Source organism: Myxocyprinus asiaticus, chromosome 5, assembly GCF_019703515.2.
Source record: "Myxocyprinus asiaticus isolate MX2 ecotype Aquarium Trade chromosome 5, UBuf_Myxa_2, whole genome shotgun sequence".
Taxonomy (NCBI): Eukaryota; Metazoa; Chordata; class Actinopteri; order Cypriniformes; family Catostomidae; genus Myxocyprinus; species Myxocyprinus asiaticus.
Genome location: NC_059348.1, coordinates 15189645 through 15261733, shown reverse-complemented (window position 1 = coordinate 15261733; position 72089 = coordinate 15189645). Strand labels below are relative to the sequence as shown.

General features: G+C 38.3%; 4 protein-coding genes across 6 annotated transcripts in view; 1 reads left to right on the top strand and 3 right to left on the bottom strand.

The window, feature by feature from the left end:
* The window catches only part of LOC127441653 (uncharacterized), a 6464-nt gene extending 463 nt beyond the window's left edge, over nt 1–6001 (bottom strand). The window contains exons 1-6 of the mRNA XM_051699282.1: nt 4475–6001; nt 4022–4198; nt 3807–3925; nt 3577–3736; nt 3374–3489; nt 1–3296 (exon numbers count right to left, since the gene is read on the bottom strand). The exon at nt 1–3296 is cut by the window's left edge and continues 463 nt beyond it. Coding sequence (XP_051555242.1) covers nt 1245–3296; nt 3374–3489; nt 3577–3736; nt 3807–3925; nt 4022–4198; nt 4475–4970 — 3120 coding nt within the window. The 5' untranslated portion in view covers nt 4971–6001 and the 3' untranslated portion in view covers nt 1–1244. The remainder of the gene's footprint in view (nt 3297–3373; nt 3490–3576; nt 3737–3806; nt 3926–4021; nt 4199–4474) is intronic.
* Nucleotides 6002–6116: 115 nt separating this feature from the next.
* Nucleotides 6117–11870, bottom strand: LOC127441663 (profilin-2-like). 2 transcript variants are annotated; one of them, XM_051699304.1, is made up of 3 exons: nt 11538–11865; nt 10349–10541; nt 6117–8118 (listed from the first exon to the last, which is right to left on the bottom strand). In XM_051699304.1, exons 1-3 carry the CDS (start codon nt 11664–11666, stop codon nt 8021–8023), a joined length of 420 nt encoding a protein of 139 aa, XP_051555264.1. In that variant the 5' UTR covers nt 11667–11865; the 3' UTR covers nt 6117–8020. The 2 variants fall into 2 exon arrangements, with proteins under 2 accessions (XP_051555264.1, XP_051555266.1); XM_051699306.1 differs by lacking the exon at nt 6117–8118 and adding an exon at nt 8132–8441 and having other exon boundaries at nt 11538–11870.
* Nucleotides 11871–21093: 9223 nt separating this feature from the next.
* Nucleotides 21094–52901, top strand: LOC127441654 (TSC22 domain family protein 2-like). 2 transcript variants are annotated; one of them, XM_051699283.1, is made up of 4 exons: nt 21094–23164; nt 42100–42174; nt 51321–51372; nt 51768–52901. In XM_051699283.1, the coding sequence occupies exons 1-4, from the start codon at nt 21603–21605 to the stop codon at nt 52086–52088; spliced, it is 2010 nt and encodes a 669-aa protein (XP_051555243.1). In that variant the 5' UTR covers nt 21094–21602; the 3' UTR covers nt 52089–52901. The 2 variants fall into 2 exon arrangements, with proteins under 2 accessions (XP_051555243.1, XP_051555244.1); XM_051699284.1 differs by lacking the exon at nt 42100–42174.
* Nucleotides 52902–54458: 1557 nt separating this feature from the next.
* Nucleotides 54459–66878, bottom strand: LOC127441661 (UAP56-interacting factor-like). The gene is made up of 9 exons (XM_051699302.1): nt 66685–66878; nt 66157–66288; nt 64974–65191; nt 64699–64835; nt 63506–63578; nt 62238–62293; nt 62040–62114; nt 59298–59427; nt 54459–55643 (listed from the first exon to the last, which is right to left on the bottom strand). Exons 1-9 carry the CDS (start codon nt 66755–66757, stop codon nt 55542–55544), a joined length of 996 nt encoding a protein of 331 aa, XP_051555262.1. The 5' UTR covers nt 66758–66878; the 3' UTR covers nt 54459–55541.
* Nucleotides 66879–72089: the final 5211 nt, after the last annotated feature.

The following is a 72089-nucleotide window of genomic DNA, read 5'->3' as shown; positions in this document are numbered from 1 at the left end:
ATCAGGCAGTATGCTTTTTTTAGGACAGGCAGGACAGTTTTCAAAGCATGGTCAATGACACCATTTGTAAAGTATTAAGAGTTTTATTTCTCTTGACAAATGAAATCAATGCAAACGCCCTAAATCAAAGTTTGGAGATTTAGTTTAAGCTCTATTTTTTAATCTCACATAGTCGAAGTTCAAAAGCACTAGCCCAACTAAATTCCAATGGAACACCCACTTTATTTACACAATCACACTGACTTTTGGCAATTACCTATAACTGTTCATTTGGATTTGCTAGCAAAATTACAATGGGAAAGTGATAAACATCAGGCAATCAAAAAAAGGGTGGAGAAAATACATAAGAAATAAAGTAAATATCATGTCTAGTGTTCTTATAATGTCTAATAATGTAACATTATACAGTCAACATGTCCGTTTCTTGTGCCAATCTACCTGGTGAAGAATTCTGATCTGGTCGTAATCTGTAACCAGCAAGTACTCAACTAAAGTTCTCACTAACCACTTAACTGTACATTGTAGAAATTAAAATATCCCAGAGTCACCATTTTGGGATTAAAGGAAAAATGCTTCGAGGCGCTTTAAATATATTCAAATTCCTTGAGAACACAATAGGATATTTTAGGCTCCTTTAAAAGGGGCTTAGATGTTCTCCAGATGGTTCCACCAGTGTGGTATGACAAATTCCAAATGGTGCAACTTTGAAAACATTAATAAGCTGAATATTGTGTGTGTAATTGTCACATATGAAGGTGCTTTAACAAAGTGGATGTGTAAAAGCAAAACCAAAACTGACCACCAGGCTGAAGAAGCACTGTAGGGTAGGACTGAGACACTATTAAACAAAACATATTACAATACAATCAACAGAATGTGGGGGATGACAAATTCAAATATTTGGACAAGCTGGACATAAATGCACGCAAAGAGAAACCAAAAAATATAAAAGATGCAAGCCAGGCCAATTGGCCTAAACAATGAGGACTCAAGTCAACAAATTAACAGGCATTTGTTAAAGAAAAGTCTGTAAAGATGTTCTCCACATATATACTTTTATTATAGGTTAGTGTTATTTCTGTCTTTTCACATGTCTTGGGCTAAACTGGAGGGGACCCCTCTAATAACCTTAAAAGAAAACAATCAGCAGTGATTATTCAGTGCCATTTTTAATTATTTTTTGTTTCACAAAGGGAAATAGTCCATTTACCAGCAGGGTAATAGTCGGAAAACAATGTTGCTTTCTAGTTTGACTGAACGGCATGGACCCAGTATGTATCAAATGATTCTGGGCCTCTGGGCATTGGGGAATGAACATTCAGCGGCTCTGAAGGGTTCACGTCATGAGTTTGCTTGGGTTGAGAGGACATGGTTGACTGCTTAAGTGGATTATGGTCATAATCTGAAGGCTGAGGAGTGGTAACGCGATGCATTGATTCTTCGTGAGAGATTTTTCCAGGATCATCAGACATGGGGGGCCTTGCATTTGAATGAGCAGCTTGATACCAGTAATTTGTCAAATGTTTGGCATGAGCTGGGGGTATTGAAGAAAGTAGATGTTCCATCTGTTGAGAAAGTGGTCCAACGTTGTTTCGAGCATCCCACTGGGGAACATACTGTTGCATCTCAGGCTGGTAAACTGCAGGTTCAGCAATTGGTGCATTTTGGGAGGACGTAGAATGCAGCTTGGATGGCCCCCAAGAGTGTATAACAGGAGCTGTATCTGCAGGTTTCATTGCAGACCGTGGAGAGACAGTAGCTGATGCCAGTGTTCTAAAAATGTGAGGACACATTGTAGGTCTTGTCAAAACTTTTGAAGTATCAGGGGCATGAGTAGGCTTGAGAGGACCTTCAGTGGGTTCTAAATATTGCATTGCTGCATGATTAGGTGGTGGAGCAGCACCATTTGAAGAATGCGAGGGGGAATATGGGCCATAATTATAACCCATGCCCTGAATAAGAGGAAATGGGGCATAGGATGAACTGGCGTATGTAAAAGGAGATGGCATTTGGGCTGTAATTTCGGTCAGACTTGAAGTGCCAAAAAAAGATGCAGGAAAAGGATGACCAAAATGGTGATGGTTGTGGTGGTGGTAGGATATTGAAGGGCAGCAAGTAGGACAGTGAAAAGAATGTGCATGAGGGAAATTAACTGCAGTGTGGGGAGTTTTCTTTGGGGCAGAATAAGAGTGTGGGATAAAGTGTATCTTCATAGGAGGACCCTTAATAACTGAATGATAGGGGTGTTTGGAAGGGTGTGGCTTTGCTGCTTCTTCAGAAATTTCTGAATACGTTATTGGATTAGAAAGAGTAGTTTCAGGGGTGGAGACCGTTGTAACCTCTGGGGATTTTGTAGGAACAGATGGCATTTCTGAACGATTTGGTGGGATGGGTTTGTACCATGGACAGTTGAAGAGCTGAGGTGGTTCTACCATGTTTGTAGTGGCAAGTATAGGTGGTACAGACTCCCATTTAGGCATGTCCTGTGGTTCAGTGGGTTTCAATCTAGGGGGAACATCAGGCCTTGGTTGGGTTTGGGAGGGATGAGGCCAGTGAGGGACATGAGCAAAGACTTCTGAGGAGGGAGCAAAAGATCCAGGTTTTCCTGGATATAAAGGATACACCAAATTGCTTGGAGGAAACTTAGGTGCCCATTGCACAGGATGGGTCATGGGTGTAGTAGAAATCACCTTATCTTGAGGAGGAATACTTGTAGGTTTGAATTGGAAAATCAGGGGACTGAGAAGGGTTTTAAGAGCAGTGGTAGTGGGCAACAAAGGATTGCTTGGATACTGCGGTACAGCTGAACTTTGAGTGGGGTCAGGGTTGAGAACCAAGTTGGGCTTAGGGTACCAAGGGTACCAAGTTTGAGGAGGTTTGGGGTAAACAGGTGCATGTGGTCTCTGGGTAATAGCAGATGGGGGATCTTGAGGAACAACGGTTGGTGGCACATTTGGATGAAAAAGTACAAAAGGGAAATTAGGAGGAACAGGACCAAAATATGACTGGCCAGGAATGCGATAAGGGTGGGGAGTAGGCAACTTCTGCATGGTTGAACTCATGGATGTTTTCAGAGATGTTTGTGTAGTAGTAGGAGTCTGTAATGGCTGAGTGGTTGCAACAGTAGTACTGGTGGTGGGAGAGAGAGTCGATGAGACTGGAACAGCTACAGGAGAACTAGATGCATCATTTTTAGATGCAAGATCAGACAAATTATTAGGAAGTCTAAGTGACAACGCTGGGCAGGACAGATTAAACTTGTTCTCTGTTGCCAAAATGAGGGTAAACATCCCATCCTGTGACAAAAGTCAAAAGATTAGTTCACACAAAGAGTATTCGTTTTTTTTTTTTTTCAGCGGAACATTTAGCTTACCTTTGCCTCGGTGCATGGCATAAATGGGGCATGGATGACCATACCTTCTGGATGTGACACCAGACTGTATCCACATTTAGCTGATGCTTTAAGTAAAGGTTGCCATTCATTCATAACTGAAAAGTTTGTGCAAAATTTCTACATTCAGTTATGGCCTGTGACATTGGAATAATTTTATTTGAATGACTATTGTTATGTGTTACCTTTGATCTTCAGGTTCTCAGTGACTCCTCTTTGTAACTTCACAGTCATGCCATTAGTGTAGCAGGAGGCAGTTGGATTGCTTTGTGCCAAGGTTGGTGAGGAACAAGACATCTTAACAGGCAATCCCCACCAAAGTAACGGAAGAACAAAAGTGTCTCTCTAAAAATAGAAAGGATGTCAGAAAGAATAATACACAGCATGTTCTATTCAAACTAATATAAATGCACACCTCTTGTGATACATAACATCCATGATTTGGTATAATGAAAATCAAGTCCCTCCACGTTCTCATTAATGAATGACCACATTCTGAGGGTAACTGGGACAATGGAAGAGGTGGGATGCCTCCTATAAAGGGATAACAAAAGACCACAAAAAAAAGTAATTGGGACAAACAATAAACAGTTTGAGGCCTGATATCTTTACATCAAGGGAGAAATTAACCTCTGTCAATTAGAACGTTGGACCCAAAGGCAGCCTCTCTACCATGAACGGTCAGTTTCATCAAATCTCCAACACAATCCACCTTAGGTTTCATTCCAAGTAGCCTTTCTACTGCTGGAGTATACATGGCATTCTGGCCATATACCTGCCCCCAAAGAGGTTGCAGCTTTATCCAGCCTTTGTCAGAAGATAAAGTCAATAAGAAATTCACAGTTAACTGCATGATGTCCAAAACAATGATTTGACTTAAAGAGCTATGCATCACAAACAGGAATGTGCTACCTAATTAAAAGGTCAACATTGAAGACTAAACTTCACTTCAACTTTCAATAAGGACTAAACTTTCAGTCATGGACCAATAGCAAGAGGTTTGCATCTCACTAATCTAATCTGTAATTGTTTCATTAATTAAATAAACATTAGTACAAAATCATCATGGGGCAAAATTGTTACCTGCATCATCTGGCTGATATGAGCTCTCGTCGATGTTGAGTTGAATCAGAGAACTGAGGTCAGAAGAAGGGCTGTCGCCATCACCACTTTCAATTCGAGTTCGGTCTTGCGAAATGAGAAGGCGTCCAATTTGTGCTCCAGATTTAAAATGTTCACCCTCTCGCGCAAATGACTCCCTTCCTCGTGCATTCTTGTTAAAAGACCCGACTGAATTTAAACTTTTCTCCCTTTCAAATACCACAAAACTACAAACGTCAATACAGCTAAGCCAAATAAAAAGAAAACACGTCAGGGTTTGTTTCTCTTTAAACGCCATTGGACTAGACGCTTTTGCCCACACCGCTGTAGTGTGAAACAAAAATCCGGCTTCTCTAGCGAGCATGAACAATAAAGTTCTTGTGTTTACAATTAGTGCACGACGGCTCGCAAATCGGAGACACCTGTTAAGGAGTCTAGATAGAAAAATGGAGGCAAATGCATGGATACTAAAGCACATAGTTCAACCCTGAAAATACCAGGGACCTTGATCAAATCTTGAAAGAAATACGAATTTCTGTAGTAAATATATATTTTTTGCACTAAAATATTTCATCGTATTTGTCGAAAATAACTTTTTAGTACCTCTATAAAACGATTAGTAAAATGTATTTTACAGTAGGCCTAAACACGAATTTATTTCGACTAGTTCCCCCTTTTCTTTAAATAAAGCAAAAATCGAGGTTACAGTCAGGCACTTACAATGGAAGTGAATGTATAATTTTTTGGAGGTTTTAAAGGCAGAAATGTGAAGCTTATAATTTTATAAAAGTACTTACATTAATTCTTATGTGAAAACTTGTGTATTATTTGAGCTGTAAAGATGTCATTAAAATTGACATTTTCACAGACATTTTAGGGTTTGTTTACATTACATCGTCATGGCAACAAAGTTGTAAAATTGGCTATAACTTTACACAGAAAAGGTTAGTAATAGTAAGTGATCTTATTACACTAAAATCATGTTTACACACATATTGTTTATGTTTTGTGGCTAAACTTTTGAAACAGTGAGTATTTTAATGTTTACAGATTGGCCCCCATTCACTTCCGTTATAAGTGCCTCACTGGAACCCAGATTTTTGCTTTTTTTGAAGGAGGGACCAGTTGAAATAAATATTTGTGGTAAGCAATATAATGCCACAGATGCTGTCGATTGAGCTTAACTTGTATTGAACCCAGAATATTCCTTTAAAGCATCAATTGCACTTCTGTAATTTTTTGCTTATTTTGTCATTTTAGTTTTTTAGATTGTTTACATCGTCGAGCTGTTCTAGGTGGCATCTGTGCCAAATTATGTTCAGTGGCTCAGTATATTTCAACTCTTCTCGTATTATAAACTCAAGAAATTGTAACTGCAATACAATTTCAGTAGACTCAAAAGACAATGGAGGTTACGCTTGCATGCAATTATAGCGACCTCTTCTGGTCTTAAAGTGCTATGCGAGAAAAGATGATGTTCATATCAACAAGGAGGATTCAGATGCAGAAACCAGTGCAAAACATTCATGTCCTGTACCTACCATCTTCAAACTAATCATGTTAGCTGACTTTATCTACAGATTGATACAAAGATGCTTGTAGACAAACGAGTGAACAAATTCAGTTTTCTGGTTGGAATAGGTTTATTTGATCTGTCTGTAAACAAGGTGGTTAAAATCATGGCATTTGTCCCCCCCCATTCAAATCGAGTTGAAAGTCAGCTGGTTAGATGCAAAAAAGGAGAGAATTGGACAAATTTTGTTTATGCTTTTCTTTAATCTGTACATTTTCCACAAGCCCGGGAGTTTGAATTTATGCCAAATATCCCAAAGGTGCCATTGAAGAAGTGACTCCCCGCAAGGCAGCAGTTAAAATCCATCTCACATTAGCAACATATCAGATCTACATTATGGCACAGGATACACAGCTTTATTTTTTAAGTTTCCACAATACAGTTGACTTTGAATAGTGGTCTTTTTAATCTAATACCAACATATCCCAGAAAAGTTAGTGTACACGGTTTACTTCAGTATTTTTATTTTGTCTATTTAATGAGTCATTTGTACCGTGCTAAGACAGTTTGATACATCGCAATTAAGTAGTTTACAACGCAATGACCTCCAAATGGTTTCACTCTTGAAAATAACAGATTAAAAGTGATTTGAAGAATTTCAAGGTGACTGATATTAACAACAAGACTGCCATTTCATCTATTCAAGACATTCATTAGAGAAATTCTCAGGTAGCTGTAGTTGTGAATTTTTATTTCAAACTGTTAAGCAATTAATAGTGTTTAATAGTAATGAACTTGGTGTCACATTGTGTATTTGAAGTGTTGAAAATTTAGTGTTATAAAGTCGGCAACAGATGAAGCTAGCAGTCATCCTTCACAACAATAGTTTGGAGCAATTCCGTTAATCCCTTCGGATGCAACAAAACATTGGTCCTATTGGAGAAACCAAAGTGAAATGGACAAAACCAGAGGGTTACGCTGGGATGGCAGCACTTTTTTTCTTAATAAAAATAAAAGGACAAACAAAAAAAGAAATTACAGGAGCTGGCAAACAACAATTATAAGTGCCTGAGCTATTGTAGTGATGGAATGTCCATAAAGAGTCCGGGATGCAAAGGCTCTTGGGGAACAACTTAACCCAAACCCTTGTAAATGCTGATCTGCCACCACACTCAAAATATTCCAACATTAGATCAATGACATACAAGACCACATTCAAATACAACAGCAAAAGCATTTGATATAAGGTAGTCAAACTAAAGGTAGCTGGGGCAAGGGTGGTGCAGTTCACGAGGGCTGGGGCCGAGATGGCTACTAACTCAATTTAGAATCAAACCGAGAGCAAAAAAATGTCAACAAACAAAATGTGTAAAGTGAATGGTTAACTTCAGATGTCATTCTCAAAGCTGAGACCAGGTGGTGTAGTTAATTACTGGAAAGCAATAATATTGACCTAAAAGATATGCATGCACTTTTTCCATCCTGGACATGCTGTATACAAGGAAGACCATGAGAGCTCAGCAAGGGCTCAAACCACTTGAGAGGCATCCATCTATCTTTAGCTGGTTCATTAGCAGTGCCTAAGGAAAAAAATTGGACAATGTAGTGATTCTTCATTTAGTGACGAATTTATACAAATTCGGGGTCGTCCAATTTTTCTTTTTAAATTCTTCATTTTAGGTTTATGCTATGTACAGTAGTGTTTTTTCGATGGAACCTTTATAAAAACAAACATGCTGGATTTACTGTGGCACAATAAAGATGTCATTACTTGGAAAATAAATGAACACGGAGCGTTAAACAAAAAAGGTTCATATAAAAAAATAAAAATAAAAAAAATGGACAGACAGATTTGGAGAGAGACAACAATGCATCTACTAACGGTTTCTGGTAGTGCTGTCAAGTTGACAAGGGGGGTAAGGTAAGGATGAGGATGGGGGCATGGGTGGGTGGGCGGTTGTTTGGTGCGGTGTATTAAAGTGAGCTGCTGGGTGGATGGATGGGAAGGGGCTGCTTTAGTATCCAACTTTCCTCAGGTACTCAGCCATGCCAAATGCTTTCTTGTTGAGCGATCCTCCATGGGTACCTTCCTTTCCCATGACTAAAACCAATACTGGAGTACATAAGGAAAGAAAAAAAGATGAAAAAAATGAACAAAACTGAAAAGAAAAAGTCTTTTCCCCCCGATGACACGGGGACATTATAGGATATTATCACCATTCTTCCCTTGATTGCTATTAAATTTTTTCAAGACATTAACTGCTTGAAGGAGAAAGCTTAACAGCAAACTTCTTTCTTCTTTCTGTCCCTCAAGTGAAACTAAACAAGCTTAATTACATTAGAACCCTGAATCCCTCAAGTATTTTGCCATTGAGTATGCCTTCTTATTCAATCCGCCTCCGTGGACCCCTTCTTTGCCCATTACAAGAACCAAGACTGAAAGAGAAGAAAAGGGGAAAGTTGAGAAGTGCAGTGGTTAGGAAAAAGGGGAACAATCATGAGACAGAGAAAGAGAAATACAATTGCAATCAGAAGTGTTCGCATGCACATGCCTGTCACCATTAAAAGCAACCAAGTAGAGGAAAGTGATTCAGAGTATTTGACGAGGAAGCATGAAGCTCACTGCTTGAGCTGTGTAGCGACATATTTTAGTGTACAGGAAAGAGGAAATAGGAAGGGAATTTGAAGAGGCCACATTCCAAAGCACCTTCAACCCCACACCACCTCCCCACACAGCCTTACCAGAATGCCTCTGAGACAAGCACATTTTACTTAAAATAAATGTATTTCATGATTTTATAGGCCATTTAATGGTTACAAGCCAACTTTGGTTACAGCTAAATAAATATTCAACAGATCTTTCAACTTACCAGGAACTGTTTACAGTAAACAAACTTTACAGTTGGGATGTAACAACTAATCAGTGTCAAATTGACTCAGCTTGCACATAATGGTTTATCTGACATTCTCTACACCAGAGATAATAGGGTGTGGTGGGGTGTTTATTGCATAACCCAATTATTGATAGCTCAGTCCCATATTAAACAGTGATAAGGTGAAGGGAAAAATACAGTTTTGCACATGGTTTAAGAACACGGTTAGATCCAGAGAAGCTCATACATGCACAGAGCTGAAATCCAGCTCTTGGGTGATCTTTCAGAAAAGGAAGGGTGGGAGACAGAACTATACCTTTTATATCTCTTTATCCTTATATTCAGAAAGAGGACCACAAAGGCAGACTGTATGAGTGGGCACATCTTAGCATACTAGGTCATTTATTTATTTATTTATTTAATTGGGGGTTATAACACTTGATAACATGAAACATTTCAGAAATTTAAGGAATGGAAAAACTATTATGCCCTACTGTTTTTTCCTGTGCAAGCAATAAAAGAATCTAAGGTACATTTCCCAGGCTTGCATTGCGATCTTTACTAATAATCTTTTGTTGTGCAGGCACACAAACTTAAAAGGAACGGGTCACCCAAAAATTTAAATATTTACTCAATTGCTTTCAATAATTTACTCACCCTTCCATGCCATTCCGGACGTGTCTGACTTTCTTTTGTAGGATATATAGATTTTTAGAAGAATATCTCAGCTCTGATGGTCCATACAATGCAAGTGAATGGTGACCAGGATTTAAAAGATCAAAAAAGCACATAAAGGCAGCATAAAATTAACCCATACAACTCCAGTGGTTAAATCCATATCTTCTGAAACAATCCATTGGGGTTTGGTTGAGAAATAGACCAAAATATACCTCCTTTTTCACTATAAATCTTGACATCAGCAGTTTCCTTGGGGATCATAACACTTCCAAGTGCGATTTAGCGTTACATGCGTCAATCACTAGGAAATGTAATCGAACTTGAAATCATGATTGTGTCTAGAAATGTAATGGCAAGATGTACAGTGAAAAAGGAGCTTCATTTTGGTCTGTTAACCCTCACCTATCATATCGCTTCTTAAGACTGAATTAACCACTGGAGTCGTAGAAGTTACTTTTATGCTGCCTGTATGAGCTTTTTGGAGCTTCAAAGTTTTGGTCACTATTCAATGCAAGTGCATGGACCTACAGAGCTGAGATATTCTTCTAAACATCGGTTTCTGCGCAGAAGGGTGGGATCTCTCTTGAGGGTGAGTAAATTAGTGATTTTTTTTCTCTCTTTCATTTTTAGGTGAACTACTCCTTTAATAAAACAGCAATAATCAATAACAAAAGTGCTTGTCTGGGGCGAACATTATATATGTTTGCAGGCTAAAGTACACATTGCTATTGGAAATTTGACCGCTTATACGGGTTTTGACTGTAGTTATTGGCAAACAGACATGTGGTTTACCTTTGCCAGCTCTGCCTATGGAAACATTGTACGTTGGCTCTCCATTATGACTCTTTGTCCTGATGTCCATTGTCCAGTCCCCTTCCACCTGAAGGCTGTCTCTGATCACGGAGCACTTCTTTTTCCCTAGAGTCAGCCCACTGGTGAAGAAGCCCTCTCGGTCTTTGCCAACAATCACGTCGATTTCATCAGGCTGAAAAATTGAGTATGAAAGGCAGGGACATTTAAAATCATTAAAAGCTGCTCTTAACTCAAATACTTTCTAGGAAGCACACTCTCTCTATGATCTAGCACAAGAATAACTCTGATCCATTCTTGCACTGTATTATTCTAAATACAGTTTAAGCTGATCCACTGGATTTGACATTTGCAATGGTAACATTGTAGTTTAGACTCAAAACAGTCCAATAACTCTTACAGGGAGAAGAGGGAGTATTCACAGGCGATAGGACGCCATCTTTGTGTTCCTGTAGGGAAAAAACTGTGTGAACTTCCTCCTCTCGTGGCCTAAGACTGCCAACAGCTTATCTCAAGACTGATCAGAACGAGTCCGATCTCTGGACGAATCCCTGACATGCAATTATACTAGACGATCTGTGCACGTTAAGACCGTGTATACGTTATAAAAAGGCAATGCACGATTAATATACGAATCGCTAATGCTGAATATTGCAAAAGGAAATGTGTGATTTAATCAGACCTAGATCTGTGAACTTATGCCAATGATATCTTCCAATATCGATAGTAAACGTGTTGATTAGGTTCGGCTGTAAAGAGGTTTTACTTTAACCAGGCGGTTTAGATAGGAATACTGTGGTGCATTGTGATAATGAGTAATGCAGTACAGAGGCCGTGGCCACAGCCCTGTGCTTTCATCTGGGCCTCAATGCCATTCAGCAGAAACACTTCAATTCAGTTTGGTTTTTAGTAATAAAATAAGGTGCACTTGTATTTCTGCTGATATATGCGACAACTATAACCCGTTTAACGATACTGTACGCGTTCACCGTGAAGTAAAATGTTTAGCTCGCGCTAACGCACGAGACCGGCTCCCCGTGCACGCGTGCTGAACCCGACTACCTTGCTAACCGCCGAATCGGTACGCTCGCGTGAAAACACAATCACACCCCACATTAAATCTAAATGGAGTGTTAACGACATAACTGGTGCTAATCTAGCGAAATCTTACCGTTATACCGCTAAAAGTACCACCCTCTGACGATGCCCAAACGTATTTGGCGTCCGTGTAGCCAACAATGGCGGAATCCTGGCAGCTGCCATCGGCCATCAGGTTATCCACGTAGCTTTGCCAAGACATTTTTCTGTGATTTGTAAGGATATATAGGACGCACTAGACCCACAGGAGTGGATTGAACGCTACGAGTGCTGAAGGCGTGGCGAGTGTTGTGCGGATGGAGGGTTTTGGCGTCTCCTGTGCTGTCCGGTTCGTGGGCTTGTGAAAGCTCAGCTCGGGCAGGAAAGAAAGCCGACGAACTGAGACAGCGCCTGGGTGTAGTCCCGTGCTATATCACTCCGCGCAGGCGACTCACCACCGCCACTGCACTTTATGTGTTATCATGCGGCGGTGGAAGAAAATAGACCCCATTCGATGTGATGCCATTCGCTCAATCTGATGACGTAACTGATGTTTATCGAGATGAAATCGCAGAACTGTTTATTTATTTATTTATTTTTTATTTATTTATTTTTTACATGAAATTTATGGAGTTGTGTGTTTTTTGTTTTTTTTAAGCTCGTATAAATGTATTTCTTGGTAGTACCTTGAAATATGAATATGTGTTGGTAGATGACATTTATTCGAAAACTAATCAGAATCAGAATCAGCTTTATTGCCAAGTATGCTTACACATACAAGGAATTAGTATTGGTGACAGGAGCTTCCAATGTACAACAATACAAAAACAATACAAAAACAGCAGCAACACATAGATAATAATAATTATAATAAAAAAAGAAGTTATACACATACGTACGTACGTACATACACACACAGACACACACATACATACATACACACATACGTAGTGCAATCTAATACAAATCTGTTATCTGTTATGTACAGTGCAAATGTTTTTCGTTTTTTTCAGAGGAATGAAATGGCAGAAGAGGTTGGATGTGTTGGATAAATATAAAAAAAGACTAAACTGTGTATTGCACATAGTTATTGCTCAGTGGGGCAATTTATCTGTTCATGAGATGGATAGCCTGAGAGAAAAACCTGTGCCTGATGGTTCTGGTGCTCAGAGCTCTGAAGCGTCGGCCAGAAGGCAACAGTTCAAAAAGGTAATGGGCAGGGTGAGTGGGATCCAGAGTGATTTTTCCAGCCTTTTTCCTCACTCTGGAAGTGTATAGTTCTTGAAGGGGGGGCAGGGGGCAACCAATAATCCTCTCAGCAGTCCGAATTGACCTTTGTAGTCTTCTGATGTCTGATTTCATAGCTGAATCAAACCAGACAGTTATTGAAGTGCAGAGAAGAGACTCAATGACTGCTGAGTAAAACTGTATCAGCAGCACCTGTGGCAGGTTGAATTTCCTCAGCTGGTGAAGGAAGTACAACCTCTGCTCGGCCTTTTTCACAATGGAGTCAATGTGGGACTCCCACTTCAGGTCCTGTGAGATGGTAGTGCCCAGGAACCTGAATGACTCCACTGCTGCCACAGTGCTGTTTAGAATGGTGAGGGGGGTCAGTGTTGGGGTGTTCCTCCTAAAGTCCACAATCATTTCCACCTTTTTGAGCGTGTTCAGCTCAAGGTTGTTTTGACTGCACCAGACAGCCAGCTGTTTAACCTCCCTTCTGTATGCAGACTCATCGTCATCTCGGATGAGGCCGATTACAGTTGTGTCATCTGCAAACTTCAGGAGCTTGACAGAGGGGTCCTTGGCGATGCAGTCATTGGTGTAGAGGGAGAAGAGTATTGGGGAGAGCACACATCCCTGGGGGGCACCAGTGCTGATTGTACAGGTGCTGGAAGTGAGTTTCCCCTGTCTCACAAGCTGCTGCCTGTCTGTCAGAAAGCTGGTAATCCACTGACAGATAGACATGGGAACAGAGAGTTGGTGTAATTTATTCTGGAGTACAGCTGGGATGAAGGTGTTGAAAGCCGAACTGAAGTCCACAAAAAGTATCCTTGCATATGACCCTGGTCTGTCCAGATGTTGCAGGATACGATGCAATCCCATGTTGACTGCATCCTCCGCAGACCTGTTTGCTTGATAAACAAATTGAAGGGGATCAAGAAAGGGTCCAGTGATGTTCTTCAGGTGGGTCAACACCAGTCTCTCATATGATTTCATGAACACAGACGTTAGGGCGACATGTCTGTAGTCATTAAGTCCTGTGATTTTTGGGGGTTTTTTTGGGACAGGAATAATGATTGAGTGTTTGAAGCAGCATGGGACTTCACACTGCTCCAGTGATCTGTTGAAGATCTGTGTGAAGATGGGGGCCAGCTGGTTAGCACAGGATCGAAGGCACGCTGGTGAGACGCCATCTGGGCCTGGAGCTTTCCTCATCTTTTGTTTCCGAAAGACGCGGCTCACGTCATCTTCACAGATCTTAAGTGCAGGTTGAGTAGCAGGAGGGGGGAGGAGGGGGGTTGCAGGAGGTGTTGGTGTTTGTGTGAAGTGAAGGTCAGAGTGGGTGTGGGGTGTGAGATTGGGCCTTTCAAATCTGCAGTAGAACACATTCAGGTCGTCAGCCAGTTGTTGGTCCACCACAGGGTTGGGGGCAGGAGTCCTGTAATTTGTGAGTTATTTCATGCCACTCCACACTGATGCAGGGTCGTTAGCTGAAAACTTGTTTTTCAGCTTCTCAGAGTATCTTCTTTTAGCCACTCTGATTCCCTTATTCAGTGTGTTCCTGGCCTGATTGTACAAGACTTTATCCCCACACCTGTAAGCATCCTCTTTGGCCTGACGAAGCTGCCTGAGTTCTGCTGTAAACCATGATTTGTCGTTGTTGAACTTTAAATAAGTCCTAGCAGGAATGCACATATCCTCACAGAAACTGATATATGATGTAACAGTATCTGTGAGCTCGTCCAGGTCTGTGGCTTCAGCCTCAAAAACACTTCAATCCATGCAATCAAAGCAGGCTTGTAGTTCCCGTTCTGCTACATTGGTCAGAGAGTCCCAAAGCTGCTCTAGGCACAGAGCGATATGCATCCTTTAATGTTGTGTAGCAATGATCCAGTATGCTCCTATCTCTGGTGGGGCATGTAATGTGCTGTTTGTATTTGGGCAGTTCACGTGTGAGATTTGCTTTGTTAAAATCCCCAAGAATAATAATAACTGAGTCCGGGTATTGTTGTTCTGTGTCAGTGATCTGATCAGCCAGCTGTTGCAGCGCTGTGTTCACACACGCGTTTGGTGCGTTATACACACTCACCAGAATAAACGAGGAAAACTCCTGCGGCGAGTAGAAAGGCTTACAGTTAAGGAGCGCTTCCAAATTAGGACAGCACATCCTCTTTAACGTTGTTACATCTGTACACCAACTTTCATTGATGTAAAAGCTTGTTCCACCGCCTCTCGTTTTCCCTGTTAACTCCACGATGCGATCCGCTCTGAACAGCTGAAAGCCCGGCAGATGTAACGCGCTGTCCGGAATGGCTTCACTCAGCCAGGTTTCTGTGAAGCACAAGGCAGCAGAGGTTGAAAAGTCTTTGTTTGTGCAGGTGAGGAGATGTAGTTCATCTGGTTTGTTAGGAAGAGAGCGGAGATTCGCAAGATGAATGCTCGGCAGCATTGTTCGAAAGCCCCGCTGACGGAGTTTGACCAGCGCACCGGCTCGTCTCCCTCGCCTGCGTCTCCTGAACAACAAAGACGCGCCTCCAACTAAAATGTCTAGCAAAATGTCTCAATATTCAAAAACTGGGAAAAGACTGTCTGGTATAAGCTGTCGAATGTTCAGCAGTTCATCTCTGGTAAAACTGACTGGAAAAAGATGACTAAACACAGGACAAACAAACAAAAACAACAAAACAATAGGAGCGCTCCACACTGAGGCTGCCATCCGCGGCGCAATCATGATGTCAAATATCATGTATTGTTTATATAGAAGTAAAGTTAAAAGAATATTCCGGGTTCAATACAAGTTAAGCTCAATCGACAGCATTTGTTGAATAATGTTGATTACCACAAAAAAACATTTATTTCGACTCATCCCTCCTTTTCTTTAAAAATAAATAAATAAATAAGCAAAAATCTGGGTTACATTGAGGCACTTACAATGGAAGTGAATGGGTGCCAGTCCGTAAATGTTAAAATACTCACTGTTCCAAAAGTATAGCCACGAGATATACGTTTTAACATGGTTTAAGTGCGATAAAATTGCTTACTAACCTTTTTTGTGTACAGTTATATCAAATTTGGCAACTTCTTGGCCATGACGACGTAACGTCGTCGGTGACAAGTAACGAACAGTAGTCTACTGCAAAAACAATGATTTAGACAACTTTACAGCTCAAATAATACATGAGTTTAAGTGATTTATACAATTATAAGCTTCACATTTTTTACTTTAAACCCTCCAAAAATTGGCCCCATTGTCTTCCATTGCAAGTGCCACACTGTAACCTCGATTGTTTTTTTTTTAAAGAAAATGAGGGATGAGTTGATTTTACTTTTATATAAGAGTCATGTTATAGCCCAAGTGATGGATATGAATGTGTAGGTACAGAACATTTATATAAAAATGAAAATATTATGTGTATATAGAAGTAAAATTAAGATATTGATTGTACTTTCATTAATGAGTCAAGTCCCAGTGATGGAGCTGACCTTCTACAAGACTGTGCACCACCACAAGTTTGGACACACTTAATAGAATTGATGTTTTTCATGACCTTAAAAACCTTTTGATCTAAAGGCTTGTGTTTAATTCTTGAAAGTAGTTTTGTGGGCAAATAAAAATTGTTCTTTCATATGAATTTCTTTACAAAACTAAGATTTGTAGTATTATAATTAGTAATACTACTACCACTAATAATTATTATTATTTATAGCCAGTATTATTATTTGTGAGTCAACAGCAGAATAAAGTCCCAAAAGTTGTCCCAAATGCGTGTTCATGAACATTTTGGAAGCTGAGTATAAAAGAAAATCTCAAAACCAAACTTTACCACACTGTGCAATCGGTACGGTATTAATGTGTAGATTAAAGCTCCATATTCAGTTTAATAAGGGCTGGTGTCTAGTATCAGGTCTTGATGTGCAATTCTACCCTCAACCCCTACATACCCCTCCATTTTAATTTTTTTTAAGACTTTCTGAACATATATCAGATCAGATTTTCTCCCCACTTTGGAATGCCCAATTCCCACTACTCATGCTACTCTCCGTGATCCACACACAACTTACCACGCACCCAACTGAGAGCAAGAACCATTAATCGCGAACAGGAGGAGGTTACCCCATGTGACTCTACCCTCCTTAGCAACTGGGCCAATTTAGTTGCTTAGGAGACCTGGCTAGAGTCACTCAGCACACCCTGGTTTCGAACTCGCGACTCCAGGGGAGGTAGTCGGTGTCAATACTCAATGAGATACCCAGGCCCAAGAATGACATTTTGTAAATATTTAAAGACAAGAAGAATTAGAGGGATCAATAAATTATGAACAGTTTACTGCCTTTGCCTGATTAATATGTAATCATGTTATAAAAACTGTAATCTGACTGTAATCTGATTATGAGTATATTAAAGTAATTTGATCCAATTACAAGTACTTTTGATTACATATTCAGATTACATGTAATCAGTTACTAACCAGCACTGTTTACTGCCAAATATTTGCCAGCATACAGCTCCTTCAATACAGTTTATAAAGTATCCCAGGTTGCATCTCATGGTGTTGGTTGAGAGAATGCCCAGTGTGTGCAGAGCTGTAATCTAGTTTAAAGAATGTAATACAGTAAAATATTTTATTTCTTCATTTAGTAGCCTAATGTCCATTGATCCATTCGTATACAGTATATGTTCACTATTATCCTAAAATGTGGAAAATAGCAATAATAAAGAATACAGAGCGTGTCCAGACTTTTGACTAGTTTTGGCAATCCTTTCCCAAGCTTAGAACATGAGCTCTTATGGGTTACTTTGGTTATTCAAAGCAACCTTCCTGCACTGTAACTGCTACCCCAATGATTCACCACTGACTTCATTGTGTCTTTCACCGATGTCATGACTGATCATGTGGCAAATGATGATGACACATCTGAACCATGACATATTTATATTTACAGACTAGTCACTGGGGAGGCACACCCATAGCCTAAGGTTTTGTTATCTCAGCTCCTATTTAACAAAGCGAAGGATCTTTATTCTAATCACCTGGCTGTGTCACTTCTCTAAATCCAACACACAATTTAAGATAAAGAACAATTACTCTTAAACTGGTTGCACTATTTGGATCTAAGCATTACAGTAAAACTGGTAGAAGAGGATAAAAAATATAAAACAAAACGACCAAATTAATGTAATTATGCTCACAGTGAAACACCCATCGTTTTTTTGAAAATTTAATTTAAGCTTAAAAAGCTGAATGTGCAATAAATCTTTCAAGAATCCACAAGAGGGTGGCTCCACACTGTTGAATTAATGCACTTCCTGCTTTTCTTCAAAGTGGGATAATAGTAGTTCATTTACTCTCTCGTGTTTCTGTATAGTGCTCGACATGTAGAAATGTAATGATAATATATCTGGATGCTTTAAACCTAACAGAAAGACCGGATTAACACGGTCAATGGAGGATTCTAGAATGTTCAAGCGATTAATGAAATCAGTCAGTGAAGTGTCGGTGTGTCCAGAATGCAATTGCTCCCTCTACTGGTCACAGTTTCTGCGCCGTGCCAATCTATAATACAAATCTACATTTGTGTAAGATAACCAGTGTTGGGTAAATTACTCTAAAAAAGTAATTAATTACTAACTACCAATTACATATTCTACAGTGTAATTAATTACAAATTACTTTCTAAAACACCAGTCAACCTCGACCAGATTAAAAATACAAGGATAGAAATTAAATTGTTCTTTCAATTCTTTCAAATAAATGATATAAAATCAAATAAATTATTCATGAACTGGCCAAAGAATTTAAGGGGGCAGCGTTAAATTAGAAAACATATATTTTAACATTAGATATTAAAATTCGATTTTAAATTCACTGTTGTTTTATATAGAATTGTTCTATAATCTATACAGTATTTAACACAATTACATCAGAAGTAACTGTAATTAAATTACTGAAAAATTAAGAGTAAACCCTTACATTACGTTTTCAATGAAAATGAATTTGATTACAGTAATTAATTACTTAGCATTACACCCAACACTGAAGATAAGGTATAGTGGAAGTAGTATTTAAATTAATATAAAGAAGGATATATGTGTTTCAAGAACAACTGAGTCAGAGCTGATCTTAGTAGGCTATAATAATAATAATAAAAAAATCTGAGTCAGGTCCAATTTCGCAAATGCTTGTTTTCTCTGGTTTTATATGTCGGTCTCAGAACAATGTCCTAAACTGAAGAATTAAAAATTCCAAACAAAAACACCAAAAACATATTATTTTTGTAATATAGTGTGAACACAATAAAAACACACCACACAATAAAACTCTTTTTTTTATTTTTTTAAAGATGTACGCATTTCATTTCAACAAAATTCCATCAAATTACATTGAATAATCTTTCACAAAATAAAAATGTAAAACCCTAAATATTTTAAGATTTATTAATTCAATTTTGTTAAAAATTACATAATTCAATTTGATGGGATTTTTGTTATGAAATTGGAATGTGTAAATCTGAGAAATAGGCTAAAATATATAGGCTATATTTTTTGAGTGAATGGTATTATGAAGTTACATTATGAAGTTAGGTTTTAACCATTTTGTGAACGTTTTTGTGCTTCGTAATTCTTTCCTGTTTAAATTTGGCTGAAAAGCCATTAATAGCCTATATTAGGAAGGTTATTATGGCATAACTTGCATTACAGGTAGCCTGCCTATAACGGAAGGTTTTCCATTATAACAACTTACTCAAAATAGGTCAACGTGTTAAATTAACTGTATCTGTAAAAACGTTCAATTGTTGTTGTTGTTGTTGTTGTTGTTGTTTTTGTGTGTGTGTGTGTGTGTGTGTGTGCAAGACTTTAAAGGGATAGTTCACTTAAAAATAATTTACTCTCATCATTTACTCACCCTCATGATATCCCAGATGTGTTTGACTTTCTTTCTTCTGCAGAACACAAATAAAGATTTTTAGAAGAATATTTCAGCTCTGTAGGTTCATACAATGCAAGTGAATGGTGACCAAAACTGTGAAGCTCCAAAAAGCACATTAAGGCAGCATTAAAGTAATACATTCGTCTTCAGTGGTTAAATCCATGTCTTCTGAAGTGATATGATAAGTGTGGGTGAGAAACAGATCAATATTTAAGTCCTTTTTTTTACTATAAATCTCCACTTTCAAACAGCCCTCTAAGCACTCTCTTCTCTCCTAAGAGTTCGTCTTCTTTTGTTTTTACATCACATTCTTCATGCATATCGCCACCTACTGGTCGTGGAGGAGAATTTATAGTAAAAAAAGGCTTAAATATTGATCTGTTTCTCAACCACACCTATCATATCGCTTCTGAACACATAGATTTAACCACTGGATGGATTACTTTAATGCTGCCTTTATGTCATTTTGGAGCTTCAAAGTGACCACCACTCACTTGCATTAAATTAAATATTCTTCTAAAAATCTTAATTTGTGTTCTGCAAAAGAATTTATTTTATATATATATATATATATATATATATTTTTTTTTTTATTATTTATTTATTTTTTATTATTAAACTTTTACCCATGATTGCAAAGCCCCGTTTTCAGCAGTCATTGCTCCATTCGACTAAGAAGAATATGCTGTGTCACCTAATCCTTAAGAAATTATTCAAATGCACAATACAGTCTTTTTCCAGTTGCTGTATTGAACACACTTGCATTTCATACAAGTTACTTTACACTTGCAAGTCAAATTTTGGTTTTAAAAATGGTCAAAAAGAAAATAAAAAATATATTTTCCTGAAATTCATCAGTCAGTTATTATTATTATTATCTGAGCAATGATGGTACTACAGTTTTGAAAGAAGAAACAAACTGGATATAAGCAGGAAAGATAAAAGTGGACTCGCCCATGTTGCACAACAAGAGGATGCCTCACAGGTGCACTGCTGCAAATACAAAGAATATTTGAAGACTACAGCGTTTATTTAAATAGAAATAGACATTTGTAACATTATAAATGTCCTTGCTGTAATTCTTGACCAATTGAATGCATCCTTGGTGAACAGAAGCTTCAGTTTCTTTCAAAAACAAATATGTATTGTACGTGTCTATACAGAAATTGACTTGGAATTTGATTTAAAAAAAAAAAAAAAAAAAAAGACAACTAGCCCCGGTCTCCCCTAAATGGCAAATGTCACTTTTTTTTTTTTTTTTTTTTACAGAGCTAAACGTTGTTTTACGCAGAGATTGTAAACCCTAATCAGCTTAGAACTTCAAAACAAAAAACAGCTTTGCGTTTTTATATGGGGATTTTGAAAATGAAACGGCGCGAGAAATCTGTAAATCAAATTACGCTGCTGCACTAGTTTGTACGTAGCAGCTTGTATTCACGATCCTTTTTACGCGCCATGCCTGTTGCGCTCGTTTCCCAGCATGCAGCGCGAATTTATATAGCCATCTTGTCGGGAGGTGAAATTTTTAGGTTTTCTGTTTCCGAAGTCTCTCAGTCAGTTAGCCGTAAACTTTAATTCCTAGCCGTTTTCCGTAACCGTTTTCGTACAGTACACGCGACGTGTTAATCGCTGAGTGCGGTGACATCAGAGGCAGCGTGCGAAAGCGCGTGTACAGGATGCGTTTGATACTTATTTGTAGGTAGAGAAGTGAGAGGCAGCGGGGATCTACGCCAGCGGCCTGACACACACCGCACAGCTTGTTTCTGCCCGGACCGAGCTCTGTTTACCAGCACACGAGGAGGAGGAATTCATAGTCGACGCGTTGTCTTGTGTGGGCGGCTCGCGGGGGCTGTGTTTGTCCGCCGTTGAAGCGTCGAAAATGCAACAGGACAGAAGAGGAAGACGGATGACGCACAATCATCGCGCAAAACTGTGAAATTGGGTAAGAAATTTGTGAAGTTCACCGCGTCTTCGAGGAGCCTCGGGCATCTTAAAGACTTTTAAGCATGTCTAAGATGCCGGCGAAGAAGAAGAGTTGCTTTCAGATCACGAGTGTGACTCAGGCTCAAGTCGCGGCCAACAGCGCGACCGACGACACCGAGAGCCTGGACGACCCGGATGAGTCCCGGACAGAGGACGTGTCCTCCGAGATATTTGACGTGTCCAGGACCGACTGTGAGCCCGAGGTGTGTGACAGAAGCTCCTCCGAGGAGACCTTGAATAATGTAAGTGAATCGGAGGGGCAGTTGCCCGCTGTCGCTCCCCTGAACGGGGGTTTTGGGCCGCGCAACGCGCTCTCCGTGGGTCACCAGAGCGCAGGCAACGTTCAGGCCTCTGGCGCACAACAGGCTGGCACAATGGCCACGTCTCAAGTCACAAATTCATCAAGTGCGACTACTATAGCCAGTTGCAGTTCACGCTTCAGGGTCATTAAGCTTGACCATGGCTCCGGAGAGCCCTTTAGGAGGGGGAGGTGGACCTGTACCGAGTATTATGAGAAGGATCAAGAAGGCTCTGCGATGACCAGGACCGTGGATGGTATAAGGCATACGAATATGACGGAGCCCGGAGCGGATAGGGACAGTGGGCTCGGGACCACTGTTGGCTCCCTAACGGCACAGGTGGGCGTATCTGGCCAGGGGCCCGACACAAGTCATGACTCTTCTTTCACTGGCCCACTGCATACTCTTGAGCAGCCACACAGCTTCAGCATGGCCCCACAGCAGGTTGCATCAGGATCTGGGCCCCCAGACTCCTTTAGTAATAAGCCAGTGCCTGTGTCAGTTCAACAGCAGGTGTCGGGTAGCTCTCACACAACTGTCCCTCCGCCTGGCCATGATGGAGTACATCAGGGCGCTCACATTCACAAATCTCCCAGCATGCCTCCTCCAGTACAGCCAATGCTGTATCAAACCCAACCTGTTACGCATCATCTGCAATCCCAAGCTGCGCTGACTGACTATGGTCAACAGCACATGCCGATAACGGTCACCCAGACCCACCCAGGGGCCAGCCTGTCCGTTGTACACGGCATCAATCAGGGGTCATCGCCCGTTCCGACCCAAGCCTCCGGAGGAGTGCTGGTTCAGGGTGTCGAAATGTCTGGCATCCCTGAAGGTGTTCCACTAGGCAGCCAGCTGCTGTCACCGGTCCCAAGCTTGGTGCAGCATCCCGGCGTGGGGCTCTTGAGCAACGTCACCCCCTTGGCGCCAGGGACCTCCATTCTGCAACAGCCAGTGGCACAGTACCAGGTCTCAGGAGCATTGCATGGTTTGTCTGCAGCACCACAAAGCACCCAGAACATGCCCTCAGTGTCGATTGCAATCGGCAGTGTGCCAGCCTCAAGTGTGCCCATTCCTGGAGGGGCAACGATACCCAACCTTAATACCTCTGCACACAGTCAGGCAGATGAGAGCCGGAGGATGTCTGATGCTGCTTCTGCACTGATTCCTGCTGTTCACAATAAAGACATGGTGAAGCCCTTAATCTCAGAAGGCCTGCAGTTGCCCAACCCGGCTGTAAGCAGTCTTTTCGGAATATCCATTCCCATTGATGGGGAGGATGACAGGTGAGGTGCCATTGATGTAATGAAGGGAGATTTGACTGCCTGATTTCTTTTGTACTCATGCAGGGTTCCCACCGTCATGGAAAACATGGAAGTATCAGGGAATTTTGAAATCATGATTTCCATGCCTGGATAAGTTGTGGAAATTTCTGTAGTGAATATATTTATTTTCTCTAGATATTGACTGACTATTGCTATAGATATATTCACTATGAATGTTGTTTTCTATATGTTCTTAAGTATTTAAGCTAGAAATGATGAAACATCCTTATCCACTAATCATGGACCACTGGAAAAGTGCTGGCAAAGTCAACTACATTGACCAAAAGCTGTTGGAACCCTGCTCTTTTTTTTTTTTTTTTTTTGTCTTGGTTTCTTTAGTTCTTTTTCTTCTTGCACGGTGGTGGATAGTGGTAGTGGATGCCATTCATCAAAAATGTTTCAGTGGAAAAAGTGTTACGACATACAAGTGATAGCATAGAAATGGTTTCAAATGCTATAGCCTAATACATTTGTCTTGGCTTAGTGGTCATTTACTCTCTTTTATTGACAGCGTTTATGGCATAATGTTGATTAACACAAAAAATAGCTTTTTTTTTTTATAAAAAAAGAGAGCAGAAATTGCAGTTACAGTAAGAGGATTACAGTGGAAGTCAATGGAGTCAGTTCATAATTGTTCAAATACCCACTGTTTCAAAAGTATAGCCTCAAGACATAAACAGTATATGTGTTAATGTCATTTTAGTTTGATGAATCAGGGATTTACCAGCTTTACAGCATTTTTACCTGATTACAGGCTTTACCAATGTTACATGACATTGACATGACATGTCATGACAACGAAGTTGCAAGATTGGATGTAACTTTACACAGATAAGGTTATTATGTAGGTTTTTATCACACTAAAATCATGTTAACACGTATAATGTTTACGTCATGTGGCTATACTTTTGAAACGGTGTGTATTTTAATGTTTTTGAACTGGCCCCATTCACTTCCATTGTAAGTACCCCACAGTAACTGCAATTTGTACTTTTAAATAACAGAGGGACGAGTCGAAATGTTTGCAATAAGTTTTGCAACAATCAGCATTATGCCACAAATGCTGTCAATTGAGCTTCACTTGTATTGAAGCTGGAGCAATCCCTTAATGTTCATGACAAATCTCCGCTATGCATGCTGTGGGTGTTCTTTATTAAACAGTGAATGTGACGTGTGTTTGGTTGTTCTCATTAGGGTCGAAAAGAATTCCTCTGCTAATATGTGTTGTGATACCATTGTCAAGTTGTTTACATTTTCCCAATTATTACTTTACTTGTTTCAGGAATGGTTACTTAGGGTTTCATTAAGATGTGATGTTAAAGAAGTCAATAATTTTGTTAATTTAATTATTGACTTAAGTGCAGTCTCTTTGTTGTTTGTTTACTGATGCTTTAAAAAGATATTGAAAATTTGTACCAGTTCGCCAATCTGTCAGAATCATATTTTCTTATCAGCATATTGTTTTCTCTTGTTTCCGGTTGTTTCATGACAGCAACTATAAAACGTTTTCTCAATTGAAAAGCGACAGTGCGTATCTGGTGACAGTTTCAGTTTAGAAGTGTTGCTGCATGGCTTCCTCTTAGATGCTCGACTTTCAGTTCCAGGGTTGCAAGTTGTGCATGATCTTTCAACTGGTTGGCATACTTGAGAGGAAATGGTGAACTGTCAAGTGCTTCAAATGACTCTGTAACTACCGTGCACCATGAGCTCCTCAGAAGTATAGACTGAGCAGGCAAGGGCTGAATCTCACCTCTTACGTGCTGTACACTCGCTCAGTCCGGGGTAAAGACGCTTGTCACTAACTGGTGTCACCTTTTGCAGCTGATATGGACGGGGGAGTCTATGATAGCAGAGGCCTATCGCATAGTCCACAGTAGGCCTTCCCTTATGTTTTACTTCTAAAGATAAGGTTGCTTCACTACATGGATGAAAACATTTTTTTTGTCATCCAATTTTTCTTTACTGCTCTTTGAAAAGTCAGAGACAGGCGTCACTCCTCCCGATTATGACCCTAAAAGCATTGTTTGCACATTATGTACACAAGCATTCATGGTCATTTGACAGGCACTTGTTCAGATAAAGTGTTGAGTGATTTCCACTAGACAGCATTCCTCTTCAGTAACTACTGGAATAATTTATGGGCCTGCAGATGTCATGCATCTTCCTTTGTTCCTCACAAGTTCCAGGAAAGTATCCGAAAAATGTTCACCTAGCAACCGCTGGTTACGCTTACATTTATTTTGTTGTTCAGTGCAGTTTGGTTTAAATGATTTATGTCATGCTTTACCATAGTACTGTAGTTATTGCACTTTAGTGTGTTAAGCCTTAAGCTCAATTTAAGCCAGCATTTGTGGCATAATGTTTATTACCACAAAAAAATATTTGTGTCCTCGTTTATTAAAAAAAGCATTTACAGTGAGGCACTTACAATGGAAGTGAACGGGGCCAGTTCATAAACTGTAAGATTCACATTATTTCTAAACTAGTTACTGTGATAAAATCATGTATCTTAACCTATCTGCGTAACGTTGTATCCAGGGTATGAAATTAAATTGTTTGCCCTCCAGCCACAGTGGCGTGTGAATGCTCAATTTTACCAGCTACTTTGATTTTTCATATGTATATACTAGGGATGTCCCGATACCAGTTTTTCTCTTCTGATTCCGATATCTCAAAATCTCAGTATCGGCCATTACCGATCAGGATTCGATAACAGTGTTGTTCTTTTGCATAATCAGTTTAGAATATCTTTACCTCATTGTGTGAAACTAATTGGGAGTACTCTTTAATATGTAAAGAAACACAATCCTCTAACTCAGGGGTCGGCAACCTATGGCACGGGTGCCAGCATTGGCACGCGGAGGGGTAATCACTAGCATGCCAGCAACAGCGAGAGAAGAGCAGACTGTTTTATTTATATAAATGCCACACCTGCATTCCAATCTACATCTTGATCTAATCCCTCATGATCATGCAGTGTGTTTTCATGAGCTGAATGGGAGGCTAAACAAAAAGTTAAAATGTGACGATGTGTTCTATTTGCTTTCAGAACAACACGTGATGTAATAAGGAAAACACCACTATTAATCCTTGAGATTTAACCATGGTCACACTCAAAATTATATTAAAAGATTAAAAGAAAAAACATAAACCCACATGGTGGGGTGCAAAAATCTTTTCAAGTCTATTCAAGATATAAATGAAACCTGGAAATAAAGTTTTAGGATTTTACTGGAGCGATTCACCGAAAAGGGCTAAATAGTTGATCGGCCTGTAATGCGCGAATGGCTTGCACGCGCAGTGTGAGTCTCGTCACACTAATAGTGTTTAATCTCCCATTCAGCTGATGAATGAGGAAGGATTACATCAAGATGTAGATTGGAATTGCGGTGCGAAAATATCCTGCTCCTCTCTCTCTGTTGCGTGCTAGTGATAACATGATTACAATGACATAATATAAGAAATATTTAAGATTCCACACAATTTCAGTGATCAGTAATCAAATAAGCAAATTTGTGACATTAGCTGTGTTAACTCATTTTGTGCCAAAGGACAGGTTTTATTTCATTAAAGCACTTTCACATGATGCTCTGTGAAAATTCACATGCATGATTTTTCACATGCAGGTTTTGCAAAACAAATTTCAGTAACAGTAATTCCAGTACAAGTCATCAGTAGAAAAGAAGCCAGTTTTCTTTGCAAACATTTTTCAACTTGTATCTGGACTTTAAATGATTCTGATCTCTCTTTTGTTGAATTTAGTTCAGTCCATTTTTAATTCACACAGTTATTTTTTTGGATCCAATTCAACTTAAATATTGTTAGAATTTGTAAACAAATAATAGTGATAATAATATAAATATATATATATATTATATAATTTTTAAATACAACAGTACTATATTTCAGTCGTGCACCTTTACCTTTAAAACCCTCATGCTTTTATTTTGATGATCCTAACACTCCAGGACGTCCTGTATGTGTCTGTATGTGGGCTACTTCACAGTTGTTTAATTCACTTATTCAAATTTTAGTCAAATGTTCCTCCAGTGCCATTCTAAATGCATATTATAAAGGTGTCTTTACACAGCAGAGTTAGGCGTGCTCTGACCCACTTCAGCTGCTAGAATCAAAGGCAGATCTGAGGCTGCTTAAATTGTGTAAATGAAATGCAGCATCAGAGCAGCCTTAAACTTTGTTGTTATGATAGAGCATGTATTTAATAATTTAGTTTTATATTTGAAAGAATAACTTTATATATTCAGTCGTTTCATGTTTGTTTTCATAATTTTGTTTATTTATGCAGTTGTTAAATGCATTCAAATGCAGTCTGTGTAAAAGCATTCATGCTTGCTCTGAGCAGCATTAAACTGTCTGTGTAAATGCATCTAAATGCTACTTTAGATGCAGCTTCTGTGCCACCTTTGCAGTGTACATCTTTTTTTATTTTTTTATTTCTCCCCTTTTCTCCCCAATTTGGAATGCCCAATTCCCAGTGCGCTCTAAGTCCTCGTGGTGGCGTAGTGCCTCAGAAGTTGCCTCCGTGTCTAAGACTATCAATCCACGCATCTTATCATGTGGCTTGTTGAGCGCATTACCGCAGAGAAGTAGCGCGTGTGGAGGCTTCACGCTATTCTCCGCGGCATCCACGCACAACTCACCATGCGCCCCACCGAGAATGAGAACCACATTATAGTGACCACGAGGAGGTTAACCCAATGTGACTCTACCCTCCGTAGCAACCGGGCCAATTTGGTTGCTTAGGAGACCTGGCTGGAGTCATTCAGCACACCCTGGATCCGAACTCGTGACTCCAGGGGTGGTAGTCAGCGTCAATACTCGCAGAGCTACCCAGGCCCCCTGCAGTGTACATCTACATCTGATATGTTGTTTGTGTGTATCGCTAACATAAAAATAGCCACGAACTCTGAGGGCTGAAAATAGCCGCGACCGCCTTACTAGGCTGAGCGTCTTATGTATGTGTGTCAACAGAGCATACTTTTATGATGTTTTTATAGTTCTTTTATGACAGTTTTGCAGCTTGACAGTAACGAACATGACTAACACAAAGTACCGGATTTGGATTGAGCTCGTTGGACCGATACCCGATCCATCTAAAAATGTCAGTATCGGAGCTGATTCCCATCCAGGTATCGGATCAGTGTATCCCTATTACATACTGTATGTATATACACTCACTGAGAACTTTATTAAATCTACCTGTACACCTACTTATTCATGCGATTATCTAATCAGCCAATCGTGTAGTGTGATAAAATCATGCAGATATGGGTCAGGAGCTTCAATTAATGTTCACATCAACCATCAGAATGGGGGAAAAATGTGATTATTGGTGCCAGATGGGCTGGTTTGAGTATTTCTGTAACTGCTGATCTTCTGGGATTTTCACACACAACAGTCTCTAGAGCTTACTCTGAATGGTGCCAAAAACAAAAAACATCCAGTGAGCAGCAATTCTGCGGACGGAAACGCCTTGTTGATGAGAGAGGTCAACAGAGAATGGCCAGATTGGTTCGAGCTGACAGAAAGGCTATGGTAACTCAGATATCCCCTCTGTACAATTGTAGTGAGCAGAATAACATCTCAGAATGTACAACATGTTGAACTTTGACGCGGATGGGCTACAACAGCAGAAGACCTTGTCGGGCACTTTATTAGGACCATAGTGTTCAGAATAAAGTGCTCGGTGAGTGTATACATATAATTTTAACTAGTTGTCGACCGATATATTACCAAGGCCGATAATTAAAGTCAGAATATCAGCCAATTTATTGGCCTCGGCAATATATCGGTTGACAGTTAAAATAAATGTTATACATTTTTCTGTTTGGACGATTTTTTTTTTCTTGAGGGAGCTGAGAATCATCTGCTTGCATGTAAAGTGACTGAGACATGTAAATGACCAGTCACGGTTTGTTTTGTTGTTACGTGACATCGTGTTACTACAATAATAGACCGGTGTGCAACAGAGTCTCATTTAAACGGTCCGCATATCAGAGCCATGGCAGATGCGTTTGAGCTCAGTGTTAAAGTGCTCGTCTGTTTCATTCTCCTTCTCTCCCTAACAGTTCCCTGTAACTTTTAACTGTCTTGTCTAATGATAAAAGGCAAATATCAATAAAACTAATATCATATACCATCTCCAAATATGCACATATCTAGTTTAAACAGATGTAATAAACAAACCTCACACAACTTCAGCAGATCCAGCATCCTGTGGAAGCTCGTATTCTAACAGTCTCACCTCAACAGTTCCCTGTAACTTTTCTAATGATAAAAGGCAAATGTCAATAAAACTTCTGTTACATACAATCTGCAAATATACAGATATCTAATTTAAACTAATGTAATTCACGAACCTCACGAAAATCCTGCGTTTTCTTCCTGTCGAGCGCTCATGTAATATCTTCCTCTGAAGCGCGTGTTCCATCAGCCAGAATCAAAACTTCAGGATCAGGATCAAAAGTTCCTCTGATTCACAAATCATGACGGTCACTCCGTGACAATCCGAGCAGACGATCCAGGCCTTTAAACTGACAGTAGACTACTGCTGCACCGCTGTATCCACACGAGTGCGTGAGTGCAACCATAGTCTTTCTAGCATGTCAGTCCACTGTCGGCCATGTTTGGAATGCTCTCGGGAGGCTATTTCCAGTCATGAGAAATACAATTTCTCCCATTCATTTTAATAAAAGTGGCCCGTCTCTGCTGAAGTGTCTCTGGTGCAACTTCAAGGTAAAAGCGCTTCATGTACTATAAGTAAATGTCTTATTCACTATGCACTGTATGTACAATTGATTCGGTATTTTTGAGAAAATGCGATTGCTTACGTGGACATGCCATCTATGGTTGCAGGACAGTACTTTGTGTACTGTTATTTCCTTCTTCCTAGTATATTAACAATTTCTTCATATGCAAAAAAATTACTAAAATTTGATGACTAAACAGAAATCAGAAGAAACTGCCATCTACCATTTAAAATACAATATTATTTTTTTATTCTTTTTTACAAAGTTAAAGTTTTGTGTGAAATTGAGGAAATATAGTGCTAAATAAGAGTTTATTTTTATTTATTTTTTTAGCAGTTTTATGTTTGTTATTTACTATATTAAATTGTGTGATATATCGGCATTGTATCAGCCTGTCGGCCACCCTGCTCTCTGGATATCGGCATCGGCCATTAAAAAAAAAAACATCGGTTGACTACTAATTTTAACAATGTTAACAAAGTAATACCAGGTTATTATTATTAGCATAGATAATTTTACAACACTCAAATGGTGGCTAAAGGGTAGACAGAAGATAAACTTCTTGTTCAAGAAACATCTGGAGGTTGTACTGAATTATGACATGATAATTCACCTGTAGTCCCAATGTCGTTGCATCCTCAGATGGTCTGAGATTATATGCAGTGTTCTCATAGACAACACTATTATTGGAAATGGACCCTTTTTATAGACCGCCTTATTTAGCGCCGTAAATCTAGCATACTTTTTTAAAATTTGCGATTTAATGATTTAGTGCAAATTTATAACATTGTACTTTATATTACCCTGGAATTCGTTTTTAAAAATTAGTTACCACAGCTGCGATGGGGCTTCTAATGCAGCTGCTGAGAGAGTGACAGTAAATTTGTCATAATCCACCGCTCTGTTTCTTCATTTGAAAAGTTGTGGAAATGTAATAGTGACGTATTTATTTTTATGTTGGAGCAAATGGAGTCAAACGCGTGTGTTCTGCGACTCTGCGAGATACGCTCTCGTGGAGTCGGGGAACATGCACGTATGACAAGTTCTCACTATTCTGCGTAAAACACAAATAAACCTCTGAACATAAGGCGAATCAGACATGCATCGACTGCTTTTCATCTGTTCTTCAAATTTTTATAAAGTGTGCTTCTTTATAACACCACATATATTTCAGATCTGTATATTGTGATGGAATGTGATAGAGAATGTTTTTTTTTTTTTATTATTATTTTTTTATAGTGCTTGCTGCCATCTAATGGAATGAAATAAGACTTTTCAAAGTGAGATGAATGAAGTCAGTGAACAGAACCAGAATTAAATGCTTACAAAGTTGGGATGGCAAAAAAAAATTCTATATATATAGTATCATTAAATATATATATATATTTGTTTCTCATAAGATTATAAACACGTACAATATTATTTATGAATAATTGGAGGCTTTTTTTATTCAGGGGGTTTTCTGAAAAAATTAGACACGTTTTTGCAGTTAGTCCACAGTTTGTTTGAATGGTGTACTTTTAAATGTGAGTGTGACAAATTGCAGGCGGCAGTGCAAAAATGTATCAAAGTTTAATGAGTTAAACCCATCTTTGTGACTAGCAGCATTTCTTGTCATTGTCACTCCGAGACGTCTTAGAGGTTACCCGCCAGAGTGGCTGGTAATGGAGCAAAATTACCCACCACTGGGCATGAAATACCCACATGTGGATGGTTGTGGGTGCAAATTCCATACCCTGGTTGTGTCCAATACTGGGATTACAGGGTTTCATTGTAATGACAACAAAATTCTAATGTTGGATATAACCAGAGATTATTTAGCAGAGATGGTCCACATCTATTAAAATGATGGGAGAAGTTGGAATGCCCAACCAAGGAGCTCTAAGCACCCAACAGTCAACGGATGTAGAAAGGAAGTCCCCCCTTACAGTTAAAAGAGCCAATCGCCTTTTAGATAGACATCACCTGTCAATCAATGTGGGAAAATTGTGTTTTTTTTAGTGTAATATGAGGTGCAGAATCACAATTTATGATCCTAGTGTTGTCAGATTTTATTGCTGATTTGAAATATGTTCTTTGATCGTAATCTTGACCAGCTGTTTTAGAGATTTTGGTCTTTCTCCATTCAAGTAGATAGGCAGCTGCACTGGCATGACTGGATACAGCCTCCCGAGAGCATTCCAAACATGGCCGACAGTGGACTGACTCGCTAGAAAGACTTTGATATAACTTTACATGGAATAGGTTTGTTAGTGATTTTATCACACAAAAAACATGTTTACACTTAGAATGTTTACATCTTGTGGCTATACTATTGAAACTATTGTGTACTACTATGTATTTTAATGTTTAATATTGCCTTACCGTAACACTGACATTTTTATTTATTTATTTATTTTATGAGGGGCGAGTTGAGAATATTTTGTGGTAATACACCTTATTGCCACAAGTGCTGTTTATTGAGCTTAACCTTTATTGGACCTGCAATATTTTCCTCGGAAGAAGTAACGAGTATAATTTTTATGACACACTTTATTCTCCTCCCAGTTCTCATTACTGGATTTGACTTTTTTTGTAATTCCCATTATTTTCAAAGGTGATTCTTGATAGACTATCATTGCTATACAGCAGTCAATTTATTACAAAGAAAAAATATTTTTTTTAAATGTAGTACAATATTTAATTAAAATCGGCATAAATTGAAAGCATTACAATATTTTAACATGTTATATAAGTAATATCTAATAGGTTCTTAATTGTCACTTAAATGTCAGAATGTAAAAACTCTAAATAGTCCTTAAAATTCCATTCATTTTCTTTAAGCAAAAAGCATAAAAGTATTTTAGGGTGAAATATGAGCCGGATATGTTCTTGACAGGCTTCATAAGATTCACCCAATCAGAACATTGATTGCGACACACCTTGCATATTTTCGTGCACAATGTTGGCCAGGTGCAAGGCCTGCACAATAACAGCTAAAAATGGCCGTGTCCCACATGTGATATTTTTGACATTGTAAGTCTCTGGATTATGAGTCCACCATCTGAAAGTGTTTTAGATGAATTAGCTCATTGTGACACATGTTATCAGAATTTGCCCCATCTGCTGTTTAGAATGTGTAACTGCTTCCTTTTGTGCCCTTTCTGTGATATAATGATGAACACTGCCACATCAACCCCAGAAAAATAACCAAATATGTGCGACGGACCAATACAGAATGAATATTAACTTCAAGAGATAAGCAACTGAAGTAAAACCTCAGCTTTCTAGACTAGCTTAGTTCTGTTTGTTGTTGATGAAATCAATTGCACGACCTACTCCATTACTGTTTTGTAAGTACAGATCATTTGTCAAGTGTCATATTCATTGATTCATTGTGTAGCAGTGGCTCAGTCTCTCAATACCTGCACAAGTCTGAATGTACCTTCTCGGCCAATCAGACGATCTCTCTGTAATGCCTCTCGGGGCTCTCATACCTGAAAGCGTCTTTGTATTCGGCAAGCATTCCCTCGTTCTTTTAAAACAAGCTTCTCTCAGCACCTCTTCCCAGGTAGTAATGCTGACTTCAGCTGACTGAGAAGCACAACACAACTTGTCAAAGTCTTCAGAACAGACTTTTCAGGCAGTTCCTCCAAGGGAACCTTTCAAGACCTGTCATGAAGCTACTCTGTTTCTTGTTAAAGCAATTTTTCCTTTATGTTGTGGCCTCTTTTGGAGCAGTCATCCTATATTTTAAGCATGCACCCTGCAATGAATATGACATGACAATGTTAAGTCATACTGCAGCATCTCTGTTTTGATCATAAATAATACATTCTAAATCTGAAATGCTTTGGGGGTCGTTTTTTGTCTTGGGCCTTTTAAACTTGTGTTGATGCAAAATTGCCAAAACAACTCTCAGCTATAGAGGCAATCTGTGGCATTTAGATCCTGTATTTGGTTAAACGTGTTTTTGCTGTACAAATCAGGATTTGCCTAAATTAAGTACGCAGCATAAGACAAATTCTATGCACATTGTTGCATACCCATTCTCCCTTGTTCAAATGAATGCAAGTGAATGGAACAAAGCCTAAAGCCTGGTTTATACTCGACGCAGCTGCTTTTTCGCGAGCTAGTGCGTGACGTCATTGCACGTTTTCGGAAGTGCGCGTTGGTGACGCAAACCCTCATTTAAAGAGGCGGTGCACACTGATTTTTGTGACTCGGGCAAACAGTGCGCGGCTCCACATTAAAAAATGAACGCATTTCAATGTACATTTTATAAGCATAAAAAAAATGATTGTAAAATGATTTTGTAAATTTGTGTGGAAAAATTTGAGTATGAAGTAAAAATAATTATATATGGATTTTAAGTGTTTTGAGGCATATATACAAGAATTTGTGTGGTGCCTTTTATTGGATACTCAATAAAAACAACTATACTGAAGTTTGAAACTTTTATTACAAAAAATAACCTAACACAGGTTAATGAAAATGTAGTCAGTTGGCCTTATTTATGACAACCGTGCAGAACACACTTTTTTGTGTAAATCATTAGAAAAGTCGTTCTTGCATAAAGTGCCTCATTCAGTTTATTGGGATAATTGACACATTTGTTTTGTTTATGTTTCATGAATAAGACCCAATGAGTTGTCTCAGTCACTACACTGCATGTTTTAGTTTGCATTTCTTTAAGTGTATAAATGGATACAAGCGTTTCAATACATATTTTATAAGGATAATATATAGTAGCAGTGCATTCTATACCTTGAAAGTTGCAGAGGCTGTTGCATTGCTCTTTAGTTTATATTTTGTATTGTTGCTGAAGATGTTTTATATTGTAGCATATCTATATGCTTGTATAATTTTATAGAAATATAGGTTAAGAAATATACTATAAGCAATAGCATTCAATATTTTCTATTGGACCATATTTATATGCTTGTATAATTTTATAGAAGTATAAGGTCAAGAAATATACTACATTTGAGCGGTGCCTTTTATTGTATATTGAATAAAAACAAAACCAGATTCAAGTTTGATGCTTTTATTACAAAGATTCTTGTCAAGGCAAATAAATACTAAATGTTGAAAAGCACAAAAAAATTGACACATAGGTCAATGAAAATAATGATCCATCATCCAAATCAAGCAAATGCATGCAGGACACTGTTGTTGTGACATTGTTCTGGCAAACTACTTGTTCTAAATGCTCTTCCTGCTGATTCAGATGATATTTTCTCTTGGCTGCCCCATCATTTCATAGAATAGTACAACGGCAAACGCGTCAAGTATAAACGCCTCTAGAATTTGGGGAGGTGTGCGCGTAGTCTGTGGAGCTTTGCATTGTGGTGCAGGGCGAAAGTATAAACAAGGTTTAGTGTTACCATTCCTTTATGCAGAACGTGTCCCATTAAAGGACTTTTTAAATGTGTTGTTTTGGTTGCCAGCATTATGTTGTCGTAATCTCTTCCTATTCAAACCCTCTCACAATGCGTGTTCTGAAGGCAAACCTCTTACTCTGATCCACATCAGCAGTATTAACTGTGGACAGGTCCAACAGAACTCACTGGAGTACACTTGCAGTAATTTAACTGTGCTAATAAAATTATGTTTGGTGGAAAACCAGTGTTATTGACCATTGTTATAGTTACCCAAGCCTGGTTACCTTCTTTAATAGGGTGTTGCAAGAAAAGAGCTTGTGTTGTGCATGTGGGACAGTGATTAAATTTTTTTTTTTGGCTCATAGTCGTAAAATCCAAGCCAGCATAAATAGCTCATATGTAACATTAACCATACATTTGGAATCTGTATAAAAATGCATATTTTTCTCAACCTATAGCTTTAGTGGATGTCAAATGCTGTTTAACAAGATGTTTATTGTATCCAGATATAATCTGTCATTCCCATGAGGTTTCATGCATAGTGAGATGGAATAGAAGCCCTTTGGATCAGTGTGGTAACTGGGCACTGGCCCCCACCAGAAAGCCACCAGTGTTCCACAGATTCTAGGAAAAGCTATTTGCTCAGAGTCCAGACATTCACACATGTGGTAAATCTACTCTTGTCCCCTCCCATTCCTATATAGAGGTCTTTCTAGAGGAGGGTCTCCTCCTGCCTAACTGATACAGCCCTCTCATCCCAATATAGTACAAGGCCGCGGTAGTTTGGGGGGTAATGGAGGTAATGGTAACCTTCTGTGGTCCCCTGTACCTTGCTGAAACTGTACCACAAACATTTTAGTGAATTGTTCACTTTTTGCAACACTGACATTTAATGTTCTGAACCTACGCTCACAAATAAAGATTAGGTCAGAGATAGTCTGAAGTTAGAATACATGCTATTAAGACAAAAATTAATTAATTGCCTAGGGCTACACAATGTGGAGCGCAACAGTCTAGTTTTGTAGTAAAAGTAGTTTATATTTTCCATACAGGAATTGATTTTTTTGACAAATGTATTAACATTTAAAGACAGACTTACAATGATGTAGCAGGTGTCTAAGGTATTGGCAATAAATTAATTGCTGTCGGACCAGATTGATTTATCAGAAGATTTAGGGACCGCGGAGGTGGTAGCGGTTTGTGGTGAGAAATAACAGACAGGCACTGAGCTGGATTTGAACTTGGAATGTTATTTTGTTCCTTTTGATAGAGAGTGAAAATAATAAAAAAAAAAAAAAAAAAAGTAAATTACAATATTACACAATGTACAATACAGATTAACTATATAATCTTTCCCTTAAGTGCACTTTTCTTTTACCCCGAAAATATACACAGACTGGTATTTTCAATATCAAAATGAAATTAAAGAAAATAAAAGAAATAACGTTTCTCTCAAAATATCACAGATGTTTCAATGTATAAGGATCTCAATATCAATCAAACTGGTTATGGGTAACCATACACCATCAATAGTTCAATGTTCTGTAAAATACTGATCAGTTTCTTCTCTTTTCCTTATTTGTCAATTCTATCCAGGAAAAGAGCTAAATAGTTCTCTAAATTGGAATTGTCTTGCTTCCAAAAGCAGGGCTGATGAATGAAAGGAAGGAAATTATCCTCTTCTTTATGATTTGTTGTCCTCTTTTCTCTGTACAATGTAGAATTTGGGTGACTCGCCATCAAATGTGAAGTTTCAGCTCACAGGAGTAACACAAACCGTAGAACCAAGAAAATAGGAAAAACACAAGGAAGGAAATAAAAAACCTGACCTCTATATTAATCGTTTTTTCTCTTACACAGGCGCAAGTGTCCAACAATGGCGTCGGTGAACGAGTGAAAATGTTACTCAACAATATTCAGTCGGCTTCTTCAGATACTGGATGGTACAAAATAAATGAACTTGAACACTTTTTAACTATTTCTGTACACTTTTCAGAGATTTTGAACTATATTTCTTTAACGTAGTTCGCGAAGATCAGCTCACATCTTTCCTCTGTCATGCTCAGCTCTCTCTCCTGTTGTCTTGCACGCACGTGGACACGCAGGGCGCGTGATGACGGAGAGCTCTCATTGGTCAAATTGCTAATCAACTAAATAACTTAAATCGACTTTTAATAACTTTTACATTTCTTTTTACCTTTATTAGGGAAATGTTACTAAATTATGAATTAATGAAACTTATTCCTTTTAATTTACCCATTATTTAACCAGGGTTACAATGAGCTCCGAGGATGTTAACCGATGGTACAGTGATGTGAAAAAGTATTTGCCCCATCCTGATTTCTTCTGTTTTTAAATCTAACATAAAACAAAGGCAATCTGAGCAAACACAAAATACAGTTTTTAAATGATAATGTTATTTATTGAAGCTAAAAAGTTATCCAATACCAACTGGGCTTGTGTGAAAAAGTTACTTAATCCCCAAATCTATGAGACTGCATTCACAATGGGGTTCAGCTGGACTAGACACACACAGGCCCTGATTACTGCCAGCCCTGTTCAATTAAATCAACACCTAAATAGAAATTTTCAGCAGCATGAAGTTGACTAAAAGGTCTCACCCAGTAGCACACTATGCCAAGGTCGAAAGAAATTCCAGAAATGAGGAGGAAAAAGGTGAATGAAATACATCAGTCTGGAAAGGGTTACAAAGTTATTTCAAAGGCTCTGGGACTCCAAAGAACCACAGTGAGAGCCAGTATCTCCAAATGGGGAAAACTTGGCACAGTAGTGAACCTTCCCAGAAGTGGCCCACCTTCCAAAATTCCTCCAAGAGCACAGTGACGACTCATCCATGAAGTCACAAAAAAGCCAAGGACAACATCCAAGGAACTGCAGCCCTCTCTCGCATCAATAAAGGTCACTGTTCATGACTCCACTATCAGAAAGACACTGGCCAAAAATGAGTGGCGTGGCGAAAACGACTTTTAACCCAGAAGAACATTTAAGGCTCATCTGAATTTTGCCAAAACACACCTTGATGAACCTCAAACATTTTGGGAGAATGTTCTATTGACTGATGAGTCGAAAGTGGAACTGTTTGGAAGACAGAGGTCCTGTTACATCTGGTGTAAATCAAACACAGAATTCCACAAAAAGTGGAAAAACTTCATACCTACTGTCAAGCATGGTGGTGGTAGTGTGATGGTGTGGGGATGCTTTGCTGCTTCAGGGCCAGGGCAGTTTGCTATAATTGAGGGAAACATGAATTCTGCTCTCTACCAGAAAATCCTAAAGGAGAACGTCCGGTCATCAGTCCGTGAGTTGAAGCTCAAGCGCAACTGGATTATGCAGCAAGACAATGATCCAAAGCATAGGAGTAAGTCCAACTCTGAATGGCTCAAAAGAAGCAAAATTAAAGTTTTGGAGTGGCCTTAGTCAAAGTCCTGACTTGAACCCGATTGAGATGCTGTGGCAGGACTTTAAATGGGCAGGACATGCTCAAAAACCCTCCAGTGTGGCTGAACTAAAATAGTTCTGCAAAGAAGAGTGGACCACAGTTCCACCACTACGTTGTGAGAGACTGATCTTCAGTTATCGGAAGCTTTTGGTTGCAGTTGTTTCTGCTAAAGGTGGCACAACCAGCAATTAAGTTTAAGGTGGCAGTTAGTTTTTCACATGGGTGATATAGGTGTTGGATAACTTTTTTGCTTCAATAAAAATATATTTATATTTGAAAACAGTATTTTCTGTTTACTCAGGTTGCCTTAGTTTTATGTTATATCTCATTTGAAGATCTAAAACAATTTAGTATGAAAAATATACAAAAATAGAAGAAATCATGAAGGGGGCAAATACTTTTCCATAGCACTGTATATTCTTCTGTTGAATCAGACTATTTTATACAGTTAGTTATTTTGTTATTACTTCATTTTTAAAAAGTCACATTTAATAGCAGAATTTGTGGTAAATAACTACACTACCTATGATCCTGCAGTGCTGAGAAAGATCCACCAATTAGATAAAGGCAAATAAAGTGCACCAGCAGAGCTGTGCAGCGAATGCCCACTTCCATGATGCACTGCCAAATGACGCAATCGAGTCGGTCTCCTTACACTCTCAAACTACTTGTACATATCTGAATGTTTTGCAGATCTGTTTAAAAACTTATAACCATTAATTTAAAATGTATCGTTTTGAATTCTATTACGTCATTCGCAATGCTTCATGGGATTGTAGTTCATTCTCTCATGAAAGATGTTACGTACAGTCTATTACCTTTTTTTGCTTCAAACAGGGCTCGAAATTAACTTTTTTACTTGGTAGCACTGGTGCTCCCAACATCAGAAATTTAGGAGCACCAGCAAAAATTTAGGAGCACCCACTGAAAATTAAGGAGCACCACAACTACAATTTATATAATACTAAATAGGCTATGTATTTAAAAAAACCCATCACCATCAGCATTGGCGTGTTCCACCTCAACATGTCCGACGAGGATGTTTGTGGTAGTGATGGATCATTCATGAACGATTCGTTCATTTTAAACTAATCTTTTATGTGACGAGTGCTCTCAGAGAGTGATTCGTTCATTTTGTGTTGACCGCGCATGTGCATTGTGCAACCTTCGTTCGTTTGTTGTGTGAAAACCGCAAACGAACGAAGGAAACCGATATTATTAGTTCACCTTTCAACTCTTTTGGTCAGAGTCGTTCGTTCTTTTGTCACGTGACAGCCGTATACGCTATGTATTTCTCACACAGGAAACAGAAATGATTAATTCAACTCTCGAGTCTTCTGGTCCAAGTCGTTCGTTCTTTTGTCACGTGACAGAAGAACGAACGACTCGGACAAGAAGATTCAATCCAGAGGTGAACTAATCATTTGTTTCTCATAATTTGTCCTTGGCTGCATAATACTTTTTTCCTTATTGGGACTATAATCAAAGTTTGTGTAAGTAGATGTGTTGGGGGGGATTTGGCTATTGAAAATGTAACATATTTAATTCTGCTCAAATGAACGACATGAACTAAATGACTTAAAAAAAGATTCGTTCATTTTAGTGAAGCGAGCTCTTCTTTGGCGATGGTGTAGGCGGTGTTAAATTTCATGTTCAGCTCTGCCAATTGAATGGAACGTCCGGCAGCATCCTGATGATTAAAAGCTTCAACAATTGAACCTGATCCTGAATACTTTGCCACACACTTGTCCCGGCATTTGTTGTGCTTGGCGCTCTCCCCGTGTTTAATCAAGCTCTCGCGCTTAAAATGTGTGGATTCAGTGGCGAATGCAGTGTTACCTGCAACCTCTGTCCCACAGGCTTTACAGTGAAAGCAGTGCATTAAGCCATTTTCATAGCGGAGCCACTCGAAGTCTTTCAGCCACTCTCTCTGAAAACTGCTGGTGGATCCACATTCACCACATGATCGCCATCACCAACTCCAGGAGTTACATTATCTGTAACTTTAGGCGGCTTACAAAAGAAATCGCTCCATGTTCTTTTCATCTTCTCTCTTCAGCTCTTTACATTTCGCGTGCTAGTTAGCTCCCTGTCACGTGACAACGGAGCGCGGTGAAAGGGAGTGATTGATGGCTAATATTAACCAATCTAAAATCTGCATTAAAGTTAAGAATGTAAAGATGAATTTAATTGGTTATGTAACGTTGAATAGAACGGCGGACCAGTCGCTGTATCAGCTCACAGCAGGCACATAGTGCAGTAATTATCAAACGTTTTGTAGAGAAATGAAAACAGGTCGCACCACAACAATTATTTGCACTCGCACAAATGCTCCCAAATATATTTTGAGGTCCCACAGATAAAATTTCAGGAGCAAAATGGTCGCAATTTCGAGCCTTGTTCAAATCAAAGTTTGTAATTTTGGGATTTTCCTTGGAGCTAGTTGGTTTGGTTTGGTTCATGGCTTAGAACTCTTAATTAAAAAATTAATGGGAAAAACACTTCCCAAATCAGGCTGGCTGAAAAGTGGGTGGGCACCGTTGCACTCTGTAGCTCAAATTACATCTTAGTATTTTTCAGGATATTTATATTTCTCAGTATTAATGAAGTTGCTCTGAAATGGCACAATTTCTTCCGTTTTCTTCACTTAGCCATTTTAGCCAATGAAATGATTTTACTAAAACATACAATACAGCAGCTTTAAGTGATGATCCAAACCAATTGGTAAATCAGAGTTTTGAATCAATTCATTGATGCAGTTTAAACTGATTCACGGAAATGAATCAAATTTACTAACTTTAACAGAATTTAAAGTTGCTATTGAAGTAAAAATTAGAGATGCTATTAACTTCTCACAGTCTTATAATTGTGAGTGGCAAGAAAAGGAGGGATTGGGAAATTAGGCCAGTTGCACTGTATTGGAAACTTTTTGGCCGAATAAAACAACATTATAATCATGTTGCTTGATTTTATATCGTCAGCAAAATCATCATAAGTCTCACGACTACATTGTGAATATTCAAATGGTTGTGCCTCTCAGCCCAATATGTTTACTTCAGTTATTTTCGTATATTATCAAATGGAACATTAAGCAGATTGCAAGTTAGTGCAACTTTTAATTGGTATATAAGTAAATACTATGGAATAACTATATTAACGTGCCTTAGGAATAGGGGTTTGATGGATGAAGGCCTGCAATTAGATACCTAATCCAGATACCCACTGTTGGGGGTTAACTTACTGTACTTTCTCAATTTCTTATGTAACTCTTCTATTTCTCTTTTTCTGCTGGATGGAGTGCAGGAACCCCTCCACAGCTTTCTTCCAAGCCTTCCAGTCTGGCAGTAGGCTTAAGGACTCAAAGATGACCTGTGATAGGTACAGTAATGGGACAGCCCTGGTGTGAACGCAAATGTTTGAAGTGTGCTGCATGGTCCAAGCATGGCTTTGAGGCTTGGTGCTCTCTGATATGCTTACAATGCCAATAGTGCTCATATGAAAAAGTGCAATATTAATAAACATGGAGTAAAATCTCAAATTGGATTGGTGCATTTCAAACTCCTTGCTTGTGTTCAATAACGCAATTAATCTTGAATTAACTGAAAGCCAGTGTGGAGCTGCAGTTACGCACTTTCGGAGGTAAAAATCCCATTCATTTTTCCATAGACAAAAATAATATTTTATGATTAACTTATAAACCTTTGAAAACAGACCTACCATGAACTCTGAGGTTGTTAATAAATGGAATATGCTTTTGTTGAAGCCATCAGACTACATTATTTCAACTTAGAAATCATGTTTAATTGCAGAATTTCTGGTGCAGATTAGGGCTGGGCGATAGGACGATGTTATCGGATATCGGCGATATCTTACAAAGATCCTGATGCCGATTGCGGCACTCAATTGACAGACCATCAACAAAATCAGGAACTGGCAAAACCATGGATCTGGGAATTTGCCAAATATATTAAACTGTGACCAGGGTGCCACCTGCCAAATGCGACGAGGCTGAATCCAGTTCGCAAGCTCCTCATCCAAATCCTGTAAGACGTCTTGCAGCGACACAAGAAATGCTGTTAGTCACAAAGACACGCACATGAAGAAACACACTTTATTATATTATTAAGAACAGACAAAAGAAAAGCCATCAATATTATGACTTAAAGTGCCGAAAGCAAGATGAATAAAGTGCTAAATATGCTTCTCATGTGGTGTGTAGATGTGCGCGGGATGATTGAAGACTGGTATCACTGCGTGTGGCGCGATCCACCAAGAATCTCTCGCTCAAGTGATGCGCTCTTCTCTATCCTACCACTGTATACTGGAGCCCTTGCACGCATCATTTGGGCTTCGCTGCATATGCGAGCTCCGGTGACAGGATAGCGCAAAGCGGATCACATGCGTGATTAAACTGGGCTTCCCTCGATATCTTGGCGCTTAACAAACCTGATGCAACCCATTTTAATTCTACATGATAATTTTCTATTTTAAAGCGTTGACCTGCATCAGCATCTGCAAGACTTCTCACATCAACACCCTTACACAGTAAACTTTAATAGATTTTTAGGCTATTATTGTTTCATGACAAACAGTTTATTTGTTAAGAAAGACTGCCTAATTAACAACTGAGGAGCAATCCATGGTCTTAACTATGGTAAATACAAGGGCAAGCTACAATGTAGAATATAAATTATGAAGAAAGTCAATGATTGTGTAATATTGTAATATATTTCCTGTTCTAATGATGTTTGATATAATGAAACAAACTGGCCTGGTTTGGATTCCTAAATGATCAAGAGTCTGATAAAAGGAAAACAATATCTGCTATGAAGTAGGTAACAAACATATTTACCATAGAAGCACAGTCCCAAATCAGTAAAGTGGTTTATTCATGAATATTATAATGAGCCCTATAGAAATAAGGTGTTCAGAAGTTTCTAGATGCTCACATGATCAAAAATAAATAATTTTCATTACAAACATGAAATGCAGCAACTTAAATATTAATTGCAATTATGAAAGAAAAAAAACTGCATCGTGATGAATGTGTACGTCGGCCCCCACCTAAGACCATTTTTGACCCTGGAAAAACATGATGTTGCGATATTTAAGGCGGTTATTGATCAAATATTTTTTACATATCGCCCAGCCCTAGTGCAGAACAACACTACCCGTAATCCTGAAGAGAGATCCACCAATCAGATAATCGTTGCCAAAAAGGCGCACTAAACGAGTTCTGCAGTAACTGTCCATTCCCATAACGCAGTCGAGTCCTCCTGCACCCTCAGACTGCTTATTTATTTGCTAATATCAGATTTTTTTGTAATAAAATGGGAATAGACTATATTGTTTCTATACTCAATAGTTTTATATTTTCCTATCATTTTTAAATCGATAACGTCATTCGCATAGTTTCATGCTATTGTAGTTCATGCCGTCATTAAAGACGTTAAATACACAATGTTGTATGATTGTCTTTTTGTATGATTTTTAAAATTCTTTTCCTTCAAATCAAAGTTTGTATTGTAAGGATTCACCTCGGAGCTGGTTGGTTTGGTTAATGTCTTAGAATGTTTTTATTTTATTTTATTTTTTATCAAGTATTTTATGAAATCCCTATAGAAAGAATGAATGGGGACGATACTTCCTAAGCCAGGATGGTTGAAAAAGTTGCCGGACAGTGTTTGCATTTTGTAGGATTTTTATGTAATATCTGTTATTTTGATTAATGTTTTCAAGTGCAAAAAAAGTTTAATCTGAATTCATTGAAATAAACAGTTTGAACCAATTGGAAATGGAAATGAATCAAATTTACCAACTCTTACACCATTTTTGCTATTAAAGTTTAAATCAGTGTAGGCCTGGTGTAACAAGTACTCGCAAGTTTATTGACTTGGTTTCCTCCCACTTCCTGTCAGGTACTGGTGTAATAAGTGACTTTCCACCTTGCGGCTATTCATGACACTTTGATGTGAGCTCTCTGCTGAGTTGAGTCAGCATTGATTCTTATGCTTGCTCTAATATTATGATCTGACCTCAGGTACTCCAGCCTCATATTTCTTAAAAACAAGAATAAAGAGAGTAAAATAAGACAAGTTATCCTTTGGTTGGCTGGACAAGGCTGCAGCCTTTTAAAGGAGACCTATTATTGCCCCTTTTTACAAGATGTAATATAAGTCTCAGGTGTCCCCAGAATGTGTCTGTGAAGTTTCAGCTCAAAATACCCCACGGATCATTTATTATACCATGTTGTAAATGCCTCTTTTTGGGTGGAATCAAAAGCACGCTGTTTTCGTGTGTGTCCCGCCCCCTTTCCGGAAGAGGGTTGTGCCTTTACAGCTCGTGCTTCGGATACTATAGCAACAATAAATCAGAACTAATATGACTGACACCGTAAATACCGGAGTTCAGCCATATATGTAAACATTCCATTTTTAGTACAACTCTCTTATGTTCACAGAAAACGTACATAGTTTTCAAAAAGACAATCACCTTACTGTATTGTGCATAATAAAAGTGCGGTTATGAATTATACAGACAGTAAGCATAAAAATAACGACATAGCTCTCCGTGAATACAATCAGAGACAATGGTAACTTTAGCTGCATTAGCCGTGGAATCAGCTAACAAGCACATTCGGAAAGGCAATTTGCAAACATTCACAAAATATAAAGTGCCATACTTACATCTTCAGGATATAAAGCTGGAACATGAACAGTTGGTACTGATCCATGCTTGAGAGTCAAATTTTTGGAAAATTCTGCTTTATATTGATCCTCATTCACAAAGCAGTCCGGTGTAAAATGATTTGCACAAACATACACACATTTTGGTATGTTTTGGGGCACATTTGCTTCAAAAACAAAACTTGTCCACTGCGTCTTCAGTGGCTCTGATGCCGGGAGTACACGAACAAGTTCCCCAACATACTGTTTCTTTTGGTGCAAAGATCTTTCTCGAAATAGTCTTTGGTCAGTCTTGTGACTCAATGACATTTGTGATGATGAGATACCCGTCAATGTGCTGCATTTGAGTTCGCTGTGGACATACTTTGTACCTGTTTTTGTAGCAAAATTGCATTTTAAATGCATGAATTGGGTAATTTATGAATTTTGGTCACTTTTTGGCTTCTCTTCATGAGACTAATTCTTCATAAAGAAAGTGTACATGTAAGTTTAGCCTATATGTTTGTGGAAGTTTATTGTCAGTGTGCCCTTTAAACAGCTTGGAGAATGGTTCAATGTCTCAAATTGTATCAGTGCGCTTTTGTACTGAATACATTTCCTCTTAAAGAGGCCTTTTTTTGGTTGATGCTAATCTGCTTTTGCGCTCTTCCTGTGCAAGTAAATTGCAGGGAAAAGTACAGAATGTCTCTTTCAGTTAATGACCTCGATGGCAGTCAGGGTCTACACATCTAACCTGCATCTGTGGCTTCAGTGCCATGAATGTATTTATTTAACATGTATCTGTTTAGGAGGATTGTGATAGAGAGATGGATGGATAATAGTGTTGTCATGGTACCAAAATTTCAGTAGTCGGTACCGATACCAGTCAAATTTCAGGTTTCCTGACACCAATTTCAGTACCACTGAAAAAATAGGTAAAATGTAATTGCACACACTCCTTGAGCCTATTAAAATGTTAAATAAAAAAAAAATAATAAATGCATGTTTCCTTCATGTTTCTCAAGTAAACATTTCTTCAAGTTTATCAAGTAGGACCCTATTCAATCAGTTTTATCTTTTTTCTACATTCTATGCTGTCTCCGCGTCTGAGACCGTCAACCCGCGCATCTTATCACGTGGCTTATTGAGCGCGTTGCCACGGAGACATAGCACATGTGGAGGCTTCACGCCGTCCACTGCAGCATCCACGCTCAGCTCACCACTCGCCCCACTGAGAACGAACCACATTATAGCAACCATGAGGAGGTTACCCCATGTGACTCTACCCTCCCTAGCAACCGGGCCAATTTGTTTGCTTAGGAGACCTGGCTGGAGACACTCAGCATGCCCTGGATTCAAACTAGCGAACTAGCAAACTCCAGGGGTGGTAGCCAGCGTCTTTTACCACTGAGCTACCCGATGTCCTGATATTTTGTTACTTGGACGTTATGACATTTCACAACAATGACTACGTTTAAATGGACACTAGAAAGCTGTTTATTGCTTAAGGCACGAAAACGGTGTATACGTTTACATGACCTGTGTTTACGACTTTCTCTTTACTCCTGTATACATGCGGCTCGGTCAGTAAGCAGCTTTCTCCACAGCAACCTTGTGTAAATAACAAATGTGGCATCTGAGGAAGACTTTGCTATTTAATTCTCCGTTGTTTCACTTTATTTCCATATTCCAGAATTGTTGCTCTGTTTGTTTTCTTTATTTTCTGCCACGACCTGCAGCAGAATTACGCTGCAATAGTGGCATTTCTCTCCTTTAAACTGGGATTCCCACAGTGTACTGTAACCAGTGCATATACGCGGAGGTAAGGGACAGTCCAGCCCTCTACGTAGCAAGTAAGTCACTTTATTGATTTGTGTAGTGGCGAAGCACTGAAATCTTTCAAATTTACTGAATAAGAAACTGGCGATTATGAAGCTGGATTGTCTCGTCTTTTACAGTGTGTTGTGTTTCGTGAGCGTGCACCTGCTTGCGGAGCGGCCATTGTCTTAAAGAGAGCGTACCAATTTAGTGCTTGTTATTCATGTCAGTGTAAACTCAATGTAAATCACACAAGTGCATATAAAACATTCAACAAAATGTAGTAAGTGTAATAAATGTGTAAATACATAAATATTTAAAGGCACAATCATACATTAAGAAATATTTTAACTTCAGAAAACAATGAAAATATTAAAGAATTTAACAAATAGGCTCATGCTGCATCTGTGCAAGGGTTTGGTTAAAAAAAATATTTACATAGTTGTTTTGATATAGTAGCACTTAAATTATAAATCTTGTAATGTAATTATAAATTGTAATTATACAATTATAGCCTAACTGTTATGTGTGTATTTCTATGTTAATAGGTTCCAACCTTGTAAATATTATGTTAAGAAAGTTGTATGAAACTTCAAATAGAGGTAACGGCTTGTATAATTTTTTAAAAAAGCACTTCAGTGACTTCATATGAATTGACAATGTGAAATGTGTACATTTTGGAAAAAGCTAAAATGTGATTAAAATGAAGTGAAATACAAAATAAAACGTACAATCCTGCATACTATATTGTGTGAAGTCATATATATATATATATATATATATGAATACTATATACTCTGTATATATCTATATAAGTCTGCCGAGTAAAAAGAAAAATTTACTATCCAGTGGCGATTCTTTCTCCAACATGTCCGTAGAGGGTTGCAGTCGATATTTTACATTGGTGTGTAAAGTTTATAGTGTATGTGCTTTTCCCGCTGTACTCCCAGAAATGTTGAATTCTTTCTGCTGTGTTGACCTGTTGAGGGGCTCCATCCTATGATGATTGTTATCCGGTCTGTTCACGCAAATGCGCACTCAAAAACCTGTAAACGCACAAGTGGCGTTGTTGCATGACCACATAATCTGCGTTCTCTGGAAGAAAACCTTGGTGTTAAACCGCTTTCTCCTACTCACTGAAGTGTCATAAGAAAATCAGCGTTCTTGTTTATGAGAGGCCTCAAAAAGCCCTGTATTAACCGTTTTCTTAAGTGCATGTAAAAGTAGTCTGTGAAGCAGCCTGACTGAGGGCCTAATCAGTTCTGACTTTCCCATAGAGTTTCAGCTTTATTGTATGACCCCAATTCTGAAAAAGTTGAGACAGTATGGAAAATGCTAATAAAAAGATTAAATAAAGAGATATTTGTAAGGTCTATTCACACTGTGCTATGTTGAAAGCAATACAACAACACATTATTTGATGTTTTATCTTGTGAAATTGATTGTTTTTTTACATATACACATTGCAAATCAGATGATCGCAACAAACTCCAAAAAAGTTGGGACAGTCGAGTGTTTGTGTTTACCCTATGTAACATCACCATTTCCTATAATAACACTTAAAGGAATGTTCCGGGTTCAATACATTTTGATTACCACAAAAATGTATTTCGACTCGTTCCTCCTTTTTCTTTTTTCTTTTCTCCCCAATTTGGAATGCCCAATTCCCAATGTGCTCTAAGTCCTTGTGGTGGCATAGTGGCTTGCCTCAATCCGGGTGGCGGAGGATGAATCAGTTGCCTCCGTGTCTGAGACCGTCAATCCGCGCATCTTATCACGTGGTTTGTTGAGCATGTTACCGCGGAGACATAGCGCGTGTGGAGGCTTCACGGTATTCTCCGCGGCATACAAGCACAACTCACCACGCGCCCCACCGAGAGCGAGAACCACATTATAGCAACCACGAGGAGGTTAATCCAACATGACTCTACCCACCTTAGCAACCGGGCCAATTTGGTTGCTTAGGAGACCTGGCTGGAGTCACTCAGCACACCCTGGATTTGAACTCGTGACTCCAGAGGTGGTAGTAAGCGTCAATACTCGCTGAGCTACCCAGGCCCCCCGTTCCTCATTTTCTTTAAAAAAAAGCAAAAACCAAGGTTACAGTGGGACACAATAGAAGTGATTGTGGTCCAATTATTGAACGTTAAACTCACGGTTTCAAAAGTACAGCCACAAGACATAAAGGATATGCATGTAAACATGATTTCAATGTGATAAAATCTCTTACTAACCTTTTCTGTGTAAAGTTATAGCCAATTTTACAAATTTGTTACCATGACAATGTAATGTCAACAAACTTTAAAACCCTAAAATGACTGAAAAAAAAAAAAGTCAATTTAAACAACTTTATAGCTAAAATAATACATGAGTTTTAAGAAGAATTATTATAAGTGCTTTTATAAAATTATAAGCTTCATATTTCTGCTTTTAAACCCTCCAGAAATGGGCCCCATTCACTTCCATTGTAAGTGCCTGACTGTAACCTCGATTTTTGCTTTTTTTAAAGAAAAGGAGGGACGAGTCGAAATTATTTTTTGTGGTAATCAACATTATAGTACAAATGCTGTCGAGTGACCTTAACTTTTATTGAATCTGGAACATTTCTTTAAAGAGCACCTATTATGGTTTTTAAACATGCCTAATTTTGTTTTAAAGGTCTCATACAACAGGTCATAAAACACTTTTATTTGCTCATAATTTAAATTGCAGCATTACCTTTTTGTCCCAGTGTCAAAAACGACTCCTTCAATGATCCGTTCTAAAGGATTCATTCTAAACTCCTCCTTTCAGAGAGCATACTCTGCTCTGATTGATCAGATGTCCCGGTCTGTTGTGATTGGTCTACCGCTTAGTGTAGTGTTTGAGGGCGGGTCAAAGCTGTTCGCGAGCAGCCAATGAAGACCAAATTACGTAGGTTAGTACAGGAAGTAAGTCTGGAATTATTAACGACTCGTTTCAGGTGTTCAGATTCGGTTCTTTCTTTTGGGAGTCAATAACTTTGCAGACTTTTTTACATTTACAAACAGCTATATAACACACTACATGAAAGTTAATATTAGAAAAACCATAATAGGTGCTCTTTAAATATTTGGGCACTGAAGACACAAGTTTAAGTTTAGCAAGCAGAATTGTGGCGTTCTGTTGGATGATTGAGGTGTGTTTAGAGTGGAGCGGTTGAATGTGTGTTCAATATAACACCAAATGTGCAATTGCAATTTAGCTGTGCAATTATATGGGTCATTTGTTGCCATAGTTTGCTCCTTATAATGCGCCACATATTCTCAATTGAAGACAGGTTAGGACTGAAGGCAGGCAATTCTAGCACCTGCACTTAATGCTTACACCGTAATGCACTTGTAATCTGGGCAGAATGTGGCTACTTTTAGTAAACAACATTGTAAAATATGCATATACAGTACCGGTCAAACGTTTTGACTGGTTTTTCACATTTTAGAATAAAAAATACATTCTCAAAAATACATATACACTCTCTTTCTCTCTCCATTCCATGATTGTAATTGTGGAAAGTGCTCAAGTACACACACGACGCCACTGTTTTCTCTCAAATGTTTTCAAATAGAAGCAACGTTAGACTCCTCCCGCTTTGGGAAGAAAATCCTGTAAAAGTATCAGATGTGGGTTGCCGCCCACCACACACCACTGTACCCTCCAGTCCTTCACTCTACTCTAGTGTTTGAGCTGTTTGTGATCGTTCGTTGTTGTTATGAGTAGCAGAGCGACTCGTGCACTGCAGTTCTCTCCTGCACTCTCGTGCTTCTCTTCCGCGAGCCGTTTGGATTGTGGGCACACCAGGTAATGTTGGCAGGAATTTTGGCATTCTGTTGGATGACTGAGGTGTGTTTAGAGTGGAGCGGTTGAACGTGTGTTCAATGTAACACCAAATGTAATGCAACAGCGGGAGAAGGGCAGTGTATTATTCTTTAATATGTAGGTTTTAAAAATGTGTGCAAAACAGAATGTGGTTTTAATGAATCTCAATGAACAAATGTTTTAAATGTCTCTTTATTTCAATTGCAGTGCCTCAGGAGTGAGTGTCGTCGCCATTGATAATAAAATAGAGCAAGCAATGGTAAGATTTTGTTTTCTATTTAAAATAGTAATTAGTTGTAAAATAATATTTATTTAATTATATATTAATAATGATATATTTATAAACATTTATGTATTAAGTCATTTATTTTAATTTACTATACATTAATATATATTGTTTTATAAAATGAGTATAATTTGTATATTATACATTTATATTTTTATAAACGCATAAATGTAATAAAAATATATAGTAAATATAAATAAAAGAAATTATTGAATAAATAATAATAAATAATTATGTATTAAATATATTAATAGTAGTGATTGCAGTAAATTTCATCACATTCTGTGGATAAGTATTGTGTTGGTGCTGTTGCTTTTTTCTGCTTTGGTTTCTGAAATGTGATGTCATTTTTTGGCCCCATCCTGCAGGATTTAGTGAAAAGCCATCTGATGTATGCTGTGCGGGAGGAGGTGGAGGTGTTGAAGGAGCAGATAAAGGAGCTCATTGAGAGGAACTCTGTGCTGGAGCAAGAGAACGCTGTGCTCAAGTCTCTGGCCAACAGCGAGCAGCTCTCCCAGCTCTCCGTCCAGTCCAGCTCCAACCCCTCCAGCGCTCCCTCCCAGCTCGGGCCCAGCATGGCCCAACCTCCCCAGCCCCAGCAGCCCCCACAGCCTTACCTTCAGCTGGACGCCAGCATGACCATGGACTCTCTACCACGACAACAGCAGCCCAATGTCACCTCGGCTTGAAGTGCATCCTCGCTCTTCCTCAGCATAGAGAACGCAACCTCTAATTACATATATATATTATTACAACAGCAGAAAATCTGTCTTGTTCACTACCAGCAGTGTGTTTCAGTGAGCGTATATACTGTCTGCCTTTCCTTTGTCAAGACCAGAGAGGTGTTTTCTGCTCGGGCGCAACGCTAGCATGCTTGTGGACCATGGTCTTGATCAGGGTCCCACTTGGCTCCGCTCCCCTGGAAGAGGTTTGTGGAGAGAGACTAACCCCAAGAGTTATTTTTTTAATAAAGAGAATCCAGCCATGAAAGAGGTGTATTTTTTAGCATTGCAGTTTTCATATTGTAAGAAGCAAGAGTCTATTTTCAGAGCCACCATACTTTACAACATGGTTTTGATTGACTAGTCAAATTAAATTGTACTGTTTGTTATTTATTATAGAGCTGCTATTTTCAGAGAGGAACAATGTCACAGAGAGGAACCTTTTCAATTTGACAATAATTGGTCATAAAACTCAGCAGCAGTCTATGACATAAATCATCAATTCACCAAACAACAACAACAACAGTAGCAGTGGGTAGATTTCAAACACTAACAGCAAAATTTCCTAGCGGATAAAGAATTTGAAGGGGTTGAGACCTGGCGTGAATGTATATTTTGTATAGTGTAAAGAATAAAAAGAGCATAAGTTTGTACAGGTTTGTGGGAAAAGATCGAAACTGAATCCTCAATGATCTGTCCTGATGAAGAAAACTTCAGTTCTGTTGCTAGAATGTTGAAAAAAAAAAACAAAAAAAAAAAAAAGAAGTCAGTTGCCATATTCTCCTACCCCCTACCCTGATGTTTTGTGTTTTTAGGGTCGGGAAGGGGATTTAAAAAAAAAAAAAAAAAAAAACTGTGAAATTGTTCAACCTATTTTGTAACCAAAGATGCAAAGCTGTGTAATTCATTATTTTATTTTATTTTGTTATGCACACTTTATGTATTTTTTTTTTTTTTTTTTTTAAATGTTCTTCACAACAAAACTCTTTTCGTTGCTTTTAGGCATGTTCTGCATGATCTGTCTTCTGTAAATGTCAAACCACTTTCTTACCTCATATTTGTATCGGGCACTCGTATTGTAAGTAGTTTGTGAACAGTGTCGGCGGGGGGAGGAGATATGGAGATGGAAAAAGTGTGGTGAAAATAAACTAGTGTGTGATGCACACTATTCACAGAAAATGAAGTGAGCCATGTTTTGTTCATTTAAATGGTGTTTGAATTTCATATGCCAATAGTTGTTACATTTGCAAATTTTATTGTATTTAAATAAATGCAATATTCAAATTACAAATCAAGTTTTTTTTTTTTTTTTAATGCACATTTCTCCAGAAACCATTCTAAGATTTTTTATCTAAGAATGTTTTTATCTCCGTTTAATGCACTTCACGTTTCAAGTCTTGCATGATTCCACCGTAGGCAGTGACCTCCACACATTGGGAGGAAACAATACACATCTACCTTAATTTGTGGGTTCCTTACTATTTTTTAAAGACACTTAGACTAGATCATATCATTAGATTCCAGGCTTTAAAATAGGCAGACACCCCCATCTATTTTTTTGGTAAGGTTTACATTAATCCTTATTGTATGATCTAAGTGAATAATTTACATACCAGTCATACCAGTTGTACTTGATACCTTGAATGACTTGCATCCCTACAACAGATGTATGCTATGTTCAGAATCCCAAACTAACCTTACTACAGTATTTCTACATAGTATCTATAATGTGTACAAAATGCAAATTTTCAAATGTGCAATGTAAAACAAAGCACGCTGCCGAGGCAGACTGTATCCGACTGCAATACGCTCAACTTTTTCAAGTGTGATGACTGAACTGAAAGTACTACAAATATACACTCACTGAGCACTTTATTAGGAACACCTGTACACCTACTTGTTCATGTGATTATCTAATCAGCCAATTGTGTGGCAGCAGTGCATAAAATCATGCAGATATGGGTCAGGAGCTTCAGTTAATGTTCACATCATCAGAATGGGGGAAAAAATGTGATCTCAGTGATTTGGAGCGTGGCATTAATGTTGGTGTCAGACAGGCTGGTTTGAATATTTCAGTAACTGCTGATCTCCTGGGATTTTCACACACAACAGTCTCTAGAATTTACTCCGAATGGTGCCAAAAACAAAAAACATCCAGTGAGCAGCAGTTCTGTGGACAGAAACACCTTGTTGATGAAGGAGGTCAACAGAGAATGGCCAGACTGTTTTGAGCTGACAGAAAGGCTACGGTAACTCAGATAACCACTCTGTACAACTGTAGTGAGCAGAATTGCATCTCAGAATAAACAACACGGCGAACCAAGAGGCAGATGGTCTACAACAGCAGAAGACCACGTTGGGCACTTTATTAGGATCATAGTATTCAGAATAAAGCGGTCGGTGAGTGTACAGTAAGTAATATAAAGTTGTGATTTCCCTATTTGTACTGGACTATATAAAATAATGTTTTTTTCACAAAATTGTATTAAAAATGTAAGATGAGAGGTGAAAAAAGGTGAGAAAGTCATAGCAGGTGTTCCAGGGGTATAATTACAGTTGATTTGCTTGTATTTAAAGCTTAGTGATTTTAATAAATAAAATGTGGGAAGTACCAAACAAAAGGTGACTAGCCAAAAGGTAAGTAGTTTGCATCCCTGAACAGCATTGTTTCACATGCTATTTAAAAAAAGTAATAAGCCGTATACACTGTATACTGCACAGCATTCAGCGAGTAGTAAACAAGCAATCCACTCCAATTTGAAACAAAAATGAATAAAAAGGTGGAAAGTTGCTGCCCTTTTTTCAGTCTGTTATGCAGCAGAAACTTGCCATATACTGATAAATTAAATGCTATTACATTTCATCTACTCTTAGTTAATGGGTTGTATTTCATAGACAATTCAAAGCACTTTTCATTTTCTCACAAAATGAAAGTCAATATTTGGTGCACAATATGTTGCATTTGTTTAATTGAAACATTATAAAACATCATAAGACTTTTTTTGCTCTACAAAAGAAATGCAATCTTCTTCATTCAACAGCTTTAGGAAAAATAAAGACAAGGTCTAACAGAAAATGTTTGCTTGTATAAAAAAAACAACTCCAAATATCAAGGGCAGTTTAGAAGACAATACAATGGTAACTGAAATTGAGGGACGACAGTTATGGTTGCTTAGTGTGGACAGGACAGCAGACATTAAAAAAAACTAAATCAAACACTTTCCCAACTCCTCTTGCAAAAAACAAAATAGCTGCATTCAGTTTTTGATCCACTTTCAACCAGGGAAATTCATTGTGTTTCAATTCTAGTCATGAACAGCGTTAGTTCAGCTCCGGTCCTTATTTGTCTGTTCGCTCCTGTAGGATTGGTGTGTCTCAGTGTGTGTGATGAGCAATGAGCAGTGTCTCAAGAGTTCAGATCTAGGCCACAGTGACGAATCGGCCTCCTTTAGTGCTCTGATGTGCTGCCGCCACACGCTGGTCCTTCAGAATGCGAAACCGCTCATTTAGGGTCATTCCTGTCTGATAAAACAAAAGAGAACAAATCGAGGTGACAATCAGGTTTACTAGAACCGATTTTTGGCAATACTGCATGTTATTGAACAATGCTTTTTTCCTCCAAATAGAATAAAATTCAGATTCAAGTTCTAAAACTTTTTATAGCACTTATTAAAACAAGTGTTCTGGGTTCAATACAAGTTAAAAGAAAAGGAATTTCGAAATAAATTGTGGTATCAACATTATGCCACAAATGCTGTCGATTGAGCTTAACTTGTATTGAACCCCGAATATTCCTTTAAGCTCTACCAACAGCATCTGTGGAATGCCTTTCGTTTACTAGGCTACCTTAACACAGTAATCACTTTCAGTATAATTGATGTTTAATTGGATTCTGATAATATACGGTCATGATCTATGGCACACTTCTTCAAACCACTTTGAGATCTTCCCTGCACCATGCGGATGGGGTGTTGTCCCAGAACAGAGCACCCTCATCAGGACAGAAATGCTTGAGCACAGAATGAGGGCAATCACTCACTGTGCCTCTATCACCTGCTGTTTACCTTCCTCTCTACAGGCTTGAGTGGGAATAATGCATGCCAGCAAAATTCTGCCCACAACATAAAACCAAAACAATCCTTGCTTTGCTTCTATTTTAAAATGTATTTTTCTAACTTTGTGGGAAATAAAATGAGCATTCATTAAGATAATTGCAATGACCGCACCGTAACCACAGTACCCACGTATATTCAGTTCTCAAGTCCTATTTTTGAAAACGGTTGATTATTTGTTATGCTTTTTTCCCCCTCAAACCACTGCACAGACATTATGACTGGGGGAAATGTGTTGACCGCATTTGCTTTATATATATATATATATATATATATATATATATATGTATATAAAATAAATAAATGTAAAAAAAATATATATATATATATATATATATATATATATATATATATATATATATATTTTCCTCTATGGAATGTCACCCCTTGCTCAGACTACACCAAACACACTTCACGAAACGAGTTAAATCTGATTCAGCAACAATGGCTCAACCAGTGATTTTTTTTGGCTATTAGAATTAAATATATATATATAAAAATAAGTTGTCGAGTCTAATATAGTTTGTGTTTCCCCATCCTTTAATAACAACCTCCTTGTAAAGCTTGCACTAATCTGTGACGGGTTGATGTGGAAATGTTGCCATTTTTGCGGCAATGGCGAAATATGTTTTTATACCTGGGAAAAAGTTTTGAATTCTGAAGGTGAAACAGCATGTTTTCATAGTACAACTAGATAGGTAAAGTGAAGACCAACTTTGATGCTGGCTTGAAAAGGGGCCTGGCCTGATGGTTTAAACCAGGATTCCCCAATTAGTTTTCAACAAGGGCCACCGCCCTCGAGGTTATGTTTGTGCTACTGCTGCTATTATTATTATTATTATTATTATTACTGTTGTTGTTCAATTATTAGACCTATAAACATTAATATTGTTATAGTTCTTAAAGATGCAATATGTAATATATTTACTGTACTAAAGCATAAAATGATCATAATAGGTTATCAGAGATTTAGGAAACATGCTAAGTTGAAATACTGGCTTCTCCGAAAACATACAGCCAGTATATTCTAGTTTGAAATGTGCGTTCCAGGCTGGAATTTCTGTTTGTGTTTTGGCATGTGTGATCCCGCCCACTGCCCACTCACTAATAGTATTTCGACACCCCGGGTTGCCAGATTAGTAACAAGTTAGCAGGCAAACACAGCACGCTGAAGCCATGGAAGTCAGCAATACATCTATCTAACATTGACAGAGTTATAAAAAATCCACGAGCTGGTTTATAATTGGCAAAAAATAAAAACATTGCAAACTTATACATTAGCTGATCAACTTACAGTGTAAGACTCATCGCTTGCCATTGTCAGTTTGCTCGTTCCTGTTGCGTGTCCTAAAACTGGCAACCCACATGAGCTTAGAGTCTGGGGGGGCAGAGGAGACAACTCTCTCCAATATTTTGAATTTGGACTGCAGTACCCATTTTAAACACTTGATGTCAATGTTACATATTGCTCCTATAAGGATAATTTAACAAAGTATTGCAATAATTTCAATAAAGTCCGTGAGCCAGTGTTTTCTTATAATTTTTATATTATGCATCACATTTTATAATGTACATGTTGTTCTTAATGTGCACTATTCCACGTGTATTTGTATCACATTAACTTGTGCTATATTATCCAGGCATTAATCCAGACATTATTAAAAGATTAGTTCGCTTCGGGAGTCCGTTTGGAATATACTTGTAGCAAAATACATAGGATGTATATTTATGCAACAGCACTCTTTACTCATCTCACTTGCAAAAAACACAGATTATACACTCCTCAGAATGCATCAACACCATGGAAAGAACATAATGAAACAGTTATGCCAAATAAGGTAAATAAATGCTTTAACAGCATGCAATATATTAATCTCTAGCATTGACAGCTGGGCAGGGCAGGAGACTGGTATAAATGTTTGTAGAACAGCAACAGTGCCACCTACTTTACAGGGGGTGAAATTGTTTTTTGTTTTTGTTTTTTATGGACTCTGTCTTTATAGACCTTTCATTGTAAGCTCATCTCTTAAAATCGTCACGGATTTTGTGTGAGTAGAACTTTAGTGTGGGCCAAACATTTGTCTCTCTATTGGGCTGCCTATTGAGAAACCCTGGTTTAAAGTATTTTTAAGGTTTATACAGGTTTTACAGGCCCAACAGTCAGACAAATAGAAATTGAGTTTACACAAAGTCTTTCTAGCAAGTCAGTCCACTGTCGGCCATCTTTGTAATGCTCTCGGAAAGGCTATTTCCAGACATGCCAGTGCAGCTCTTATCTACTTGAATGGTGGAAAACACAGAAATCTCAAAAACGGTTGGTCAAGATTATGATCAAAGAACATTTTAAATCAGCAGTAAAATCAAACAACATTGGTTTAATAAATTGAAATTGTGATTATCTCATATTACACTAAAAAACAAAATTTTCCTGGCTTGTATAGCTAATGCTCATGCTTGTTCTCGAGATGATTGACTGGAGATGTCTGTATCTAAAAGGTGATTGGCTCTTTTACCTGTAAAGCGGGACTTCCTTTCAACATCTGTTGACCGTTGTGAGCTTAGAGCTCCGTGGTTGAGCATTCCAATTTCTCCCATTCATTTTTAAAAAAGTGGTCCATCTCTGCTAAATAATCTCTGATTTACATTTGTATGGTTTGACAGTTGGAGTTTGAAATCACAAACATTCCATGGCCTGTTTGAACATTCCGCCAATGTAAGTCTACAGGTTTTGGGGGATTTTTGAATATCCATTGTGGGACAACTATAAGTGCAATCAGTTCAAAAAGTCATAGCAACCCAAGTCTGAAGGTCTGTACCAAGTTTGAGGGATGTTGCTTGAAACTATACAGGATACAGGATTTTACAAGCCAACATGATGAACAATTCTCTCAACAGATCAACAAAAATTGGATTCCTAAACATTTTTAACCCCTCTAACTGTGTGCCTGATGAGTAAAAACATGCATGATCTAATTACCTCGAGAAAGAAATCACTAAGGACACAATAAGACTAAAAAAAACAATAAAATATTTCTGTCCAAAAGAGGGCGAGAAGTTGACTAACCTGTTTTCCAACACTGTTGATATCAAACTGCAGGGCGACACCCTTAGGTGGTTTCCTCTCTGGTTCTTCTTTAGGTGGAGATGACGAATGTGTTGAAGTCACAGGATGCAGGGACCAAGACTGGGCAGGCCTGGAGAAAAAGATACATATGCAAGGCTTTTATTCTAGATGTGTCATTAGCTGTTTGCCAAAACTCCTCCCAGCATTTAATGCATGTTAGAAGGTAGAGGCAGACCGATATATCAGTTTTACAGATTAATCGGTGCTGATAATCAGTGCGGAACTATCGGTTTTTAGCATAAACATAGCGGAACATAGGTTTTTATGCCGATAGTTTTCTTTTTTCCTCCCGTGTTCCTCAGTGTCCGGCGCTGAAGGATTCTAGTTATAACGTCTTGGTTCTGCAGTATAACAGCGGCTTCTAGAGGTGAAATAAAAAAAATCACTGACACTTCGTGGGGATTTGCTACATCTACAACTTTCATCATCGACAATATTCATCCATATTTTTATCCTCAATTCAACGCATATTTATTTTTATTTGATAATCAAGTGCTTTAAATTGAAGCGAGGGCATGCAAAGGAAAATGCGACTATATGGAAACGTGCCACGTCATTGTACATTGTATCTCCATCTACATATCTTGTGAAAAATAATAAATAGGGCTGGGAAATTTAACGCATACATTTCTGCAATGAATAGGTTTTGTTTAAAGTGCAAAAAAAAATAAAAAATTTAACGTAATTAATGCAGTATCCATTTCTTTTTTTTTTTTTTTTTACTTCCTGGGCCTTCGCGTGATAGGAGAAAAGTGTCCCGAGTTGTTCCTGGTAGGCTACTCAGCCTTACAAGCTCCGGTTAGGGTGGGGTTAGGACATCTGCTGCCTGCAAGAAAAAAACCCAGGCACCTTTGTACAACGGGCGAAACTTCAATGTATTTCCTCACTTTCTGTAGTTAAAATTAGGTACTCGCTTGAAATATATATATATATATTACACACAAAACCCTTTATCTGGTGAATATATAGACTATACTTAATACAGAGCATTGTAACGAGGCCAAGTCTCAATCGTTTTAATATAAAAGTCACCGGTGTGTTTTGGGCTTGCTTTTAGTCCCACGTTATGCACTAAATCTTCTTTTTTTCTGGTTACTATTTGGATTTTGATTGAACAATAAACTGCATCTGGGATTTTGTTCATTTTTGTAGCCTCAGTCTGTCAGATTAAGGAAAGAATAAGAACATTTTGTAACAATCTTTAAAATCGATTTTAAAAGCTATCCACAGATTAATTGGTTATCAGCCTTTTTCACCATCTTTGTCATCGGTATCGGCAAAACCCACTATCGGTCGACCTCTATTGGTATGTATAGGTTAAACCTGTCAAACTGAATTAACAAGCTGGAAACAAAGACATGTGGTTTTGAAATGTGTGTGGCTTGTTATACAAGATCTAATCTATACATCTTATTCCATACCATTTCAAATAGGGCTGGGCGGATTTTCTGATAAATATGAATTTGCGTTTTGACAAGATTTTATTTTATTTTATTTATTTTTTTTAAATCGAGATTTTGCTAAAAATATTGCAAACGCTATAGTTAGATATGTTGTAAATCCACCAAAGGCTGAATAAGGAAGAGAAAAATTATTCATATTGTTTGACTTAATGCCGCTCCTGATCTGATCAGCTGCACGTGTGTGGCGCGCTCCAAATGAACGTGACAGGTTAACAACGCGGAGACTGATATAAAAGACACCGGTAATAATCCCAGTTGTACACAGTGTGATTGCAGCTCAGCTTCGTCCATCATGCAGGTATACACCGGCTTAAGACCATAACTGGCCTCCACGTGCGCATGTTGATGAACGGTCTCCTTTTTTTCACCCATAAAAAAGTGTTAGTTACGTGAGAGTTACGGGCGCTTCATTTCAAATCATATGGATAAGGTATATATGGGAGAATCTGATGATTCAGATAGATCTCTAATTATTGCTTTGTTCTGTGACGTGTTTCAAGTGTACTGTATCTATAGCCAACATTTGGAAAGTGATCAATTGACTTTGCTAGTTGAATTGTAATGATACATTATTTCATATTGCTGCACTGCTCAGCGTGAACCGCTAGATGGCGCGTCTCTATCTGCTGGGGTTAATGAATATACACACAAATTGTTTGTCTTTCTTGATAAACTTGATAATTTAGATATATTGATTTCTAGACAGACTTGGTTTGGATAAAATGAATACCTACACTGGCTAAGAAGTATTTTGCATTTTTCTTATTCTAATATTTCTGAACATCTGTGTTTTATTAGATTGAAATTTTTTACATTTACACTGTTGACAACTTACCCCTGTGGTGCATTTGTACACTGTTCTTGCACAACTTTGTTTCTTATAATGAAAAGAACTTTGATTTCTGTAACCAGGTTGCCTTGCATTCTAATAAAGAACATACAATTTGAATCATGTTGGAGAACATTTAAAAGTTGAAAACAAAAACAATCGTGAATCCTCCATAAGTTCGATAAAAATAAAGATTAAATTTTTTTGCCATATCACCCAGCCCTAATTTAAAATTCAAAACCTCCACCAATTACAATTAGACAACACTCACATAATTTACGTTACAGTACATCAATGTCCAGTTAATATTTTGAACAACTTCAGTCTGTGCAGTGTATTTAAATATGTATTGTGAAATTATTCATGTGTGTGTAATGATTGTAAACATACTCGGGCTGTGTTCTTGCTGTGGGGTTGTCTATTGACACGGTGAGAATGCCATTGTTGTTTGTAGGAGTGCGCCACCTGGTGGAAAGAGGAAAAGACCCAAGTGAGCTCTACTAACAGTAACAATCATAAAGAACATTTTGTACCAGTAGTTATATATAATTAAATAAAACTTGGTGATTGTTGAGGAGTTTCACTTACGCTCGAGTTCTCTGTATGGGGGGAGCTGACTTTGTCTTCTGAACTTGCGCATGAACCTAGAAAAAAAAAAACAGTGTCAAGAAAGTACAATCAGAATAAGTATGCCACAATTCTTGAGCATGATTTACTCTGATCACATCTTAGTCTAGTCTAGTCAGTCAGTCAGTCAGTCAGTCAGTGCAGTTACTATTTCAGGTCATTACACATTTAGGAGCCATTCATACAACATATTTTTTGCATCCTCAATTACTTTTCTATGTAAAAAAGCACTAGACGGATGTCTCTGAGCATTGCTTTTCAGCGTATCGCGCAGGAGCGCTGTGTCAAGTTAAAACAGTGGTTCTCAAATTTATTTGGTCACGCCCCCCTTTGAAACAACAAAAACGTAGTTGTTTTTTTTTTTTTAGATAATAATAATTGCAAGGATTCATACCTGTGAATGTTAATCTGCCTCAGTAGTATCTATAAAAAGCATTTTTAAACTCCAGTAAACTTCCAGTAAGAATAAATTATTGCGATTGGCCCATCTTTGTTTACATAAGCGCAGCTGAGAGCGCACCTGACGCTATTACATGCTTTGGGCAGTTCACGCTGCAGTGCCTGCCAAAGTATACACAAAGCAGGCGAAAAAGCAGAGGTGTAGAAATTGCGCACATTGGTTCTTGCATGTATTGTCACTATTTTTGCTGAATGTGTGAAAGTGATTTGAGAACGGGTCAGTCTTCCGCGCCCCCCTTACAATACCTTCATGCACCCCGCTTTGAGAACCGCTGAGCTAAAAGAACTACAGCTTCTAAAAACGTCGGTTTTGGATGAGAAACCAAAATATAACTCCTTTTCCACTATGAGTATCCTTGGCTATCATTATTTCAAGCTCGATAACACTTACTAAGGCTCTGCACATGTGTCAAGCACTAGGAAGTATAATCAAGCTTGAAATAATGACTGTGCCTAAAGACTACAATGCAAAAATGTACAGTGAAAATATTTTTATATTTTGGTCTGTTCTCGCCCAAAACTGACTGGATTGCTTCAGAATACATGGATTCAACCACTGGAGTTTTATGGATTATTTTATGCTGCCTTTATGTCCTTTTTGGAGATTCAAAGTTTTGGTCATCATTCACTTGCATTGTACAAAATACCTTTTTGCCAGAGGGAATTTTCCATAGTAAATATGCATAATCTAGTGACAAAAACGTCTGTGCTTCTCATTTGTCCCATCTGTCCACATCTCTGTGGGAAGAACAAGATAATTGTCTTCTTACCTTGAGTCCTCTTCTGAAAAGGAAAGTGGCCTGCCGAGCTTCTCTCTGTGTTTGCTGAGCAGCTGGAGCATTCCTGGGAAGAAAAAAAAAAAAAAGATGATGATGAACAATCCCACCTTGATTCTTTAAAATTTTCAAAGCCATTAAAGAAACTTTTCTACATCATGAAGACAACTAAAAAGTAAAACAGGCCTTGGTCATACTAACAATGCCTTGCAGATGTTTCAAATCCCTGAAAGCCAACATGAAATTAACCCTATTTACTTTCTTAATACATGTTTCTGATTTCATTCTGCATGATTCAGTGCATGTTATTCCAAAGAAAAATTACAATTACAAATACCACATTGACATTTTGTTGTCTGTTTTCACTCAATGCTACATATACAGTTGTGCTCAAAAGTTTTCATACCCTGCCAGAAATTGTGAAATTTTGGCATTGATTTTGAAAATATGACTGATCATCTTTTATTTAAGGATAGTGATCATATGAAGCCATTTATTATCACATAGTTTGGCTCCTTTTTAAATCATAATAGTAACAGAAATCACCCAAATGGCCCTGCTCAAAAGTTTACATACTCTTGAATGTTTGGCCTTGTTACAGACACACAAGGTGACACACACAGGTTTAGCTCTCCCACGTGAGAGCTAACAAACTCATTGACTATTTATACACAAACACTAATTGTAATTTAAAAGTCACAGGTGTGGGAAATTAACCTTTAATTGCCATTTAAACCTGTGTGTGTCACCTTGTGTGTGTCACCTTGTGTGTCTGTAACAAGGCCAAACATTCAAGGGTATGTAAACTTTTGATCAGGGCCATTTGGGTGATTTCACAAACAACTATGTGATAATAAATGGCTTCATATGATCACTATCCTTAAATAAAAGTTTTTTGCATGATCAGTCATATTTTCAAAATCAATGCCAAAATTTCACAATTTCTGCCAGGGTATACAAACTTTTGAGCACAACTGTATATCACTCTGAATTCTGGCTAAAAAGTTCTAACTTTGTCTCATCTGACCATAACATCTCTTCTTGCAATTGTTCAGTTTTTCATCTATATAACTGTAGAGTTTCTGTAGACTCGGAGTACTTTCACAGGACACCGTGACACTGTACATAGTAACCACAGAGCTTCTGCCTTTATCTCCGAATACACAAAAGAAAACAAATCATCTCACCATTTCCTGCGGAGCCGAAAGGGTCTGTGTGAAACTGAGCCCTGAGGTTTGTGTGAATCCACCTGTCGGTTTGGTCTCCTCTGGAGCTGCATCTGTCTGCGCTGGGAGTCACGGCGTGGGACAAATGGCTGAGATCTCTGAGGAAAGACAAGTGAAAAAAATTACACCTCAATTCATTTACACATGTATGACAACAAATTCACCTTAATTCATTTTGACTATTCCCAAAATAATCACCATCCTTCCGAACAAATCCAGCATCCAACACTTCATACCTGGTTAAAAGCTGCACTGTTTGCCACCTGTCGGTTCAGCATTGGCCGGTTCTGAGCGGGTCTGTTCTGGGCAGGTCGGTTGAGTGGACTGATACCTTTAAGCCGTGCAGCATTCTTCCTCGCTGCCAACCCAGTGATGACCCCCTGCCCACGACGCTTGGTTACTGTGAGTGGAAGTTTACGGTTCCGACCAAAGCGCTTGTTCACAACACCAACACCTACAATGACAAATAAAAACATCTTCCTTCAATGCAAAAACTTCATAGAGTTGCATAAGCCTTTAAAGGGATAGTTCACCCAAAAATGAAAATTCTCTCATCATTTACTCACCCTCATGCCATCCCAGATGTGTATGAATTTCTTACATCAGCAGAACACAAAAGAAGATTTTTAAAACAATATCTCAGCTCTGTAAGTCCATTTAATAAAAGTGAATAGTGGCCGGAACTTTGAAGCTCAAAAAAGCACATAAAGGCATCATAAAAGTAATCCATACGACTCCAGTGGTTTAATCCATGTCTTCTGAAGCGCTATGATAGGTGTGGGTGAGAAACAGATCAACATTTAGGTCCTTTTTCACTCTAAAATCTCCACTTTCACTTCCACATCCTTTTGTATTTTGGTGATTCGCATTCTTCGTGCATATCGCCACCTCCTAGGCAGGGAGGCAAATTTATAGTTAAAAAAAAAAAAAAATGTATTATTGATCTGTTTCTCACCCACACTCATATCGCTTCAGAAGACATGGATTTAACCACTGGAGTCTCATAGATTACTTTTATGCTGCCTTTATGTGCTTACTCATCCTTCAAAGTTCTGGTCACCATTCACTTGCATTGTATGGACCAACAGAGCTGAAATATTCTTCTAAAAATCTTCAGTTGTGTTCAGCAGAAGACAGAAAGTCATACACATCTGGGATATCATGAGGGTGAGTAAATGATGAGAGAATGTTCATTTTTGTATGAACTATTCCTTTAATTTGAAAGACATAGAAGCTCTGCAGATAACACCGAACTGATTTGTGTACAATAAATGGCTGATGTAACTGTACATTTACTATTATATTGAGCCTGTTGGTCAAAGTTTTGTTCAGGTTTTGAAAAAGAGGGTCAAATTTTAACTCATATAGGCTCTCTAATAAATCCTGCAACAATAACAGTAGAAAATGTTACATACTGACCTCTTTTAGATGACACTACAGCTCTTGGCCCATTTTTCATCCCTTGGGTGAACCGACCTTTTACTGGGGGTCTGCGTTTTGTCTTCTGGGCCTGCATTTGTTTTTGTTTCTTATTAAGCCGGATGATATCATCTGTAAAATAAGAATCCAATATATTTAAGCAAATCAAAAGCAAAATATATCTGACACATCAAATGACACACTCCTGGACTGTTCAATTAAACATCCAGTACAAATAACAGCAATAAAAATAAACCAAAGCACAATAATAATACAAATGACCATGAGTTCTATCATACTGAACAGAATTATGAACTGAAATTCATAATATAGTTTCAAACACCAGTGAAGTTTAGTTAAACACAACCAAACTATAACAATGTATCTAAATGTGGTTGCTGGCCCATATAACATTGTAATAAAGGTAGCAAAAGTAGAAATAGTACTGAAGTACAATATCTAGAATCCGGTCGTTTTAACAAGAATGCTAATACGCTAACGATGCTATCACAACAAATTTGGCCTTACCTAAAGACATGTCAACCTTATCAAGTCCGTCTGTACTCCCTCCACCGCTCGATTTAAAAGTAGATTTGCTCATTATTCAATTCGCTCTACGTCAGATACAAAAAAATAAATAAACAACAGACCGTCAACACAATCCCACAATCCAGCTGAACTAACCGAACCAACTGAGTCTCGCAAGCTAGCCAGCGTTCAAGTTGCCTAAACCCTTCTGCGCCTGCGCAACCCTACACGCGTCTATCTCGAGCTTTTTGGGAAATGTAGTTCAGTTTTGACAAACTTTCATTAGTTCAAAATCAGAATCAGAATGAGCTTTATTGCCAAGTATGCTTACACATACATGGAATTTGTCTTGATGACAGGAGCTTCCAGTGTACAACAATACAAAAACAGCAACAAGACATAGATAATACAAAATAATAAAAAATTGAATAGAAAATTAATAAAATAAATAAATAATAAAATAAATAAAAAGATTCAGGGAGTGGCCCACCACTTTTTAAAGGGAAAGTTCATCCCAAAATGAAAATCCTCTCATCATTTACTCACCCTCATGCCATCCCAGATGTGTATGAATTTCTTTCTTCTGCTTAACACAGATTTTCTTTTTTTTTAGAAGAAAATCTCAGCTCTGTAAGTCCTCACAATAAAAGTGAATGGTGACCAACATTTTGTCAAGCTAAATTTATTTGTATAGTGAATTTCACAACAGGCGTTGTTTCAAAGCAGCTGTACATGAAATTATGCTATAACAGAAAATGAATGAATATAATGCCAATATTAGTTATGTTTAGAACTATTAGTGGTTAAAATTAGTAAACTAAGTAAGTGTTGTGGGTCAATGGTTAAACAAAATGATTTTGTATGAACTATAAGTTTTAGTGTTAAAGTCATCCCGAATTAACTGAGGAAATACACGTAGATCCATTGTCCTTTGATTTTGGCCAGTGAAGGCTTTTGCTAGTGGTTAATTCATTTTCTATGTTTTCTATGTAGTCATTTTTTTAAGAGAGTATTGACCCTCCTTTGACCAAGTTGATATAGGTATCATTCAGTGAGGAGCATTGCAGTCCAGCTGGAAGATTATGGCAGATAATTTTAATGAACTCCATCTTGAGCCCATGCTTCAGACAGTGGCTCATGAAGAATCCCATGTCTTTGAGTTTGTATCAATTCATCCTCTGTGAAGTCCGTCTTAGTAGACTAAGGTAAAGTCAGGCTGGCATATGCTGAAGTTGGTCATCATCACTCAACGACACTGTGGGAATCGGACATCTGGCAGGACCATAGATGGATCTGGCAGGCTCTGGTAACCTCAGGATATAATGTTTAGACAGGGAAAGAAATAGAATAAAATTATTGTAGATGCCATTCGCTTTAAAGCAGGGTCAAAGAATAAGAGAAGTGTTTCCGGTTCTGGCAGACCTAACTAAAGCAGCATAACTCTGACTTGAGAGATAATTTAGGTGTATGCCTGGGTGAATAGACGAGTCTTTAGTCTAGACTTAAACTGAGAGAGTGTCTCTGAGTCCCAAACACTGCTAGGAAGTCTATTCCATAGTTTAAGAGCCAAATATGAAAATGATCTCTTTCCTTTTGTGGATTTTGATATTCTTGGCATTGTTAACAGGTCGGAGTTTTGCGATCATAGTGAGCGTGGATTATAGTGTGGTAGAAGGTCACTTAAGTACTTTGGAGCTAGACCGTTCAAAGCTTTGTAAGTAATTAACAGAATTTTAAAATTAATACGAAACTTAACAGGTAGCCAATGTAACGCAGAAATGTTGTTAATATGATCATATTTCTTGGTTCTGGTCAGCACTCTGGCTGCTGCATTTTGAACCAATTTAAGTTTATTTCTTGAATCTGCAGGACATCCACCAGTAATTAATTACAATAATCTAGCCTTGAGGTCATGAACGCATGAATTAGTTTTTCGGCATCAGAAACAGATAGCATGTGTGATAACTTAGCAATATTTCTGAGGTGGAAGAATGCAGTATTTCAAATATTGGAAATTTGTTTTTCTAAGTTTAGATTGCTATCAAATGTTACACCTACATTTTTTTGCTGTACAAGTTGACATTACAGTACATCCATCAAGAGTCTGGTTATATTTTAGTGTCTTATGTTTTTAGGTTTTTTTTCCCCCAATAATTATTGGAATTGAGTAGAAGGAAAATTTCTGAAGCTCCTAAAGCTTCAGAAGCACATAAAGTCAGTTTAAAAGTAATCCATAAGACTCCAGTGGTGTAATCCATGTCTTCAGCAGCAATATGATAGGTGTGGGTGAGAAACAGATCAATATTTAAATCCTTTTTTACTATAAATCTTAACTTTAAATTTCACATTCTTCTTTTGTTTTTGGTGATTCACATTCTTCATGCAAATTGCCACCTACGGGGCAGGGAGGAGAATGTATAGTAAAAAAGCACTTAATCTGTTTCCCACCCACACCTATCATATCGCTTCTGAAGACATGGTATAAACCACTAGAGGTTTATTTGCAGGGTTGGGGAGTAACAGAATACATGTAATGGGATTACGTATTTAAAATGCAAAATATAAGTAACTGTATTACACTACAGTTACAATTTAAATCATTGGTAATTAGAATACAGTTACATTCAAAAAGTATTTTGATTACTGAAGAGATTACTTTGCATTTTATTGTCATTTGTTTCATTTAATATTTAGTCCTTTCAGATGGAAAACATTTATACATATAAATGATGTGATCCAAAGTGCATTTGAACAGCAGTGAAACACTTTCTTATGATGTGTTACATTCATACGAGCAGACAGAGAAGTACGTTTGAAGTAAGTTTGGAGCAGAAGAAATAGAAATAAACTTTGTGTAAATTGTCAGCTTTGTGCTAAGATAAAATGCTATTTCTAGCCATTTTACATGCACATGTTACCAGGCACGATCAGATTTTTTTATCAAGAAAATTCACGTTGGATCATAATTTCTTTTTTTCTAGTAAGACCTTTGATATTAGGGCAAAAATCATATTCTTGATAAGAATTTTTGTATTTTTTTCCAGTAAAAATACCTAAAAATCCTTAAAACAAGATCAATTAGATTTATCTTGTTTTAGAAACAACACTGCATAAGATATTTGGATTTTTCAGAGAATGTATTTTTAACATGTGTATTTTGTCTTACTGTACTGGCAGAGTTTTTATAGTCAAAACAAGTGAAAAAATCTACCAGTGCTGAAGAAGTAATCCAAAGTATTTAGAATACGTTACTGACCTTGAGTAATCTAACAGAATACATTACAAATTACATTTTACAGCATGTACTCTGTAATCTGTAGTGGAATACATTTCAAAAGTAAGCCTCCCAACCCTGCTTATGGATTACTTTTATGCTGCCTTTATGTGCTTTTTGGAGCTTCAAAATTTTGGTGACCATTCACTTGCATTGTGATGGACCTACAGAGCTGAAATATTAATCTAAAAAAAAAAAATAATCAGTTTGTGTTCAGCAGAAGAAAGAAAGTCATACACATCTATTATGGCATGAGGGTGAGTAAATAATCATGAGAGCAATTTCATTTTTATATGATCTATGCCTTTAAGTTCTTCAGAAAAATTATCCAATCAGAAACGCGCTCAAGCAGTCAATCAATTGCATATGTACAGTTGCTGACATCAGGTTGGCTGACATCTCTATGGAGGGAGGGGTTTTTGTGAGAGGGTGTGTGGTTGACGTTAGCAGAAAGAACTTGTGTAGACTAGAGCAGAGAGCACCTTTAAACTACACTTCATTTCGAGCAAAATAATTTCCAGAACATCATGTTTAGTCGCTTGTAAACGTGGCGTTTAATGAGGATAACAGCGCTCATTGTGACCGAGGACTTTAATAAAGCCAGTTTCAAATCAGTCGCACCAAAATACCACCAGCACATTAGTTTCAACACACGAGGGGACTGGATTTTGGACCATTGCTACTCTCCGTTCCGGGATGGCTACAAATCCCTCCCCCGCCCACCATTTGGAAAATCGGACCACTCTTCCATTCTGCTTCTGCCCGCTTACAGGCAGAAATTGAAACAGGAAGCACCCACCCTCAGAACGATCCAGTGCTGGTCAGACCAATCAGATTCTATGCTACAAGACTGTTTTGATCACACGGACCGGGAGATGTTCTGGTCCGCCTCTGATGACGACATTGAGCTTTACGCTGATAGCGTAATGTGTTTCATCAGAAAGTGCGTAGAGGACGTTGTTCCAACCTGAAGAATACGGATCTATCCGAATCAGAAACCATGGATAAATAACGATGTCCGTGCGGCACTTAATGTGCAGACCTCCGCTTTTAATTCTGGGAACGCGGAGGAGCATAAACAAGCCAGTTATGCCCTCCGAAAAACTATCAGAACCGCAAAACGCCAGTACAGAAACAAGATTGAAGGACAGTTTAATACCACCAACTCTAGAAGCATGTGGCAGGGAATTAACATCATCACAGATTTTAAAGGGAATAAAAACTCCGCCATGAACACCGCTGCCTCTCTACCGGATGAGCTAAATACTTTTTATGCTCGTTTCGAGGGAAATAACACCGCCCTCGCGGAGAGAGCTCTCGCGGCTGAAGCTACAGAGGTTAGTTCACTCTCCGTCTCTGTAGCGGATGTAACCTGATCCTTCCGACGGGTGAATATCCGCAAAGCCGCGGGTCCAGACTGCATTCCGGGCCGCGTCATCAGAGCGTGCGCGAACCAGCTGGCTGGTGTTTTTACGGACATTTTCAACCTTTCCCTCTCTTTGTCTGTAGTCCCCACATGCTTTAAAACATCCACCATTGTGCCTGTTCCAAAGCAATCAAAAATAATTTGCTTAAATGACTGGCGTCCTGTTGCTCTGACCCCCATCATCAGCAAATGCTTTGAGAGACTAATCAGAGATTACATCTGCTCTGTGCTGCCTCTCTCTCTTGAACCGTTGCAGTTTGCTTACCGCAACAACCGCTCCACTGATGATGCCATTGTATCTACAATACACACTGCTCTCTCCCACCTGGAAAAAAGAACACTTATGTGAGAATGTTGTTTGTAGACTACAGCTCAGCATTCAACACCATAGTGCCCTCCAAGCTAGATGAGAAACTCAGGGCTCTGGGCTTAAACAGCTCACTGTGCAGCTGGATCCTGGACTTCCTGTCAAGCAGTTGCCAGGTGGTTAGAATAGGCAGCAACATCTCCTCATCACTGACCCTCAACACTGGAGCCCCGCAGGGCTGTGTTCTCAGCCCACTACTGTGTTCCTTGTACACACATGACTGTGTGACAACACATAGCTCCAATGCCATCATTAAGTCTGCTGATGATACGACGGTGGTAGGTCTGATCACTGACAATGATGAAACAGCCTACAGAGAGGAGGTGCACACCCTGACA

Coding starts and splice junctions, on each gene's coding strand:
- LOC127441663 (XM_051699306.1), bottom strand. CDS start 11,666: ATGTCTTGGCAAAGCTACGTGGATAACCTGATGGCCGATGGCAGCTGC. Junction 10,542..11,537: donor GTACTTTTAGCGGTATAACG/GTAAGATTTCGC, acceptor TCAATTTTTCAG/CCTGATGAAATCGACGTGAT. Junction 8,442..10,348: donor CATAGGCAGAGCTGGCAAAG/GTAAACCACATG, acceptor CTTCTCTTTCAG/TCTTGGTTCTTGTAATGGGC.
- LOC127441654 (XM_051699283.1), top strand. CDS start 21,603: ATGTCTAAGATGCCGGCGAAGAAGAAGAGTTGCTTTCAGATCACGAGT. Junction 23,165..42,099: donor ATTGATGGGGAGGATGACAG/GTGAGGTGCCAT, acceptor GATGGAGTGCAG/GAACCCCTCCACAGCTTTCT. Junction 51,373..51,767: donor ATAAAATAGAGCAAGCAATG/GTAAGATTTTGT, acceptor CCCATCCTGCAG/GATTTAGTGAAAAGCCATCT.
- LOC127441661 (XM_051699302.1), bottom strand. CDS start 66,757: ATGAGCAAATCTACTTTTAAATCGAGCGGTGGAGGGAGTACAGACGGA. Junction 62,115..62,237: donor CCCATACAGAGAACTCGAGC/GTAAGTGAAACT, acceptor TCTTTCCACCAG/GTGGCGCACTCCTACAAACA. Junction 59,428..62,039: donor ACAGCAAGAACACAGCCCGA/GTATGTTTACAA, acceptor CTTTTTCTCCAG/GCCTGCCCAGTCTTGGTCCC.